The sequence below is a fragment of the Photinus pyralis genome, unplaced genomic scaffold, assembly GCF_008802855.1.
Source record: "Photinus pyralis isolate 1611_PpyrPB1 unplaced genomic scaffold, Ppyr1.3 Ppyr1.4_LG3a, whole genome shotgun sequence".
Taxonomy (NCBI): domain Eukaryota; kingdom Metazoa; phylum Arthropoda; class Insecta; order Coleoptera; family Lampyridae; genus Photinus; species Photinus pyralis.
In genome coordinates, this window is record NW_022170509.1 from 14617070 (window position 1) to 14679450 (window position 62381).

Genomic DNA, 62381 nt, shown 5'->3' on the forward strand with positions numbered 1-62381 from the left:
AAACCGACATTGGCCATTACAGTGGTCAGTGCCTGCCGCATAAGTGCACACAATGAGATTACGTAACGTAACATGTGATAACTTTATTTAGGGATGTTTAAAAACCGAATTTGCGATTTTATGCGTACATTCCCCCACCCTTGTTTGTCTGTTTCGACGAAGATGTGCAAGTTAACCTGGAGGGAAAATAAGAGAGTACTTACTAGTGTATACAGAGTGATACATATAAGTATGTAAAAAAAATTGGTTGGTAGAGGGGAACAAAACAAGCATTTTTTCCAAATAAACCACGGGTTCAATGTCTTTCGTTTGGGAGCCATCCTCAAAAAAGTGGTGAAATTGGCGTTTCTTCCATAATTTTTTTCTCAGCAACCATAGGAGTTACCAAGCCTGGTGATACCTTGAAGGTTTGGGGTATTTTACAAAAATAATTTTAAAATTCCTATCCCGAAAGGGCGCATGCGAAACAAATTCTAGTTTCGAAGAAATTTGGTATCTGGGGGCTTTTGAACATGAAAATCACGAATCTGGAATTAGTTTTTGAAACATTATAATATATTTACTTCACAGCACTACGTCTGTACTCCGAGCTTCCCTGAAAGGCTGAAACCATGCTGGTTTTGTGCCGCGGAAACCAGGAAGGGACGATTTCTAATCAATGTTGCCATGTAGAAAGAAAAAAAAGGTATAGCCATCAAGGTTTGACCACCAGAAACAGGGATAGAGACTTAATCAATCAATTTGAAGTGATTGTAACGTGTAAATTTAGCAAAGTCAAAAGTTGCCGCAGATCTACCAGAAAAAAAAGATTTTAGCTTGTAGAATCCAAAAAACTATCAATTTTTTGATGACCATAAGAGTGATGAAGAGTATGTAGCGCTAAGAAAATTACCTTCTCTTTCAAATTCAGCAAAAATGGAAGTTGTTGCAGATAGACCACTAAGAGACGATTTCCAATAAATGTTGAATCCAAAACAATTATAGCCACCAAGATCTGATTACCAGAAATAGAGATAGGGCCATCAATTCGAATAGTATATTCATTTGGAACATACCTACTCTCCTAGTTAGAACAGATTAAGGAAATATAACCTTCAAGAATAACACAGAATAAGGAAACACTTTATTACCAGGAAGAATTGTTACCGCGTTACCACAAGGGTTCCGGTCCCAGTGAAGTGCTACATTTTGAAGCCATGGAGATGGAAAAGCTGGTCACGGAGCGGTTCGAGATCGCAACGTTTCCACAAGGCCACTCGCAGATCATGGACCAGGACATGGGCACTACGCCAAACAGTATACAAGCGTCTACACTTCGCCCTGTCAACAGCAGCTCCGGAACGGCAAGCCAAGGCGTAATGGTATTATCGTTTTAATATCCGACGGGACAGCGATGGGAACAAACGCACGGCCATTCGGTAGGGCCGTAGGGCGAGGTTTCCTTTCCCCGCCCAGCCTGGGCCATACGCACCTAGACTTCTGTACACAGCAAATGAGATTTGATCGGCTTATGACATTTATCCAGAACACACAGCCCGAACTGGATGAGGAAAGTTCTAACAAATGTTGGAATTTTAAACAGAGGGGGATAGCCAAGAAGCGCAAGACCAGATTGTGGTAAGCAGAAACTCATTATACGAAACTGCAAAGGGCACAGTTCACCAAATCGTGATCGCGATCTGCGAGAAAGAATCACGAGAGAAAAGTAGCTACGAGCCAAAGAAGAAGCCATAAGTAACTTGGATGGGTTCAGGGAAAACAAAAGCCGCCATAGAGGAAGCGATCCCCAGTCACAGCCACGTGTCCATTACAGACGAGGCCGCGCTGACAAAAGTCTGGGAAATTGAAGAAGGCCAAACCCAAGATGCAGCCCTATCGCAGGAAGATGACTTCTCGCTGAAAGAAGACGCTGAGGAATTGACACAGGCGGTTTTCTTCTACAGACCGAATCCAGGTTCAAGGTCCTGCGAGAGTATGAAAAGCTAGGACCTATGGTATCTCGAAATGCAGGGGTGGCATCCTCGGTGTTAAAAGAGGAAAGCTCCGCCACAACACTACGAATCAGCCACCTCCAGTTTGGGAAGAATCCAGACCGAAGTGCTGCCAACAACGTGGCCCCGATGAATTTAAAGAAAACCCTACCGCGGGTAGAGCTTGTTGGAATAGTACTGGTGACCAAGCTTTTAACAGGAACAAACAAACCCCCAACCTCAAGAGAGTCAGTCCTTTCCTGGATGCAATGGGACTACTAAGTGCCAGATCCAGATGGCACTAACTCACATTTCCATTGGTGCGACGAAAATACTGGACATTGAGAACAAGAAAGCTAGTCCGCCGGGAATGCAGAGGCTGCATACGCTGTCTGCAATTCAACTAGAACACGATGCGACAGTTAGGGGGAATCTCCCATCACCATCAGTATGAGTAAATATAGCACACCCTTTCGGAACCGTGGAACCGGACTACGCAGAGCCTAAAAAAGGGGAATCGAGCTGGAAGAGACCCGTATCACCCCAAAAACGACCTTTATCAGTTAACAATCTTCGAACTTCGAATTCACTTGGTGTAAGTTCGCTTGGGCACAAATATACGCAAAGAACGTATACCTGGGGCTTGGGTTATTATTCTTCAAAGAAATGCTTCTGGAGTTGATCTTGTACAGTTTTGCTCCGATTAGTTTCGAACTGGTGTCGTCGGAAAGCTTTTGTAAACGCGCACAAGTGCGTGTTGCAATTTTGTTTTAACCACCTTTTGCAAGTCGCGCGTCTTCAAGGGGTAGGTAGTCGACTTGGAGCGCCCAAAAGTTACCTTCCATTGCGAATTTTTTCACGCGGTATAAAGTTTTTTAAATCTGAAGCCGCGTCCTCTTTTTCCCATGTCGCCAATAGAAGCTCGAGCTTTGAGAAGTGCCTCAAAATTCAGTACTATTTTGTGGAGCGTTTTTAGCGAAATCCACTAAAATGGCGCATTTACATATATGATTATGGGGGCGTCAGGAGCGGGTACCGACAAAGTGAATGTGGTAGCCTCCGATATCTTACTGATGGTGGGATCAAAAGGTTCCAAACCAAACAAATTTTGGTCGTAATGCAAAGAATTTGTCTGGATGATCACGGTCAACGGAATTTTTCATTTCTAGATATCCATATTTTGTATGAGCTTTTGATATTTAATTAGCTTTGACGTCAAGATTTGCGAAAGTTTGATCATATTACATCCTTTTTAATGCACCTCAACGTGTAGCAGAGACCTTGGGGTGAAAAGTACCGATTATGCAGCTTTAGATTGCGTAACGGCTTTGAACACATTTGGGATTGGCAGTAACCAAAGACATTAACCAATAAAGAATTAGGCATCGCCATTTTGAAAGCTAATTCGCCATTGTGAACGTGAAACAATTACATAAGACATAAGAGCGGGAGGATTATTTTTTGCGAACTTGAGAGATTCACGTTTTCGCTTTTTAAGTGACCGGTTTTGGTACCGATAATAGAGAGATTGGCTTTTTGGTCGTAGGAGTGAAAACAGCTTATTAACATTGTATTATACGATGCCAATTTTTTAAGGTTCCTCTCAAAAGGTTAAACCGTTATGACCGGGAACCGTAATTTCCGAAATTTTCGGAAGCTTAAGTCAGAGAAATTAATTAACTTTATTGAAACTGCCGATTTCGGAATTACAAGGTAATATCACAAATATAACATACAACATTAATGAAATACCAAATAATATTTGCATTTTTTGTTTCTATCAAAAATTTGCTGCCAGTACTCGAATAACATACGTTCACGAACTCTGTGGATACAAATCGATCTTTGAATAAAGCATGGGAGCGACAAAAGTCCGTTTTGAAAGGCCTCAACGTGGAGTCTTCGGATGTTCAGGTTAGTAGCTACGATTCCAGTTAAGAACATGTCTTCCAGTCTGACTATTTTGTGTCGAAGGCACGAATTGTATAATTCTTCAACGAGTGGGACAGGTATTATGTATGCAGGTCCGTTAACAAAGTGTGGATATACCGTAAACTTGTACTCTTCATACGGTACGAAATGCTTTGTTGTATTATCACGCATGGGTTTCCGATTATTAAATACACGCCCATAAATGGCTCGTCTTTTTATCTTCAATTGTGATAGCAATTTCAGTAAGCGAGGTGCATTAAGAAACACATCGTCATCACACTTGAGGAGGTACTTGGCTCGGGGGCAGTATTCCTTTACCCATCTTAACATTGATATACTCTTAAGGGTCAAGTTATTGTACGTATCTGTAAAATTCCCAATCAAGATATCCCCATACGTATACCGTTCTGCTTCAATATTTTCTCTTAAAGTCGAGTTACTGGTTTTGCCAATTAAAAAATATATGGAAACGTCATTTCTGGCAGCAATACGTCCCCATGTTCGTCTAACAGCCATGCGAGCAGTGTCGCGAAATGGAGCTGATGGGACCACTATAACCACCTGTATGTCTTCACCGCCCTTTGGGCAAGAAAGGCCATTGAGTGTGGCGTAAATCTCTCCATTTGATGTTTTATTTAGTATAAATTGGCGCATGAGTTTCGGCAAATTTAACGGTGGGTCCAGTCCAAGACGTTTAGCGTTTTTCGGGGAGAATGGATTAAGGGTAGGTCTCACCCAGAACGTCATATATAACAGCACTACGATATTTATCACTCCGACCATGTATACACTCTTCATGTTTTTAGAAAGACCAGGACAAAGCATCGCTGAAAGAGAAAATTAATTTATTAGTTTAATGGTCTCCAAATAGAAGCTATTAGCTTAGAAATACTAATTGAGGTAGCAATAGCACTTACTATGTTTGGTATTAGTCCAATTGATATTAATTATATCTTCAAACGCGATTCTTTGCGAATTTTAATACACTTATGTGAAACTGACGTTGACAGTAAAGTTTTGACGATAGGTACACATGGTAACTTAGATCCATTTATGAATTATTTGATGATTATTTGATTATTTGTGGTGGTCCATACGAAGGGATCGTTTTTGGGTAGATTTGCAAATTAATTAGTTAATCCAAGTAAACGTTTTCCTATGACATAAATATTTTTCTGATGGAATTTTGGTACAAGAGGAGAGAACAGTTCTTATTCAAAAATGGGCAATTCAGATATTAAGGGGGTAATCGTTTTCAAGCAGTTGGATACAGCACAGACCAATGTGAATTTCTGGCACCACACAATGTCACATATTAAGTCATCCACTTATTTGAATGTATTTCAATGCCATATTATGCAGTTTATTTAAAGAAGTAGGTACTCGATTAGACGCTGCCTCAAGAATTGCAGACTCTCACACACTGCTACCTACATCTTCACCAAATCCTTACCCCCCTCCCCCACCCCCCTGGACATCGCACTTCACTGCACCTCCAATGAAAAAAACAGCGAAAAGACAAGGGGTGGAGTCGCCAGACGGAAGATGCAAGTGAATTCCGAATGATACAAGGCTACTTCCGCCTAGTGGAGGAATCCATAGGGTTCGTCTCCGGAGTACGCCCACAAAAACACTTGAATGGGCGTAAAGTGACTCGTGTAGTACTGGGGGTAGTAACGATTGTAAGTAGCTCGTCGGAGCTATCCAGACGGGTAGCCACGTTCCAAGTCATAGGTGTTGACGACCGTACCGACGACACTCAGAGTGCTGTGTCGATAACGGTGCCTTCGGAAACCGGACGAGCTCCGAGTGGAGGCTTTCTTCTTTCGGGACAGGGCTGGCCTGTCCTGGACAAGCGTCTTCCAAATGAGACCGCATTTCCCTACTGCTGCAATCTTAACAAACCCTTTATGAGGTCCTCGCCGGGGGAACAACATAAGCCGGGCTCTCAAAAGGGGTTTGGTAACAATAAAGGCTGCTCGAGGACATCTCCGACGAAGCATCCAACGTTGCGGATGCACCGGGAACAGATGGGCAGTTTGCTTCGGCGGCGCTCAGGGTGACTATTGTTCCGGTGTCGCACCCGGAGGTGGACATCGCCGAGCCTCAATCCAGGTGCATCATGGCTGCATTGAAAGCAGTTGTTGACGAGATGGAAGGAGGGTCCTTCCCTCAGCTGGCGGGGTTCCGCTGCAATCCGCAGGGTGCTATTGTGGCTGGGTTGGAGAGGACCGTCCCTCTTGTTACGCTCGTCACATCTCTAAAAGTTCAGAGGCACGTTCCTAGGGTAACCAAGGTAATGGCTGTGCTATACAGGTTCCCGGATGACACGTCCACCGTCTTGAAGCGCCTCCAGAGGCAAAATTCAGGACGCCGGGATTTCGCAGGTCGTATTAGTAACGAAAGTCGGTGCACCAGGAAAGGGAGAGGGGCCCAGTTCCGCCTTGACGGAGGGGGCTCAATCCCTGGCTATCGACATCAGATGGATGTATGCCTGTAAGGATTACTACCTGCGGCCCTTAGAGGTCAATCAAGATGTTGACGCGCTTCTGAATCGTGTAGCGGTTCTTAGTGTTCCCACAAGGGGTCGGGACCATCGACATCACCAGAGGAGATCATAAATCAATGATAGACGGGGTAACCTTCTTGCAGAACAATTTGCAGCAAAGTATGGCGGCGACTAGGCCAGGTGGAGGACTCTTTTATAATAAGTGGGTCAACCAACTGAACCCTAGAACTAACAGACGATTTTTGTTTCAAGAATCTTGTGGTGCTAACACTTTAAATTGCAGAGGAGGAAGCAGGTACTTGGTGGTCTGCTCGGCATTTTTCCCGTACGACTCCACCTACGAGGGAGCTGGTTAAATTGACAGAATACTGTTGAAATGGTGGCCCCTTCTTGTGGATGGTTGTGAAACTCATGCACATCACCTTCTGGAGCAGCTGCAGCAACCGATTTGAATGTTTGAAATCAAATAGCAGCCCCACCTGCGTTACAGCGCAGAAGCAGGAGGTTATGGGTATGACGCCTGGAAGAAGCGATCGCATTAGTACGCGACACAATAACAGCGGGATATGAGGAAAGCTGTGGACCTTTCGAGGAACGAAAAGTATGGAGGACCTTCTCTGAATACAAAGAGGGTACCCCAGAGGTCCACAACCTTCGTCAGATCCTTTTGAAAGACCCGGGATAAAAAAACATGCGACTTCCGTCACAGCAGCAGCATCCTCTGGTGACCGACGAGCTCATCTCCGTCGTCCCGAGTATGGTGCGGGTCTTGGATTATTGGAATGGAATCGAACGTACTGTTGTTAAACGCATCCTCGATCCTCCTCTCCAGCTTGCTCAGGAAGCAGTGAAGTGCCGTCTCCCCCAGAATATATACCAACCCTGTAAACATATTCGAATGGGTATAGCGGTCTAAGGATTACCAGTATGTACCTCATTCCTCATGTATGCATCCACCATCAGCCACCACAGTTTTTAGACGAAAAGATCGTATTATGGCACAACCCAGCTCTGATCTCTCTTTCTCTTATCGTTCTCCAGGTTTCGGGAATATACCTTAAAGCCAGGCCAGGCCCTCAATAAATTCAAGAACAGCGATTTTAGAGCCTTCTGCAGAAGATTTTCCAACAGATTAGCCTGAAAAACTGGCAGAAGGCACATTACGCAACTTTGACTATTTGCTGTAGGTATCGGTGTGTAGAATTTTCAGGATCGAAACCGATTAAGTCCCATTAAACGCTGCCTCGAAAATGGCAGATTCTTTCACACTCGCTGCCGCCATCGTCACAAAATCTTGGCCGCCCCAGGTATCGTACTTTAACCACCAATAAAAAAAACTACGAAAACTGAAAAGACAGATGATGAAGGCACCAGACGGAAGACGCAAATGAATTCCGAATGGTGCAAGTCTACATCCAGTGGTGTGGTGGAGGCATCCATAGGGCGTATCCTCGGGTGGAGGATAGGGTGGACGCCCACACAGATCGGTGATCGGTACCTAGGTCCCAGGTCACAGTGCAGTTAACGATCATGGCGAGGACCAGGTGGCACTAGGAGTGTTGTGTCGATAACGGTGCTTCTCGGATACCGGACGAGCTTCGAGTAGCGACTCCTTTTCTTCGGGACGGGGCTGGTAACCAAGCCCTGTAAAAAAGACTCTGCCCAGGTGAGAGCGCATTTCCTCACTACTCGGTGGGAATTATATGGACTGCAACCTTAACACACTCTTTATTAGCTCCTCGTCAACAAACCGGGCTGTCAAAAGAGGTCTGCTAAAGGGACAGAGGCGGTCGAATTACCAACGGACACAATAACAGCGACATAGGCAGAAGTCCAAAAACTTCGTAAGATCCTTTTGCAGACTCGGAGTAAAAAACATGCGGCTTCCATCACAGCAGTGGATACAACACTCCACCCTGTGGACATCCTCTGGGAACCGAGGCACCCATCTCCGTCGTTCCGATTCCGAATTTAATGACCCTATATTCCCGTGTATCTTATGATTAGAATGGAATCGAACGCGGTGTTGTTAAATGCACCCTCGATATCTAGAAATGCTACCAGGGCTATCCACGCGGCATACGTTCCCCTCTCTAGCCTGCACGCGAAGCTATGACGAGCCGTCTCCGTGGATATCCAGCGCTGTAAGCACGCTAGAATGGATATCTAGTGGTCTAAAAGAATCAACTAATTTCTTATGTACCTATGCATCCGCCAACTTATCTACAGTTTTTAGAAGAAACGATATGATAAACTGATATGGGGCCTGTAATCCGCCGTGACGTATTTGGCACGACCTGGCTTAGGTAGATATACAATTCTTACCTTTTTCCAGTTGTCGGGGAGATATGTACGTACCTACCCGAAAGGGTAGGGTTAGAAATGCGTAACCCTAAGACGGAAGGTGGCAAGAGTGGGCAGAAGGACCAACATGGCAGGTGATAATTAATACACGGAACTCCAAAATGCATACAAGGATACGAGGTATAAGCTAAGAAAGATGATAGAGGGAATGAAGAAAGAATGTTGGAGAAAGCTGTGGGACGACCTGGAGCAGGATATATGGGGAAGAGCGTATAATATTGTAGTGGGCAAGATAGGGGGAAGAAAGAAGGTAATCGGGACTGACAAAGAGATAATGGAGGCGTCTATTGTTCTCATGCCAAAAAAGCACCCGAGTTCAGTAAGACCAATATCCTTGATAAGTCACTTAGTGAAGTTGATGGAGAGGGTCCTGGCGAAAAAGATCGCCCGTTTTCCGGCAGTAAGGCTTTAGAAAAGGGAAGGGGTCCCGAGAAGCGCTCAGCCAGATCCATAGAACAGCGGAAACCGCATTAAGAGGTACGCAACATACTAGGGAGGTGACAATAATCACCTTCTTAGATGTTCTAAACGCTTTCAATTCTATCCCGATGAAGGTCATACTAGAGGAATTGAAAAGAAAAGGCACACGGGGGTAACTAAGGAGGGTGGTATACAGTTATTTGAGCAACAGAAGAAACCGAATCAAATTACCTTTCGGGAAAGGGTACCAGTTTGAGGTGAATGGAGGGGTGCCACAAGGGTCGGTCCACTCCTGTGGAACATTGCCTACGACGGGGTCATCCGGCTGGGGGTACCGGCAGGAGTGGCTATGGTGGCGTATGCCGACGACCTCAGTATGATGGTGACAGACCGCAAGATTGAGCTAGCGATACAGAAGAATAATAGAATGGCAGAACAGCTGAGCCGGTTAATGTGGAGCACCGGGGGACCACGAGAATGGAAGAGGAGAGTGCTGACCTAGGTGATTGACAATGTGATCCTATATGGTTGCGAGGTGTGGGGAAAAGCAATAAAAACAAGGAGGGCTAGAGAAATGGTAGACAGAGTACAAAGAAAAATTGCCTTAAGAATAGCAACGGCTTATCCAACAGTATCTACTAAGGACCTATTTGTGCCTTTTGTGACGGCCAGTACGCCTCCGCTGAGGCTAAAGATTTGGGCAAGGCATGACGGGAAGAGAAAAGCAGACATACTCAAGGCATGGAAAGAAGAGTGGCGGGCACGAGAGTCGTGGGCGAAGGAGGTAATAGGGAATCTGAAAAGTTGGGTAGGAAGGAAGCATGGGGAAACCAACCATTTTTTGTCACGCAATTTCTAACAAGGCATGGGGAAGATGGAGTGTACCTGAAAAGAATAAGAAAGAGGGAGAGTGATGCCTGCACATCTGTGGTACCGCCGAGGATAATGCGGGACACGGAGTGTTAATAAAGTGCCCAAGGTGGGAAGCCGAGAGATACCGCGTCACCATTAGAGTAGGGGAAGTAATAGAAAAGGATAACATAATCGAAACAATGCTGGAAAGTGAAGAGGAATGGAGAATAATAGCACAGTTAATTGAGAAAATCGCCAGAAAAAGAAGCTAGATAATAGAAGGGAATATTGAATAGAGACCCCCCTGGAAGAATGCTTGAGCGATGCCCAGATGCGGATATCTTCGAGATTAAGGGAGAAGGGGTTTAGTGGGTGTGATCCCCACACTACCGTTGCGAACAGATACAGGGCGACGGTGTGCGGTAGAACATTTCCCTAATTCCCGGGATTTAAAACAAAAAAAAGGTACCCACCCTAAAGCGAGGGAGGCGGACAAGAGATGCAACAAATGCGAGAGCAGCGGTTCTCAGGCCCTTCCGGAGAAGATTAGCCTAAAATGAATGATAGTCCCTTTAAAGAGGAATTTAACTAGTTTACATTCATAGGAAGTGGAAAAAACCCTTAAATTAATTTTTTTGACATAAAGTGACCTACACAGAATTTTCAGGATTGGGCGATTACATAAAAACTTATGGTCAAAAAAGAACGATTTCAAAAGAAAAAGGCTATAACTATAACTTATGATAAAGTGCTCCAATCTTGAAAATTGTGGTCGTTCTGGATTTTACAGTTAAAAATCTAAGTGCATTTTTTATGTTTTGAAAGTGAAAGTGCACTAAAAACACAAAAATCTTCTACTCAGAAATACACCACATTATTACAACATATATACCCATTCGTAATCAATCTAAACTCACACTTTTACGGTAAAGAAGACAAAATAATTAAATTTGATAAGCTTATAGGTGATGTTAAATAAATTTTAAAAAATAGAACTAGACTAAAGCAATATATAGAGATATACTAATTGCTACTTGATTTTAATCTGTGCGATTAGTAAACCAGCCTGGACCTAAGTTCTAAGAAGAAACAATCACCATAATAATAATAATTTATTTACTGAACATATAAAAATCCAATTATAGGACACAAACTACAAATATGCCAAACCATAACAATTACAACCCCATTAACAGTACATACACCTAACAACTTTAAAAAGAAATAAGCAATCGATACAGCGCATTTTGTGCAGTGACATAAATCTTTACAAAAGTACTTCTAAGTATGTATCATACTGTAATGATTAATTGTAGTATTATAATGCAAATCAGAACAAAAAGTGTTGTGTATTTATTTGAGGTATTTGAGGAAAACTTTAACACACTTAAAAGAAATTCACAATCCACCATATTGGTAAGCATTTTATAAAGAAATGTCCAATAAGACTAATTTACTCTAAAAAGTTAAAAATTTCATTAAATAGTCCTGCACACCTTCCAGTAGCAATTTATATTTCTCAAAAAGCATACCATATAAGATATGCATATTCTAGACAAAATTAATGATCCTCCCCAATTTCGTCCTTTAAAATAAGGGGTTTTAATAGATTCTATTATGTATATCTTTAATATTAGAACAGAAAGGTCAGAGATTGGAATCTTGGGGCAGACCCATCGCAGCTAGGTATGGTATCCTTCTCAAAACAGGGCTACAGATTGCACTGCCTGCACATCTTTAGTTTGGAAATGCTTAGTCGTGGTGAAGCATGTTTGGAGATTGTCTTTGGATCTTCTCTACTTGTTGCACATCACTTGCCGGTAAGTTCTGTCCATGGCATCTAAGAGAGATCAAATTACAAATATCTATTACTTCGACACCACAAACACAAAATCTTACCACTGCAGGAGTATTAAATGGTCATCTTGCACGTCAATACAGTAATTTCAACATTTTGTGGCACAGGGCATTATTTTACTTCCGAAATCTCTGCTTTCTTTTTCACATTTTGTGTTACAGGTTCACGATTTTTTAGGTACGCTAACATGTTCGCTGTTTCTCTTAATAGCACGTAGCAGGTTGAGATTTTTATTGAGAAATCACACCTAAGATGAGAAATTAATAATTACTAATTACATTTTGAGGTTAGGTACAGTGTACATTTCAACTACTGTCTACAGACCATCAACGCTACTAACGTGCATATGAACTACATAGGAAAGCTTGGGTTCACAAGAGCGTTTTAAGACTTATTACATCACAGAGACTATGTTATCTCTAGATTATTAATGCGGCCAGAGCTGGGCAGAATACTTTCAAAAAGTATTTGAATACTAAATAGTAAATACTTTACACAAATCAAAGGTATTTCAATACTAAATACTTTTACGTCCAGCACAAGCGAATACTAGATACAGATACATAGAAAAGTATTCAAATACTTTAGAAAATAAGTATTCAAATACTTTACAATGTATTCGAATACTTTCAAAAGTATTTGAATACTTTCAAAGGTATTCGAATACTATAAAAAGTATTCGAATACTTTGAAAAGTATTTCATTAACTTACATTGAAAAGTATTCGAATACAGTAAAACCTAGTCAAATACTTGTCACTCAAATACATTAAAAATTTAAAATAGTATACTAGATAAAAGGCTTAATACTACTTAAAAAATCAAGTTATACTTTGTATGGGGTTAGCTTTTTTTATATTTCTATTGTTATATACAAATTTAAGGGGAGTAAAAGCGTATTATTATTATTATATAGGAGGTACCAACCAGGACCTTTCTTATACCAGTTATATCCTTAAAAATACGTGTACCAGTTACGTAGACTATCGAGTCAAAAAGTTTCCCCCCAGGATCGATCGGTATTAAGTTGTATCGGATTTTTATATTTCATTTTGTGACAATGGAAACTTTCCCTAAACATTTCTAAATTGTTCTCAAATATTTGAATAACCTAAAAGTACATACTGCGTTTGTTTGAGACCGACCGGGAAAAAAATGTGGCCTGTAGAATCCATAATTTCAAACAGTTCCAAGATTGGGCTACTAGTTCAAAAGTTACAGCCCTTTGAATTTTCTTTCGAAATTGGTTTCTAGTCAATAACTTTTGACTGAGAAGTCTGATCGAAAAAGTACGAATTGTTTTGGATTCTACGCACCAAAATTAATAAGAAACAGTGTTTTCCAGATAAATTTTGGTGCAGTTGATTTTTGATAAAAAAGGAAGAAAAAATTTCCTATAGAATGTGGCCTGTAGAGTACAAAATTTCAAACAGTTCCATGATTGGGCTACTAGTTCAAAAGTTACAGCCCTTTGAATTTTCTTTCGAATTTTGTTTCTAGTCTATAACTTTTGATTGAGAGGTCTGATCGAAAAAGTACGAAAAAGTAATTTATAACCAAGGGAGGTTTTGTATCAACGCTTGTGAAATCACTGGTGGTATGACATATTTGTTGTCAATATTAACGCTTTTGATATCTAAAAACTACTTGTCAGGCAGTCTGGCCTTCTACATAAATTCCATTACTCTAACATATTGCATATCCTGGCGTTTGGTCGATTACAACAATATGTGCAATCTTATAGTAGCAGTAATGCAAATTTGTGCCTACCAAACTTCTCCTAATTCCAAGATTTGCACTTTAATCATGGATCGAATGATTTTAAACATTCTGGTCGGACTCTGATTGGCGAAAAGTGTCCGGTTCTGAGTGTAGTCGTTGCATTTGTACTATTTTTTGGTTGGGTTAGGTTGTTGATTCTGTGGAGATATTCCTTTGCAAAATTTGTTGAAGGGTATTGTATCGCTTCCGATAAGTGTCAGGATTACCATGGCTGTCTCTCTGCTTTATCTGATTGAATGATGATGTACTTACTGTCGTCCGTGATGTTTCTTGTTCTAATTCACCAAGGATGTTCTTTTCTTGAATTAATAATTTGTTCTTTTGTTCGGAACTTTTATGGACAGGTTCTATCATCCTAATGGATGGCTGAACGCCGACATATTTTCTGGATCCAATAGTTTTTAGGGGAATTTTTCGAAAAAAAAAAAACATTCTTTTGCTGAAGGTCGATATCTGAGAGCGCTCGAATAAATTACTTTCATATGTTAATTAAGTACATTTGGCATTATGCAAAACTGGAAACAAAGAAATACGAACCGAAAGGTTTTGGTAACCACGATTAAAAAATTGCTATCCATACCATGGAAACCGAAAATTAGGCTAATACAATTTGTAACCCAAAAACGGAACGTCGCGAAAAGAGTACAGGAAACTGTAACAATTCTTGGATTTGTAAACTGAAACTTTAGAAACAAAAACATTCAATCAGATTCAAGAAAAGTGGACTGCAACCCTGAGGTTGGACACTATAGAAATTGCAGAAGGTGAAAGAAGGACTGGTCACTTCAACCCCCTTTCTTCCAAAAAATTGCATTTTTCGCAAAATCTATGCCTATTTCGTATCGGCAGCAAATGCGTGCCTCCCTTTAAATCATAATGTAGAAATGAAGGTTTTCGCATCTTCCATGGAACGAATTTTCGTAACACACCACATTCACATGGATCACAATATTCGCAGGTCCACTGCGTATTTCCCAAGGACTAGTATAGTTATGGAAACCGGATACTTGAAGTATCCTTCCATTTTCCAAGGATCAATCGTAGATTTCTCATTAACCGCTTTTTAAATGGTACTGGGAAAGATATGCTTATGGGACTTTCCATGTCCAACTTACAAACGGGCAGTTTCACAATTACAACAACAGATTCTAGAGATCCATAAGGTTCAGGTTAAACAAACCAATGCACGTATGATGTAGAGAATGTATACATTTTTTGATCTTGCTAAAATTGCTTATGTAATAAAGAAGTTGTTTAAAATTTTCCCACGTAGTTTAATTTTGAGCTATAATCGATCTTAAATTAGGCTAAGTATACATATCATTTTGAGTTATCGGTGACCAAATGGAATTAACCGAAAAAAATTAATTATTCCAAATAATAGGTACTTATATTTATCAAAAAAACCTGTTTATTATAAAGTTTCCGTTTCTAAAATGGTATTGCATACTATTGACGTAAGTTAGATTTATTGTTAAATGATATGGTAATTAAAAACGTATTGTGTGTATGAATACCCTTAAACTATGTAACCGTTGAGACCTTTAGTATGAATATTTCATTTTAGATTGTTCTTTTTGATTTGGGATGAGCTATGCCAATACGATTTGCATTCGAAATACGTCGCCATAAACATGAATGCATTTATATTTAACAGGTTTGATTACAATAATTAAAGTTTTTAGATGCTCACAATTCTGGACCACTATACGGCAAGTAACCCCAAAATGCTCAAATGAACATTCTTTTCTTTACTTTCTTTAAGAACTGATTTTAGTACAAGATAACACGTAAGACAGTTTTTCCTGAAAGCTGCAGATGCTGATTTTCACAATAAAGAAATTGTATCATGTCTAGATGCTACATTTGTGAAGAATACTTTAATCGACTTAATTTAAAATAAGCCATTGAAGGGTAACCTTTTTTACAACATTTTTCAAAATCTGAAAACACTGAACCACCTTGACGTACAAAGAAAGGACCAGATCACGCATGATAGATGCTACTTATTGACTTGTCGATATGGTCAAACGTGACTTATTCAATAGTGACCATTTCGCAATAATCATTATGAGGTAGCAGTCCCACAATTAGATCTGCTGTTCAAATCCAACGAGCCAATGGGAAAAGATTTGTCACTCACCTTGTCGCTCAGAATGAGGCACGATTTACCCTTAAAACGCTTTTTGGATGTTGCGGAGGTTAGCATGCCAAAATTCAAAGTTTGAAAAAACTAAACCGTTTCCGTGGCGGTCTTCTGAAGTAGAAGAAAAAATTTAATCAAACACACCAGTCCTAAACAGGTTCAGGTATCATCCATCAATGAAGAACTTTACTAAATTTAAAAAAAAAAGAGTGACATCGAAAGTTGTTGAAACTCGAAAGGAGGTCATAGAAATAATTTGCAGTTTTTTCAGGTTAGCAATTCCCTAAACTACAGGGAAGCTTTTCTGGCAACCAAAACCAATAAGGAAACATACAGAAGGGTGTTTAGATGATAACTCACCGTTTAGGCTTTCCGACGATTGCGCCCCTATTTCACCCTCATTAGTGGAAGGTACGTTACCACCGGGCATAATCAGGACCTTCAGGAGGCCAATAACGAAAATCAGAGCTCCAAGGAAAGGTTGAAACTATTATTACAATTTTTCAAAAAGGAAATCGAAACAAAACAGCGTGTTCTTTTAGCTTCGTCAGGATTTGAAACAGAGGAAAAGGTAGTCAAAATGGTCAGCGCAGATACTGCACACTACACATTTGAGGTCGGACTCAGATGTATGCATATTTTGCGAAACTCGAGGACACGAGGCGAAAGACTGTAGAAAATCTTACAGATGGAAACTTGAAAAAAGGAGGCAATAATGATGAAGAAGGGGGCCTGTTCTGCTATGTTCTTACGTGGTATAAGGGAAGTCGGGTTGCCTCAGGCAACTTGCCAGATATAACAATGGAAAAAGGAAATGAAGAGCTGATTAGACGAGAAGACCTTCGAAAACGTTTTCGTATTGAATATCTAGGATTCCTACGTTCTCCCCGGCCCAAGAAAGACGCTCGGGAATGAGCTATAGGAGACTTAGTTATAATATGGTAAAAGTTAAGTTAAAGACTAGAAAAGGAATTATCTGGCGGCCTATTCGGCCGTTTGTGTCCATTGGAAATACCAAGGGTGATACATGAAAACAAAGAATTGTCGCACTGCTTCCAAAGAGATCAAGTAAGTGAAAGTTATGCCAGAGAACACTAGAAAGGTAGGTAGTTACCGAAATTCCAAGAGAGAAAGAGCGACAAACAACTTATATGGTTTATGTATGGAAAAAAAGTTTTGGTGGGAGAATGTTACCATTTGCCGTTCTTTTGGAGTCGAGTGAGTTGTTTTTTGATGGAGAAAAAGCTTGACACATCATTAATTGTAAACATATTGAATAAACTGCCTGAAGATAAGCTGTATATTTTATTGAAAGAAAGAAAACGTTTGTGAAATAGCTCACAAAGAACGGATCGCGACAGGACCGCATTACGATTTCAGGTAATTTAATTTGCAACAGTCTTCGTGAAAATTATTTACAAGCAAAAGTGGGCATGTGTGCCCTTTGCTTTCCAAAAACGTTCGCCCACTAGTGATAACAAATGGCACGTCATAGTATATTACCATTGTATTTCATAAATACCAGACATTACATAACAACATTAAAACGATATGGATAAAAGTAGTCTACATAGTTTTCCAAAGATGGTTGGAAAAAATGAAAAATCCGTCCAGCAACACTTCTCGTCCAGAAAACGCGCATTTTTCGTACTTATGAAACAACTATTTTTGTTGTTCACACGCAAAGAAAGAGATTTCTGGTCGGTGTTCGAAATGTCGTTTTATCAGGATTTACTATACGTACCTAAATGAATTATAGCTCATTCATACACATGTCTACCTAATAATTATAAAAGTCTATAAACCGTTTGACCAGTTAAATTGATTAGCGCAAACAACAAGTAATAAATTTGTCATTAAAAATGTATTAGGAAATGTTAGCAAACATTGCTAATTTTGTCCACTAGTTACCAGGTAATTTCCAAAAGACGTCATTATAGAAAAACGCAGTAAAAGAAAAAAAATTGTGAATTTTCATTCAAGTAGAACTTGTTTATATACTTCTTGTTTATTATGCAATAAGTACTGCGAAGGATAGAAATATTACTTAGAAATTTGTTGTATTGTTGGTGGTCTAACCATTTGCACTATCATTGAAATGCAAATTGACTAATGTTTTAATAGTTAAATGAGGAAAACAATTTCTACCTACATAACACATACGTTTCACTAATTACCCTAATAATTGCTGTGGAAATTTCGAAATCGGAAATCCTGATCGATAATTCAATTACATAGAAAAACTTTTGGGTGAATTGTGGGGATGACGAAATATATTCCTTATACGAGTAAAATTTGCACTAAATTATCATCAGACATTCGATAAATACTGTTTTAGCCAAACCTTAACCTAACTTTAACAATGCCAGTCAGTGGTACTTTTTTAGAGGACGGCAGAAGTTTCCATTATATTTAAATCCCGTCAGCCGATGAGAAAAACCAAATACGTAAAAATTCATGTTTTTAAGGTATTTTCCAACATTAGCTCTATTTCAGACGAAATAAAACTTGTAAGTAGTAATGTGTACCACAATTAAACCTCCCCCAATCAACTACCGTACCAATCTTATTTTGAACAAGTTGCTGGGTACATATTTGAAGTCCTCGACATCCGGTTATAACAGGGACTTTTGATGTGTATATTAGACAGCCTTGTCCTCAAAAGCCGTATCCCACGACTGCATTGAACTGTATTTTAGACGGCTTGGCAATAAGAAGATTCCATTCAATAGGGTCTAATGCTGCAAAAAGTTTTTTTTGCCATCAATATATTTTTTCGATGCGAACAATACGAATTTGTAAACCATAATCATTATTTTATGAATCCTTTTTCTTATACAAATAGTTTTGCCTCCAATTTCGTGCCCTCGTGACGCAACCTTCCACTTATCTCTCATGTGTAAGATTTAATGGAAACTAGAATGTAGGGTCCCAATGCATACCAAAAAAGAATCACTGATAAATGTTCTCTAAAACAGTAGTCTGTCAGAACTACCTACTTATAGTAGTGGAAATAATCGCATTTTTGGAATTCCAATGTTACAAATAACAAGACCCTTTATGTAAAAAGTATAGTTACCTACTGAATGTATACAATTTACAAAGTGAGAAACTGTACCTACAGTTCGACTTTTTTACCGCCCCTCAAATCATTGACGCTTGATAAGTAATAAAAGAAATATAAGTACACAATAATTACAAATCTTAGTAGAACTATCAACGTATTACATTTTCAGCATAGGCATGGTGTATTCTTGTTTTTACATCATATCAGTGGAATTATACTGGTTATTGCTTATATTGTCAAAAACTCCGCATAATTGCTTCATAAAATACTTAGTTACTTATTAAATAATATAAAAGGTAGATAGCTATGCCAGGAGAGATAGGAAAATCTCTTGGTATACCTATTTTCTAAATCAACACACATTACCACATAATTGGAAAATATTTATTGACAAGGATATTTCTCTTTCCCAGAAGGGTATTATCCTTCTGGAAAAGAAAAAATAATCGCATTTTATAGAGTATGTCAGTTTTGGTACTTCGGAGAAGGACCCCCTCCCCCCTTGGCTTTGTTTAGCAACTATTCAGTTTAGTTATATGGTTTAAATAGATTTAGATAGTAGCAAACTAATGAATAGAATAAAAACAATTAATTATTTTCTCTCAACTATTGACCCTACCTTACATAAAATGGCTACACTCTCGCGACAAAGGATCAGTTCGGATTAACATAGAAATACACAAAAAAGGCTAATCTCATCTCATCTGCGTCCAGTATTAATGAAATTGCTTAATGCCGTAAGTAAATAAAGACAATGGCTCTGGAAGCTTATCTTGCGCTGCTCTTAAGGATTTTTTGTATTATCTCCATACACCTTTATTTACTACTTACATATTATGTTGGATTTTTTTAGATTAACCGTACTTGTTGAGCGGTTAAGAAAAAACAAATGCTGTTTGACGCCAATATGTATAATAAACAGTAACCTTGTGATGATAATTAGTCCAAGTCTAATTAGCCATTTTACCTTTGCTTACTGCGTATCGGCAAGTAAGCTAGACATTTTCCGATGTTACAATAAATATAACTGACAGTTACATAACTATATGCTGTTTTATGAACATTTTTTACAGTGGGGAGGAAACGTTACAGAAAGTCAAAAAAGTCATAATATCCATAACAGCATTCCAACTGTATTTATTTGCGCTTCTAAAACTTACAACTGCGCTATTGTATAAAAAATGCAGTGCCTGAAATGTTTCTTCTGGTGGTTTCACAAAAAAAGTCTTCAAGCGTATTCCTACAAGGTAGTTGCTTGTGGTTCATTTTGTTCAATAAGCAAAATGTCCAGGCGAAGCGTGGTTTTTTGTACTTCTTGAAGGCGGGACAAAAAAAATTTTCGCCAAAGAATTTAAGTGCTCCTGAAATCTTGAATAGTATACGGGAAGCCAACTACATATATATACACTTCTACGTGGAACCCAGATTCACGTCGTATCTACACCGCAATGATTTCCTCAGTTCTAACTACAACCGGTTTTCCTGGTTTAGGCCGTCCTCAACCCAGTGTCGACATCGTTTACGATCAAATTTCCTCGTTGACTTTTTTTACTCAGAGATAGCCGTAACCTACCAAATTTTAAATTGCATTATAGAGGAAGACCTTGGGAAGGGACTTCGTCCTTAATTATGTAAGGTCGTATGTTTTAAATGTGATCTTTTAGTATCTAATTCATTCCACATTGAAACTGGAAACATGACCTTACTCATTTGGACGCGATCATTATATAGCATAAATAGTCTAAACCAGCGTAAAGACTAAAAAGACATTTTTCAAAATCAATTCTCGGGAAGTCAACGGCTTGATTCACGCCTTTAAGTTTCTGAGTTGGCCCTTTCCCATCTTCCATAATTCGTACTCCAAAACATATTTTTAATGGGGGATTATTTTCGCCCAAAATGGGGTGTAGATATCCAAACTCGCATAAGAAGACATATCAGTTTGTTACGATTTATTTAAATTCTTACGCCATCTACGTATTTCCTTCGTAATCCACTAGTTTAAAGATGTAAATTATTCTTATAATAGATTCTTTTACTTAGTTCTTTGTTTTGCCCTTAGAGGCCATCTGTTAGACTGTTAGAGGTTATTCTGCCCATGGAGGTCGTGGAGATGTCCATGGTACCTGTACTTCTACCCCTTCTTAGATTTTATCTTGCCCACGAGTTGTATTTCTTTTCCCTTCAGTGAAGTTATTGGTTACTTACAAATTTTTCTCTTCATACGACATTACTTTTACTAACTTCGTGTCTTACCTATAAAGGGATTATTGTTTTGGCTGTCGCCATATATCTTTGGAGTGGTTTCTTTCTTTCTTTTGATGTCTGTAGCTGTGTTCCATTTACTTGGACCCGCCATTTTATTGGGATTGATATTGGCCAACGTCACGCGATGGGTGTTTCTACATCACCGGTTCGAAAAATTCTACCAAATTTGTAGTGGTCTACCAGAACAAGGATCTCTTAGCCTTGTTTTCCCCTTTTGGTAAGTATTCTCTCCTCTCTTTTGAAATTTACTAAAGACTAAGTGGCGCTTATCCGGTTTACTATTACTGTTTATTCTCGATCTTTCTTGTAGTGGACTGTATATACTTTTCGTTGTGGTTGAAGGAATGGTAAAAAGCACTCTTGTTAACTACAACTACAACTATTTATTGATCTACTACAGAATACTTCAACCAACTACTTAATACTACTGAATGTGAATAGCAACTTCTTTAGGGTGGCAACCGGTTATGATGGCGTTAACTTCTCCCTCCACTAATCATGGCCGTAACAATTACTACTTTTCCCTTTTGCTTCGTTTATGCTAGTATATGTACAAGAACCCCGATATTCACCCCGACCCACCCCTTCCCCTGCCTGCGCTTACCGTGTGCTTATCTCAAGGTAATTTTGTTTTGCCCAAAGTGAACGTAACAGGTCTATCTACTGAGGATGAAACTTCGGGACTAATGAAAATCGTAATTAATTCTCTCCAACAGGAACTAAATTCTACATTCATTGGTTTTTTTACTCGATATAGATAACTCATTGAAATGATGTGATGAAGAAATAGAAAGCAATTGTAAAATTTTATGATACTGATATTGATGGGTCAGAACTTCACAGTGAAATTGCTCACTGCAAAATGCTTCTATCCGCTAGAAACGATTCAGGTAGATCTATTTATTAACTTTTATTATATCATATGGTGATGCTTTTCTACGAATTGCTTTACAAATCCTACTCACTATATCCGTTTCAACTGTAATTCAAGTTTTTTTAGCAAATTAATAGTTATAAGTCAGGCAAATGATACATTACTGGCGAGGAAATATTGCAGTACGAGGCCCATTTGGAGCCGAGTACTTTAATTTCAGAGTCAAATAGTGTCACACACTTATCTGCTAAATGAATCCTGCCGTCGCAAATGGTACAGGCGATGGAATAGGAAGATCCTATTGATGCCTGGGCGCCTTTATATCAGGTTCCTACTGAATAATCGACTCAGCGAATGTATGAGCTGTTAATCTAGAATCAGTCACCTACATGTACTCATTGAGTAAAGCTGTGAGCCAATCCCAAAAAAGACGCACACCCATAAGATTTGCAGATCAGAAAAATTGAATTTGCATTAATTGTTACGGTTTTTACTTCCTCCCATTTCTACACAAGTGCGCATTATGTCCATTTACATTTTTTAAATTCAATTTACATTTTTATAGAGTGTATTTTGTGATTTATTTGAAGGCAATTTCCCGCGGTCTTGGAATAAATTATTTTACTATGCTGTATGTTGGTTTTACATTATACAATAAATTACATAAAAAATATAGGTTGTGATGCATCAATGTAATTCGGAAAATGAATGCAAATAATTGACGTTAAGATATATAAAATGTTGTATTCAAAAAATACCAACATTGGGTCAAACCTCAGAAACAGTGATTCAAACAATTTTTTTGAGTCAGCCTACTAATGAATTTAACAATAATTCCGCGTGGTTCATTAGGTCGATTAGGATTTTTGGAAAGTCGATGATTTATCCAAAACGAAACCCACCGCTTGCCCGACGGCAATGATTGTTGTAATGTTGTCAAAAATATTTGAAGTACCTAGCACAAAAATTACAGTCCTCACAAGCGGATACCTAAAGGTGAATTTCCTTTACAAAAATTTTTGAAACTTTCATGGGCACTTATAAGGTCACTTGTAGACCCTGTAAACAAACTCAAACAAGGAAACGAACAATTGAATTTTAATACTCTTATGTATACGGAGGGAACATTTTAAGAGGACCCTTAGGTATTAGTAATTTCTTACACAAAAAAATGTTGATGATTTTGTAAGATCCAAAAATAAAATTTATTTATTAAAGTTATTTTTTTGTATTTTTGCGGGCTATAGCGAATAAACATATTTTTTTCCAACCAGTCTAGCGTCTAGTGATGATCAAATTAAAGATACAAGTTACAAATGATGAAAGAGCATTTTTAGTAGGTATACAAATCAGTATTTTATTAACAAAGTTTAAAATTATCGATCTCGCGGGTAATATCAAAATAGACGAAAACCTGCGCATCTACGGTATATAGCAGAAAGCTTTTAGTGAAAATTTGAAGTCTCTAACTATTGTAATTGCTGAGATCTTATCCGGACAGCCAGCCATAAGCCCATAACGAATATAATAGCGTATTTTTTTTTCAAAAACGTGCTAAAAATGTAATAAAGTTATATCAATATTAGGTACTCGTCGTTACCTCACACCGAATTTGTGGAACACGAAATTGTTATAATACCAGTAATTTATCATAATCCTCGTCGCCACTTTAGCAATGTATTAACTACTGTCACACACAGCAAGCTACATTAGAACTACCATCAATATATCACAATATTACTTAAACCCCTATAGACAAATTTCCTTTTACGAGGTATCTTCAGCCGTGCATTTTTTGCAAAACACACGTGCTTTGAATTTGAATGAGCATATACGAGCTGTTATAAACAATTGCTTCTAGGAGGTATATTTCAAAGCAGATATTAACATTTTCTGCCTGTAATATTATGATAGACAACATGAAACATATATTAAACGGATTTTTCAAAAAATTCGCCACATTTGAACAGTTTCAAATCTGATTTTCTGTATTTCCGCATTCCAAAAATACGGTTTGATTGTATAACATTTAAACTTCTAGTTTGACGTTATTCTTTAAGAAGTGTACCTATAGTAATTTTATCCAAATATTGGCTTTTTGTCTGTATTTTACCCATTAAGTACTTATTAAAAAATCATTCGTAAATACCAATACATAATATGCGGTAATAACGTGGGAAATACATAATTGGTCAACACTACGCTTACACTTACTACATGATCGAAATTGCAATTCCTGGATAAGTTATGTTTAATTTGTTATGCAAATTTTGAAAATACAAAAACAATTGAACTGTGATTGTTACCTACATTAAATAGATTTACATACAATGTTTGACATGTGAACATTGTCCCTTCCGTCGATTGTTTAAAATATTCAAATGCTCTCAATTTTGTCGGAAATTTTGCGGACATAACTTCAAGTATAAACACTGCATAATTAAAAATTTGAATCTGGTGCATATGAGGTGAGGACAAATGTGGACCTATCAAAGAACTCTCGCCATCTCAACGACCAATAGATGAAAAGTATAATGGTCTGACTATTGAGGTTCTCGATTCTTTCATCTCACAATCAATCGAATTTTAAACAAGCCAGAGTTTTAATGAGGTAATTTAGTGAAATAGTTAGTGTTTATAAGACTTCTCGGTAAATCTATAAGTTAGGCACGTTTGATGTAGGGTTTGTAAACAAATGGATTATCTACGATATGCAATAAAAAAATGGAATTGTATTTACGTCGAGTGACGGCGACGGATCGTGAGCCCCACCCCACTCCATTCTAATATAAAACGGAACGTAAGGCTTTAATGATATTCTGTTGTACTCGAATGTAAGTCGCGTTCGTTTCGGTGTCAGTTTTTGCCAATTTATTTGTTTAAATTCCTATTAGGCGCGAGAAATTATGAATAACTACAGTGATAATATTAGTAACAATGTGGAGGAGTCCAGGTTAGTCAATTTGAACCTTATTAAGTGCATTAAAGGGCGGAAGACATTCTAATAGTTCGTTTTGTAATCTTTTTCATTTGCTATTTTATTTATTTATTACTCTAGGTAAAGTAAATTGCGCGGTGAAAGCGAAATTTGCACTTTTAAGTTTGCAAAACGTAGGTGTATTCGATTCGCCTAATTTTTTTATTGGTTCGTTTAATACGGTAATACTTCTAGGGATTCCTGGTATCCTAATTTTGATTTATAAGCACCAAAACAATGAGAATAAAGCTGACGTCACTGGAGTTCCCGATAGTCAATAGTCACCTACGAAATGTAAAAAAAACACATTTTTGGCGCGTAGCTTGCTGAGAAATTCTTAAAACAATAATTATTAGAAATTCTTCCTCATTAGAAATGTTATACAATAGTAAAGTAGGTCACTCGCTTAAAATTAGGTAATCTTAGCCCCTTAGGATACTAGTTATAGTAGTGCTGAAGACGCCACGCGAGGAATTTCAACCAGCCTTTACCTTCAGTTTCAATATTTTAACTCGTTAACATTGTCCGCATTCTTTAAACGCATTTTCCTGTTGTTGCAGATGCTACTTTCGCCGTTTGGGTTTGCACGACAACTCCGAATTTTCAAATCAAAGCATCATCACGGCAATCAGTGAATTGGTAAAATCGATAACGACAATGGACGAAACAATTCTTGTACCTTGTCGTCTGATGGACCTAAAAGTTGGTGACGAACAGGATCGCATAGCGCCGAAGAAGCACAATTTGAAGAATAAAAACGACGTTCAAGAAATTCTGAGTTCAACCGATTTGTTCGACGTTTATAACATGCTTAACAGTATTAAAGCGGATTTGTTATGGGGGCAAAACATGGAGCACGATACAAGTAGTAAGACCGAAACACCCAATACGCAATTAACAGTTTGTAAAGGCCACATCAGAAGACCGTCGACCGTCAGTGTGACATCAACAAATTCATCCGCCTCGATAATTAGCGATTCCGAGTCGGAGACTGGAAATGAGAACGACTCTGGAATTGAAGAACCACCTCAAGTGCAAAATCAAACTGCGTTACTTGCACAAAACTTTAGAAGGCATTTGAAAGGTCTCACCCGATGCATACGCCAAATGAGTGACGCTACACAATACCTCACTTTACGTTACCAGCACGATATTGGAAATCCTCTTTGATTTTAGTGCAAAACTGTGAGAATGTGTGAATGGCTGTAGATATATTTAAGAGTTATTTAATTGTTTACTTTATTCCTAACGGTCGGCGAAGGCAGATCAAATCTTTAGTAAATTGAATAAGTATTTGTTACTTATATTTATTTTTAAGAGTATAGTTTCTCTGTACCTTGAAGTGTCGAATGTTATTAGGTAATTTAATAAAGCTTATATATTTGACTTCGCTTTTACTTACCCTCGTCGCGCATCTCTTTTCAGGGTGTAGAGTTTGCACTTGCGCATTTAAAGTGTACAATCGATCTCGAAGGGTAACTCTTCCTTTCTATCAAATATATTTAGAGAAACAGTATTCACACGCAGTGTGATACAAAAACCTCAGTGGCAGATTTTAGACACGCCGCAAACTCCCGTAGTCGCGTCGCGTGTTTTACATTTTCACATAATTTGTGGTGTGAAACGGCCGAAATATCAACTGATTTTCATTAAAAGGTACATTTTCGGTGCATCCCTAATTGGTCAGTTACTGGCATGTGTATGTCCATCATTTATGCGGCTCGACTCGTAGAAATATATTACATTTAGTCTAGAATGTAGAGATATAGATGTTACGAAGGTCTTTAGATTGTGTATGGTAGATTCGCATATTATTTGCCTATCATTCAAAAATGCCTCAAAATTCGCCAACACCTGCAGATGTTATACGATTGGAACCTGTAGGGAGATACAAGCAGACGCAAAACGGAAACATTCACACTTCAGGTACTGTTTAGTTCTCGTTCTATGTACTACCAACGTCCACTCAACCGCCTCGCGGAAGATTCGGACAAACCGCCGCTTTACAATTTAATCAATTGAGTCCCTTTCGTGCATGCATCTCTTTCGGTGATACCCAGCACGTGGATAGATCCGCGTAAACCAATCCAAATGCATGATTTAGAAAGACGGCCATCCATTATTGAGCTTTCTCCCGCTTTCACAATACACATGCGTCGAGGAAAATCCATTAGCGCGATGTACTACGGACACAGTTTTGGTTTCACGGAATGATGGCGGATTAAAGCTTGGCGTGATACGTTTCCTAATTCTTTAAACTTGACCGAAATGAGCGCTATAACAAAACCTTGCACAAAATATAAAATTAAGCATTCATTCGAAGCCGTTTAGACTGATTCAGTTCCATTTTTGAAAAGGTAACGTGCGGTAATTATGTAATTTGTTTTCATTTCGAATAACGTATCAGTGTGGCGGTTTAGTTACCAAAATTATTTCAGAATTAATATAACGTCGCGACTGTGGAGGGTAAGAATAGGAACCATTTAATAAAAGTATCCATTGTAACTGGACCACGCGACGTCGAGGCAGTTGTTTGGAGACGTGGTCAATCAGTAATGAGCGATCAAGATGTTGACGATGTTGCATTTCTTACAGGTACTCATTACACAACACAGATCACTCATTCCATCTGTCAATCATCATCACTCGTTTATAACGCCTGTGACTTAGGCGGTGTTACAGGAACCGAAAGTCCCGCTGGTCCGACCAAAAAGAGCCTTTACGAAAACAATGGAGTTGCCGCCTGCTCCCAAAAAAGAGCCCTATGCATCGCCACAGTTGTTTTTGCAATATTCTTTACTGCTTCTGTTATTATCGCCTACACTGGTCCGCAAAGTGGTACGACACCCTAAACGTCCTTTGCATCCCTTTTCAACCATCTATGTTTCAGAGTGCACTTGTGCGGGCAATAAGCCGCCAAATTATGTGGACGATGAGTGGAACGAAACCAAAATGCTGGTTCCGCGTGCTACAAATGGCCAAATTTTTCCATGGAACAATATTCGTCTTCCTACTTTTATAACTCCAACACGATATAACATAACGATGCATCCAAATTTAACGACGCTTGAAGTGAAAGGTAACGGTAGCTCATTTTCAAATTTCCTACCAAATAACCATTGTCACGCCTTATCCGTATTCGAAAATGCGTATAGGTAAATGGTTGCGAAGATCTACGGTATAGCTGTCGGTTAGCCAAATCTGGACCATCAAATTTGCAATGTTTTCAATACTCTAGTTTTGAATAAAGTCAAATTTTGGTTTCATAAAGTGTTTCAGATCAAGAAAAATTGTAACTTTAACCACACATCGTATCATTTCGTGTTTGCTGTACTCAGAGAACAATATTGGCACAGCTGTGTGGTGTTTATGTTTACATCTGCGATACTGGGTTATCCTGTCATATCCTCATTACAGAAAGTGCAATTTTATGTAACAGTTGATAGTTACGGCAAAAGTTTTTTTAGATAGAATTACAACCTGGATGAATCAGTATAATTAAACGACGTATACCCAGGTATTTGTGAAAAAGTGGTTTTGAAAGAGTATAATGGTTTGCAAACGATTTGCGAAAATGCGCATGTTCATACAGACAGACTTTTTGTATACTTATATGTCGAATGATAAAATGACAATCAGTATTTACCTACTATTTGTAATGGTATGACTGTTAATGCTAAAAGATAGCAATATCAAACTGGCTTTATATTTTTTAACCAATCCATTGCTGCAGTTGTCAATGCATCAATCCATGGTCACCATTAAACTTAGTTTCAGGACATTCACTCACTATACGATTAATTGTCTCGGGGGGGTGTGAATGCAATGAGGACAATTTGGTGATGCTATGAATTTCCATTTAAACAAACATTTAAACAACAGCCCCCATGTCCAGTTGTTAAACGATTTAGTTTGCACCGCATGGTTCTAGGTAAAGAAAACCAGGGTCTTCAATAAGATCTTTATTGAAATCCTTAACGGTTGACCATTCTTCATCCCATTCAGGGCCTCAGTCAGAGGGGGGCAAGGGCGAGCTTTGGTCGCTCTTGGGGCACACTTTGTCCGCTCTTGAAAATTGTTTAAACTCAAAAATGATCAAATATATAGAAATGTGCTTGATATTCGGAATTATGGTAACTATTGAAATTGCACATATTTCACGTTTGTGTATAAGTTATTTTGTCTGTACAGGGTGTCCAAATTCGTTGGTTAGTGTTGGGTAGATAGTAGGTATGAGCAAAAGTTACCTTCTTTCGATTTTTAGATAAAAGCCTATAGTTTCTTTGTTTATTAACTTATCGGAAATGTGTATTACATATAATTGTTGCACAATCTACCGTTTTGAAAATAAGTATACGGGATCAAGTAAAAAAGTTATAGGAACTAACTTCATTTTTTTAAATGGAAGACCCTATATATTTTACTCTAACAGACAGCATATTAAATTCTCTTTTCAAAGGTACTTATAGCACACCAGGGATGAGATTTAAAAAGATTAAAAAAATTACAAAAAAAACGGTAGGTTATGCAACAATATACTTGTTATAAGATTATTTATCTAAAATTCGAAAACTGCAACTTTTGCCCATAACTTAAAAACAAAAGACTGTAGGCCAGTTTCGTTTTTAACATCGAGTTCATCTATCGAACATATTTCCTGGAAAATAAAAAATATGTTATATAGGTATTCTTGCACAATTAGGACATTGTGCGCTAGTGCACCATCCTGTTGAAACCAACAGTTTCCAACTGTTTTTTTGTGAGCCATACGTCGTTGTATATGCAATAAAAAATACTACCCAATACAGTATGTACTTTTTTGCGGGCGTATAAAAAAATAAAGTTTACGATGATTTCAACGTTCTACTGAAAATCTCGCAACGCTATCTTGTAAAGCTGAAATAGTGGCAATGAGAAAGTGTTTTCTATTTTTTTGTATCTGTTCAAATAACGTAAGAAAAAAAACGAAATCGACAAATTTGGGTTTTTCTGCCATAACTTCGAAAGTAATCGGAAAATTCCGGTTTTCTTAGCACATGATAACTTGAACATCGTCGTATCTTCTATGGTTTCGAAGATCCCCATGATAGTTTGCCGTATTATTGACCGAAATGGCACTTCCTAAACATAAAATTATTTTTTCCCAATGGTCACGGCCCTCTTGGATTTAAAAAAGTAAAAATGTGCTTGTTCAGACCAATCATGCTCAGATTCCAAATCATCAAAACGAGATTCAAAAATGTTTGGTCACTTACACGTATAGTGAACTCATTCTACAAATGATCTCCCACTTTTATGACAGGCATCTGCGTTTTGGATACCTAGGAACCCAGATGTCAATGATCATCAGTCCGCCTGTCTGTGCACTCATTTCCTGCCAAACCGCTGAACCGAAGGTAACTAAAGTTGGCACATGTGTTCTTAGGGGAAGGTATTATGCCATGGTATTTTGTAGTTCAGCATCAATTTTATTTGCGTGCCTAACTATTCATCCAAACCATACAACAATATTAAGCAGAAATGAACTAACCAATTTAACCCAGAATTTCCTTAAAGTTTTAAAAAATCTAGAAGCCCTGTTAGGCATTTAATTAATTCCATACGAGCTTTCCGTAAAGATTGTATAGGTACCTATAATTAAATTAGCATTTTATTCCTTTGAATTATGTATATATTTTTTAAAGTTTATTTGTTTCACTTGACTAACCAGGAATAGTCGATATAACCTGGGAATTTATTTTTTGACTGATGCGCTTTTCACAACAACAACAAATCTGTCATAGTACCAGCGGTATAACGGAAATTCTTGAAAGATACTGCATTTTTTTATACCAAGGTGCCACTTGGTACAGTTGTTCCTTAGAGCCATTTAAACGATTTGACCCGAAGAACACTTGACATTTTCCGTGTGGGTAGATTTTAGAGGGGTTGGGGGTGATTTATTGTAACATTTTTTAAAAAAAACTAAATATGGCCTAGAGACGAGATCTGGAAGTCCGTGAAAAGCCGCCATTTTTAGAAAATGACAGACTTTTGATCGAATTATATTTTAAAGGCACACCGGGTCGTGTAAGGTATCTACACTTATGTTTTTGGGGTCAGGGAATTCATTTATGATAACAAATATAACCTACTGGCATCGGAACTGCATGAGAGGCTTCCCTACTGCACTTTTTGAAGACGTCGTACGCGATGAAACCCAAGATATTCCAAAGTTTTAATATATAAACTTATATTATTTTATTTAATAAAAATACACATTAACAAAACATAAGATATATTAAAACATGGGGTAAAAAATGTATAAGCCTATGAAGAATCACCAAGTACATTGCTGACCTCCTCTGAGATTGCGTTATCACCACTGAAAAGGAATTTTACATATAAATATTAAAGGTTCGGTAGTAAATTATATCGAAAGTATACAATATTCTTACCCTTTGTTTGAGCAATCTCCCATACATTTTTGGCATGCAGGGGAACATGGTAATCCGTGTCGCCGCAGCAAGAGGTGGAGGAGCACATAAGGAGGGCGGCGTATGTCGCTGGCCATATCTGGGGATGTGCAAACCAGGTGATGAGAAGCTCTACAAGTCCAGAAGGATGGGGATGGACTCTTGAAGCCAAAGGCTGGAAGGTTCTGTAGTCCAAGCTGCCACAAGTATGGAAGGCAGTCCGTGCTCTGGACAGGTGCTGGCTGCGAGACCCTTCGGTGCAACTGCCGGCGACACGGATTGCCATGTTCCCCTGCATGCCAAAAATGTATGGGAGATTGCTCAAACAAAGGGTAAGAATATTGTATACTTTCGGATATACCTAATTTACTACCGAACCTTTAATATTTATACCGGGTGAATATTCCCAAAATGAACATAGGGAATTAACATGGGAAAAGGGGTTTTTGTAGATAGTTGCTCCCCATGTTAACTTAGAGGGTTGATCATGACACCAATCGAAAGAAGATTTTTTTCCTCGTCTAATGATATACGAATTAGTTCATTTTCAGGTGTATTTCTCACTGTATTATCAAAAACTCGAGAAATCCACTTACCAAAATCATGTTTAGCCATGCCCATGACTAAGACGAAAAGCAGATTCACACGTCGAAATCAATATCAGTTTATGACACCTAGCATTAATTTTTTTGTAAAATGCGGTTCACTGAGGAAAAAGTATTTATAATAAATAACGTTTACAGCGGAAATATTTACTCTAGTACGCGATATTTGTTTTCCGTGCATGTGAAAATTAGATGAGAAAAAAATCTTCTTTTGATTGGTGTCATTACAAACCCTCTACGTTAACATGGGGAGCAACGATCGGCAAAAAACGTTTTTCGCATGTTAATTTCCTACGTTCGGTTTTAAAATATTCGCCCGGTATGTGAAATTCCTTTTCAGTGGTGATAACGCAATCTCAGAGGAGGTCAGCGATGTACTTGGTGATCCTTCATAGGCTTATAAATTTTTTACCCCATGTTTTAATATATTTTATGTTTTGTTAATGTGTATTTTTATTAAATAAAATAATATAAGTTTATATATTAAAACTTTGGAATATCTTGGATTTCACCGCGTGCGACGTCTTCAAAAAGTGCAGTAGGGAAGCCTCTCATGCAGTTCCGATGCCAGTAGGTTATTTTTGTTATCATAAATGAATTCCCTGACCCCAAAAACATAACTCTAGACACCTTACACGACCCGGTGTGCCTTAGAAATTTAATTCGATCAAAAGTCTGTCATTTTCTCAAAATGGCGGCTTTTCACGGAGTTCCTGTATCCGGATTACATTTCTGGCGCTACCATTGGATTCCTCGGGTTAAAATCATACGAAATCGACACCCAGATCTCGTCTCTAGGCCATATTTAGTTTTTAAAATAATGTTACAATAAATCACCCCCACCCCCTCTAAAATCTACTCACACGGAAAATGTCAAGTGTTCTTCGGGCCAAATCGTCTAAATGGTTCTAAGGAACAACTGTACCAAGTGGCACCTTGGTATAAGAAAATGCAGTATCTTTTGGTATACCGCTAGTACTATCATAATTACCGGTAATAGGAGGAAACCAGCGCACACTGCTTTCTAATTGTTTGGTAAATTTACTCCAATTAGCGTTTTCTAAGTTCCATCGTGCTTTTGCAAGCGAATTTTGGTTGAAAAATCACTATACCCACTCCGGAGCATAGAATTGAAACAACTTTACACGGAAATATTCGCATAAATCGCAATACATATTTGAATAATGTTGCCAGTTCTATTCGATGGAATCTTAATTTTTTCGGAAATTTTCAAATAACCTCACGCGTTGGAGCATAATATCTCGGAATCTGGTCCCATACAAAAAATGAATATGCGTAATGAAATGGGCATAATTTAATGTTCTACATGTTTTATGTATAAACATTTTTTTAATCCAAATTTCATCTCTCTATCACATTTTGTAAGCAGACGCCTCTTTTTTCCTATCCATTGTTGAGACTATGTTCCAGACAATATCATATAGGAGTATAAGTGAACCCTCAACTAATGCCAAGCGCAATAATCAATAATAATGCGCCGTATTACTCTAAAAGAATTGGTAATTTAGTAGAATAAATCAGAAATGTAGAAAAATTTAGTGAACGTTATGCAAGGCGTTTATTTTCACCCCTTTACGCTTTAGGTCGTGTAATGACGTACCACATACCACCCCAGATGCAATTATTTTTTTTAAGATTGGCCACTCCACCTTAGATGATGGTACACGTACAACAAAATGAAAATAAACTTAAATCGGGTCCCCCTTCAAAACAATTTGATCGCGACGACGCGACGTAACATTTTGTTGTTAACTTAATCTTAGATCACATTTACATCATATTGAATGAAAAGCAATGATTGCATAAAAAATCCGATACAACAGCATATATGCGTATCACTTTTCAAAGCGATCAGGCGATTCTAAACAAAGTTATTGTGCACACGGACAGACAGACAGACAGGCAGACAGACAGCAATACAAAATTAAAAACGATCTTGAGGTCGAACAATAAAGTTTGAGAGTGCTTTTGCCAACAAATAACATGCTTTTCTTGGTTTTTGTCTCGGGACAAGGGTTGGAGGATATATTCTGAAGAAAAAGGATAATCATTTACATAATCGGTTATTTAAACCCATTTAAACGTGTTTATGTTCCTAGCGGTTGAGGGTATTGTTGTTCGGGTTGGGGGTGAAGTTAAAATCAAACAGGAGATTGTAGGTTTACAACCGCACAAAGCCATAAATAGGTACCCCGCTGTGCGTTATATTATTTTTAGTTTAGAGGGATTTAAGGTTCCGCTAATTTTTTCTTAGACAAAAACAATGATAACGCACATCACTTCCTTTGCAAATTTGTAGATTTAGCACATTTGTAGCATTTCAAATGAAATTTAATATCATAACATGCGTTATGCTTATGTCTTTTCATCAGTAATGCTAGAAGCCAGTACACTACAAGGCCGGCCGCGAAGAGTCAAGGCTCTCGAGACACAGCAAGTTGCAACTTTGCAAATTCTTGCACTAAACTACCACTTCTTTCATTATGTAATAAAAATAATGACTTTACGTACCCTTTCGGTTCTTTGGGTTTTCGGCCGGTTTTGTATGGCATGGCAGATATAGAATCAGAAAAAAAAACATTCGGCAGCCGGCACTTTCGGTGTACATCAGCAACCGGAAGTGGAAGATACACATGTCGAATGTCATTCTAAAGGTCTTTTCATGACTCTCAAAATTGTACTGAGGAAAAAAAATGGTAAAAGTTCGAGTTTCTGAGAAAAATCTCAAACTGTCAATTTTCATGGGTTCAAACCCTTATAAAGTGAAAATTGTTTGTATCACGTTTTATACGTTTTGGAATTTTGTGCTAAACAAATAAAGACCCTCGTAAAGACCTCAAGCTTCATGGTCATTTCGTTGTCGGTTTCCCAATACTGTACAAGTAAATATATGTGGACTGTAGGTTATCAAGATAAAGTTACAGCAGCACCCTCAGCCTATTGGAAATTAGGCAGTTTACAGAACGCAAGGGTTGAGAAGTATCGATATCCGTTGAGGGAGTATTTTTGTAGCATTTTAATCTAAACTCTAAATGTCTCGGACAGTGTTTTAAGGGTAGGTACTGAAATACTTATTTAAAAAAATACGTTTCCCAAACCATCATCAAGAATTTTAAAAATCATCCCTGTATTCCTCCCCCCCCCCCCCCCCCTTATTTTAAAAATTTATTTCATAGGTACGACAATTACCTATATGAATTCTACAGCTTATCGAGACCTTTGGACTTTGAGAAAAGGGGGGGTTCAGGACTCTAATTCTAGCTGAAAATTAGGAAGTTATTCGGATAAGAGGCTATCATCATTAACAATATCATGATAAACCGTAACAATTTTCAAATGTTTACAATTACTTCCTATTTTTTACGAATATTTTATTGTTCTTAACTGTCTTGTACAATAATTCCAGTACTTAGTATCATTGAATATGAGATGGATATTCAATGTTAGTATGCTTGTGACGTTGACTTTACTTGCCGAACATCAATCTGGTGCTACGAATAACGAGAGGATACAGTTGCAAACAGGGATGGACGGAGCGGTTTCTTAAAGGGGGGGAATGTTAACAATTTTCTAACTTTCGAAATGCCAAATGCCAACAGATAATCGTACGCTAAAGAAACGCCACAATAATGATACTTCTTTTAAATTACGTTTTAATAGTATTAAATTTACCATCTGTGGAAAGTTGCCATCTTCGTCACTCTTCCTAAAGTTTTTGTGATATCTAATAAAAGCATTAATTACGTCTATTTAAATGATATTTCTTTTTCCTCTTTTACCATACCATTGCATTTTTCTTTATTAACGAGCTCCTAGCGAGTGCATGATTTTGGACTTTCTGCCCGGTCGTCCGTCCGTCTGTGGACAAGATAACTCCCGAACGGTTTCGAATTTTCCAATTATGTTTTCTGTATTTTCTTTATCATCACCCAGAATCTCGTTTGCTATGTTTGTAATAAGTTTATTAACGAGCGACAAAAAGCGAGTTTATGATTTTGGTCTTTATGTACGTCCGCGTTTCTCATAAGTTTAAGTGTACCTATACCATGGCCAAACATAGAAACTATGTTTAAATCACCACCTTATTTTTTGTATAATAAAATTACATTTCGAACAGATGTCCATATTAATGTTCGTCGGCAAAACTTGATTGTCATTCATAACCATAATTTAGAACTACCTATCTAAAAAATCATTTTCATAATATAATATACCCAGCATCTATAGATTAACATCTAAATTTAAACAAATAATTTACCACGATTTCTTAAGATCTTAGTTACTGAGTATAGACTCATAATCAAAGGTTACTAGACTGCTTTAAAGTTACTCGAATCCTTCATTTCTTTTGCTCTATTTTTAATTTTTTTAAGTGTGTTAGTGAACTATGCATAATTTTAGTTCTGTTTGTACCTATATTTATTGTAACGTGTCCACGTCATTATTGTTATTAAAGGTTTTCCATTAATTTTCATTGCCTATGCCTCTCAGTTGTGATCCTAGATACCAATTTCGTTGCGTAAACAGTCAAACGCATCGCTTTTATGGAAACGAAGCAATTTGCTTAGTGTCCAGAGGTATTTTATTATAATATGAAGTTTGAAAATGGGCTACTTATACATCGTTTAGCATTTTGAAGGATCAAATCGAGATTACTGTTAAAGATAATTATTTATTAATAGGATATATAACTGTCAATCGTTTCAGGTCAAGTTTCGATAGAATTTCAAGTAGAAAAAGATACAAATTTTTTGGTCCTTCATAGTAAAAATTTAACTATTACTGATAAGGTAAGATTGAACAGGGTACATTTGCTCCGGTATTGATACTTAAATCATTTCAGATAGTACAAGATAAAAAAGGACATCCCATAAGGATTTCAAGACTTTTGGAATATTTAGAAGGGCAGCAAATTTATATCGAAATTAAAGAGAAGTTTAGAAAAAAACACAATTATACATTAAATATACGATATACAACAAAATTAAATCGAGATTTCGAAGGATTTTATATATCTAGTTATATTAACAATGGGGAGAGGAGGTAAATGGTATTTGGTTTTGGCAATTAATACAGTCAGGTACTTTTAGGTACTTGGCGACGACGCACTTTGAACCTACGCACGCACGGTCCGCGTTTCCCTGTTTCGATGAACCGCACTTCAAAGCTAGATTTAAAATGTCAATTTTTCGTGACAGATTTCACATAGCGTTATTTAATATGCCCGTAATAAATACTGAAGATGTCGGATTTTATATGGGAACTGGACTTGTACGTTTTGTCCCCCACGTTTTTATACCTATTAACACAATTTTTTTAGCTACGTGATGACTTCCAAGAATCGGTAGAAATGAGTACATATTTAGTGGCATTCGTAATATGCGATTATGTACATCAAAATAAACAAACAGAACGAGGCATATCGGTTTCGGTATATGCACCTCCGCCTTATATCTCTCAAGCGTCTTTTGCACTCGAAACTGCTGTCAATGTCATGGATTACTTTGAGGATTTTTTTAGAGTAGCCTACCCTTTACCGAAGCAAGGTAGGTGAATCCGTTTCAATGCATAAAGAAATTAACAGCAGACTTCTTGCAGATTTGATCGCCATACCAGATTTCGTCTCCGGTGCCATGGAGAATTGGGGTCTTATCACTTACCGCGAAACTTCCATACTGTATGATCCCAATGAGACATCAACCTCGGCTCATCAATGGGTGGCCATTGTAGTAGCACACGAACTAGCGCATCAGGTTTGAAATGCGACTTTCTCTGTTTGTCACTTTCCTCACTAATTTTTAGTGGTTTGGTAATTTGGTCACTATGAGATGGTGGAACGATCTTTGGTTAAATGAGGGATTTGCCAGTTTTTTAGAATACGTGGGTGTGGATAACTTAAAACCGGAATGGAACATGATGGACCAATTCATTTTAGATAAAACACAACCGGCGTTGGCACTTGATGCTTTAGCCAGCAGTCACCCCATTTCGGTAGCTATCCAAGATCCTAGTGAAATTGAAGCGATTTTTGACACGATTTCTTATAGTAAAGTAAATAACTTACTTTTTCCGTGCAAACCCTCTGATGGGAAATTGTTTTATAGGGTGCTGCGATATTGCACATGCTGGCAAAGTTCTTGCAGTTGGACACCTTACAAAACGGCTTGAACGAGTATTTAACTACATTCAAATACAGTAACGCGGATACAAAGGATTTGTGGAACGTTTTCAGTAAACACACAAACCAATCTTTGGAAGTGAAGGTTTGATGCACAATAACCCAAACAGTTTGAATGATGTTGAATCTTTAGGTTATTATGGATACTTGGACGAATCAAATGGGCTTTCCACTAGTGACACTTGTGAGAGAAGAAGATGAAATCCTCGCCACTCAAGACAGATTTTTACTAACAACCGAAAGTGTCAATAGTTCCGTACGATCGATGCCGAAGTCTAAATTTGACTATAAATGGTTCGTACCTCTTACATATTTTACTAGCAAGTACCCGGAAGAGGTTCATACAGTTTGGATGAACATGAGCGATGGTTAGACGGTAAGATATTACGCTTCCTTGTAAACTAACGCGAAATATGTTTTTTAGTGCGAATCGAAGTTGATAGCGATGTGAAATGGATTAAAGCTAACATTAATCAATCTGGGTTCTATCGAGTTATGTACGATGAAACCATGTGGACCAATATTATTGCGGACTTACGAAGCAACCATACCATATTCAATCCAGCAGATAGAGCAAGCCTGATCGACGATGCCTTCACTCTAAGTCGGTTCGTTAGAACGTACTTATTTCTACCGTTAATATTTTACCTTTGGTATTTGCAGGGCGGGATTGTTAAATGCCAGCATACCTTTAGATTTATCCTTATATCTAATAAAAGAAAAAGACTATGTACCTTGGGCTACTGCAATTAAACATTTTCAGGCGTGGAGCCGACGACTATCTGAATCGTTGGCTTACAAACTATTTTTGAAGTATATGAGGAAGCTATTAACTCCGGTTACGAAACTGGTGGGATGGGGAAGTCAAGGATCACATTTAGAAAGGTAGCTATATGGTTTTGGGACCCTATTTAATAGAATAAAGTTAACTATTACGTTCTAATAGTATGTCCTGTACTCACAAATAGTTAATCTATATGATCTATACTGTAGCGTCCAAACTCTAAACTATCAATGTACCTTAATATACCCAAAGTCGTTCCATTGTAGTACCTCTGTCATTTTTGGAAAATACGATACCGGAAGATTACGACCAGAAATGACAATACATTCTAAAATGATACACCCCGTATATTTTTACATTTTCGGATTATACACACAATTTTCCACCTGATACGTCATTTTCGATAAGTTTACGAGGTTGATCAACATTTGAATTAATAATCAAACATTATGCTAACATAACAAAAAATAAAAAAATGCATAAAATGGAGATAAATGTAGTAATATAGTTAGTGAAAATTTAATTATTTTTTTCGACCAACCTGGTATAACTTGCTATTCGTCTTTACTCATGATATCACCCCCAAAAATGTCATATAGGTATTCATAACGTGCCAAAACAACAGGGGTGACCCTAGTTTGGTTTCCGCCCTGTATACCTATGCATCTGAACTGTGCTAGTTCGGTACATCAATACTAACGCAGCAATAAACAACATAATCCGAACATCTCCAATCGAGTGACATTTTACATTATGAATTGTGCTCATTTTGCGACACCTTCCACGTTTTGTGAAACAGTGGTTTGAATAATGGAAATGAAAAGGAAGACAGACAAATGTAATGCAATGTTCCAACTTTCTTTTTGAGAAATGCGATAAAAAGGAAGGGACCAACACTTTTTTTTTAAATAATCCAAGTGGCAAAAATGTGTGGTTTTCAGAGATATCTTCACAAAATTTCAAAATTCGCAGCATTCCAAAATTCCGACCCCATCAAGAACTCCACACAAAGGTGGAACAAAGCTAGGCAGTATCTGGGTGTTTTCAAGGAAATACCAAATTAGTTTATAAAATTCGAAAAAAAATCCCTACCCGTTGTATGGTAGTATTGACGTATTTATAAAAAATGCAGTTCTTTAAATATACTCGAATTGTCGGTCCAAGATTCGCGTCCCTTAAATTTTTTTTTAATTTAATGTATAGCAAATAGACCTACAAAGCACGAAAACTGACCGCAGTGGTTGAAGTGGCAGAAAAGGGTACGACTTTTGGCCCATGCGATATTTCATATAACTTTATATTCAAAGATATAACCTAATTACTTTGAAGATAAACTTTACGATTTTTAGCCGTATGCGTATGATGCATGGTAGGTAATATAATCAAGATTTTTAAATTCACGTTCTCATTTGATACCTACCATGGTTTTTGAAATTGTAATTGTAGATTCCACTCTACATACCCATGTGCCAGATTAATACGTTATATTGTGAACACAATCCAATACCAGCCACTACAATTTCACCAATGCAAAATTTTTCAGACTATTGCGAACAGATGTATTATCTACTGCAATACTTTGTGAATTGAATGAAACGGTATTTCAAGCAAAATCACAATTTGAAAAGTGGATGCACAGGAACCAGTCCATTCCGGCCGATCTAAAAGAAGTAGTATATTCGGCCGGTGTGAAGTACGGAGGTCTGGGTGAATGGCAACACTGCTGGAATGTGTACAATTCAACAATTGTCCCCAGTGAGCGAAAACTATTTTTGAAGGCGCTTGGTGTTGCGTCAGATCCCTGGCTTTTGCAAAGGTAAATATGGTGATTACAAATTTGCAAGTAATTTTTGGGTTACAGGTATCTTTTGGAAACATTGCATCCGAATAGAATTAAGCCACAAGACGTAAAAATTGTACTAACGGTAGTTGCGGCAAATCCAGAAGGTAGATTGTTAGCTTGGAGGCATTTGAAAGCCTATTGGCCAAACATGCAGTCTTTATTCGGTAATGCAACATTTATGATGGGAAGTCTCATATCAGCTGTCACTGCACACTTATCAACCCCTTACGATTATTATGAGGTAAAAATCTTTCATCGGTGGAACGTGTATTTTACATTTGTCATAGGTATCTACGTATTTTAACGGGATGAATGTTGGTTCCGCTACCCGTGCGTTGGAGCAAAGTTTGGAAACGATCAAACTGAACATCAACTGGGTATCTCAAAATGAGGAAGACATCTATACGTGGCTTTTGAATTATCTCAAATAATTATCCGATATACGTACCTACTATTTTCTTATATAGTTCAGAATTATTTTTATAAAGTAGAAAGTAGGTAATGTCTTGTGTAAAAGTGAATGTGAGTGATTTGATATTTGTTTATTTTCATTTTACGGATTCTTCATAATCAATCATAATTTCCATAGCTTTTTATAAAAATCAAATGTATTTTTCTTATAAACTGGTACTAAAGTAATTAATATACAAAAACTGTCGTTGTTTCATTAAGTAGAGATATGGTTTCAGTAGATACCTACAGCGCCGTAAGTGATATAGGGTGGGATTTATTTTTACCAACAAATTAGAGGGGAACGCAGATAATATCAATTATCGAGGTAGGTCTGTAGCATGCAAATTTGGAGCACCTACTAGAATAGCATTGCGAAAACGTCGAAACGCATTAGTTCGATAGTCAAAAGTTATTTTCACTCATGTACTCTATTATTCTTAATTGAGATGACGACGGACTATAGACTTAAAAGTTTCCATGCCCAAACTCGAATGAGAATCAGGAACCCTGTTTCTTGTACCTCAGCATCTACTCAACTACGTCCAATTGGCCGGTTGCTCTAGAAAGAAAATGCATCTTTTTTTTAGAGAAAAAAGCAAATATACATCTATACGGTTTCCAATCAATTTATTTAAGCTTCAGCTCGCCAGCTTTCTACACCGCTGTGATTCTTCGGAACTTTAGGGGTGGATAATATCAAATGATGGTTTCCAGACAGTAATTACATCGCTCCGTCTGTGCTCGTTGTAGTTTTAAAGACAATTACGTGTAAATGTGACAAGGCATGCGATACAAATAAAAAAACTAGGGCATTCCATTTATAATAACGAAGTGTGTGTCAACCTGCGGTAAAATCGGAGTTAGAATAAGCTTAAATATTGTAGCATTTCTTACAATCAACTCAGTCGGACGCTGAAATCTGCCAAAGGAATGTTCGCTCAGTTTTTAAACAAAGCTCATCATTCATCTTTGGAAAGAGTGGCATAAAGAAGAAGAATTTGTATTTTGTTTTAAATAAAAAAGATAACAAACATTTAAAGCATAAGTTTTTATAGCCGCGTGATTTGTTTCTTAATTTCCTCTTGAGAGGATGTTTAGTTTTGTGTTATTTTTGAAACTTTTGATGTTCTTCGGTGCGAATACGCACGTTTTGAGTTTACAATATATGGGTTTTTTAATTCTCGAATCTCGCATTTATTGTACTTGTAGGCAGAGCTGGGCAGTATTCGATTTTGTAAATACTTTTTAGTATGCAAATCCTTTAAAGTATTCAAATACTTTGTAATTAAATACTTTTATGGAAGCAGTATTTGTATTTGTAACTCAAATACTTTCACAAATATTTAGTACTCGAATACTTCGCAAAGTATTTGGATACTTCGTAAAGTATTCGAATACTTCGCAAGGTATTTGAATACTTTGAGAAGTATTCGAATACTTCGCATAGTATTTGAATACTTAACCTTCCTTTTTTACCAAAAATCGACTACACCAAAATTTCTCGGGAAAACACTTTTTCTTATTAATTTGGGTGTGTAGAATCCAAATCAATTCGTACTTTTCCGATCAGACTTCTCAATCAAAAGTTATAGACTAGAAACCAATTTCGAAAAAAAATTCAAAGGGCTGTAACTTTTGAACTAGTAGCCCAATCTTGGAACTGCTTGAAATTATGGATTCTACAGGCCACATTCTATAAGAAAATTTTTTTCCGGGTCGATCTGAGACAATTTTTTCTTCGGGCCTCAAAAAAAGGCAGTGTATAACCTTATATGTGTACCTTCCGTTTTTGCCAAAAATCGACTACTCCAGAATTTCTCGGGAAAACACTTTTTCTTATTAATTTTGGTGCGTAGAATCCAAAACAATTCGTACTATTTCGATCAGACTTCTCAATAAAAAGTTATAGACTAGAAACCAATTTCGAAAGAAAATTCAAAGGGCTGTAACTTTTGAATTAGTAGCCCAATCTTGGAACTGTTTGAAATTATGGATTCTACAGGCTACATTCTATAAGAAGAATTTTTTTCCGGGTCGATCTGAGACAATTTTTTGGAGGGCCTCAAAAAAAGGCAGTGCATATAACCTTCCGTTTTTGCCAAAAATCGTTATAGACTAGAAACCAATTTCGAAAGAAAATTCCAAGGGCTGTAACTTTTGAACTAGTAGCCCAATCTTGGAACTGTTTGAAATTATGGATTCTACAGGCCACATCCTATAAGAAAATTTTTTCCGGGTCGATCTGAGATATTTTTTTTTCGGGCTTCAAAAAAAGCAGTGTATACCTAACCTTCCTTTTTTATCAAAAATCGACTGCACCAAAATTTGTCGGGAAAACACTTTTTCTTATTAATTTTGGTGCGTAGAATCCAAAACAATTCGTACGTTTTCGATTAGACTTCTCAATAAAAAGTTATAGACTAGAAACCAATTTCGAAAGAAAATTCAAAGAGCAGTAACTTTTGAACTAGTTGCCCAATCTTCAAACTGTTTGAAATTATGGATTCTACGGGTCAAATTCTATAAGAAAATATTTTTTCCCGGTCGATCTCAGACAATTTTTTTCCGGCCTCAAAAAAACGCAGTACTTTTAAGTTATTTAAATATTTGAGAACAATTTAGAAATGTTTAGGGAAAGTTTCCATTGTCACAAAATCAAATATAAAAATCCGATACAACTGAATACCGAACGATACTGGAGTGAAACTTTTTGACTCGATAGTCTACGTAACTTAAAAACAATAGGGACCTTTCTTATATCCTTAAGACCATGTGTACCAATTTTCAAAGCGATTGCACGTTTCTAAACAAACTATCATGCACACGGACAAACGGATGGTCAAAAATGGATCTTTTCCAAAAGCGCTAGGATTAATTTCAGAAAGGCGTACGTGTCATGTGCACGACGCTTTGAAAACTGGTACACGTATTCTTAAGGATATAACTGGTATAAGAAAGGTCCTGGTAGGTACCTCCTATATAATAATATAATAATAATATTACGCTTTTACTCCCCTTAAATTTGTATATAACAATAGAAATATAAAAAAGCTAACCCCATACAAAGTATAGGTAACTTGATTTTTTAAGTAGTATTAAGACTTTTATCTAGTATACTATTTTAAATTTTTAATGTATTTGAGTGACAAGTATTTGAATACTTTTCAAAGTATTCGAATACCTTTGATAGTATTAGAATACTTTTGAAAATATTCGAATACATTCTAAAATTCTAAAAAAAACGATTCCGCAAAGAAATGTACATTAAACTTTTGGACAAAGGACAGCATCACAAGATTATTTCGATAATGGCAGACTCAAAATCAGTTTTACAAACGCTCGGGAGTACCAAGTACATTTTAAAATGCGACCCGTAATAATATTCAAGATTAAAAAGAATATAACTCAATTAAGACACTTGGACATTCATGCAAATTTATACTGGAATAAAAGGGCACAGTAGTATTAAACGAAATGACAATGTAGATAATTTGGCCAAAAAATCTATTGTAGACGGAGCGGTAGATATGAATTATTTGATGGTCTGAGATTTAATAGCTAAACACCGCCATAACATCTATATAAAAATGACAAACAATGTGGGAATTGGGATCCATAACACACAGTATGGTTATATACATCGAAACGTGAAAATAAAGATAAAAACAGAAGATGGTTCTTCTCTTCCACCATTTTCAGTTTGAAATTAGGACACGGTTGCTATCCAGTGATCTCGGAAAAGGCAAAAAATCCATGTTGGAAAAATTGTGCTCACACACGACCTGGACGGACGACTCTAGTCACAAGGAGGCAGTAGGTACAATGGACCTAAACAATATGCAACCTAATTGCGCGTGAGCATCTGTTCACCTTTTCCTCTAAATCAAAATTCAGCCCTAGGTACAGGCATTGTTTAACTACTTTAACTTAAACAATGGTACAAGCTATATTCAAAGATGTATACCACAAAATATTCCTTCCTACACATTGCCCACTGTTGGAACGGTCTTTGGAAATTTCAGGAAAGAATAAACCCATAAAGGGAGTCTAAAAAAGCGGCAGAGCACCTCGGTTTGACCCCACGGAGCCAGCCATTTTCAATTGGCTTGTTACATGTGGTATATAAGTCTCTACTGTGCAAAGTTTGAACCGAATAGGTCCAAGCGTTTCACAGTTATGGTGTTCACGGACAGACGGACAGACGGACACCATCGACTCCCCTATAAAGCTTGCATCGCTTTGCTCTGCCGCTTAATAACCAGCATCAGCATTATGGTTATTCTTTCCTGTCTCTCCCCGAATATCATTGAAAGTAGAACTGTGTGAAATTTTCAAAGGCGATCAGTTATCCTTCGCAAAACAAAATCACGCTGAAGATAAGGGTCGTTACACCAGTGCGATGGAATGGGCGAATTACTATATTTTTACATTTACCCATGGCCCTTATGCCTCGCTTCTTACATACCCTCACGCAATGTATGCGTTTATTGCAAAGCGGCTTACGGGTGCAATTTATAATAATGAAAAATTCTCCCGCTATTTGAAAATCAAATCGCCCACAACTTGTTACATAAATGTAGCATGCGTATAATTGTGGATTTTTAAAAAACTGAAAAGAATTAAAGACGAATGCGCAGTCGTATAAAATCCAAAAGGTTTTCCGCCGACCTTCGCCGCTACTAATATATAACAGTAGGTAAATAGGTTCGGGTGTGTTTACGTTAATCGATTTTCATCGTCTCAGAAAATGGTGTGGAAAATCTACATATTACAGAGGGTATGTTATTTTTTTAATCGTCGGGGTTAATAGATAGATATTTCAAAATTGGGGTAGGCACCTAGTCATTGTTATACGCGATCGATATTATACCGCGCGTTTCATGTAACAAAATAATTATTGCATACTTAAAAAAACGATTCCTTGTTAAAAAATTTGTTCTTAAAAAATCCCAAAAAGCTCACGGATAGCAAAGTATGGGTGAATAGGTCAATTAACAAAAACTAGGCCTCTTACGTCCAGATTAGCTATTATTACATTAAAAAATCAAATTATTCATTAACTTCTTAACGTCGATTCTCCTTATTTATTTATATAGGAAGTCACTGAATAACTGAACGATGTGCTACTAAATGCAATTTACGTGATCGCGAAATGCATCAGGTGTTAAAGTTCAACACAAAAGGATGCTTTAATTTTGTGATGTAATCGCCTGTCGGGAACAATTAATGTATCCCCACACTTTCCAACAGGATGCAGTTTTGAAAATGATATAAATAGGATTTTTAAGGCAACTTTATATATAGGCATTAAGAAATTTTTAAGTGAAACGTGAATGTTTTAACTAAGCAACTGCTAGCATTCTCCCCATTATTAAAGCAGAAAATTGGAAAACCGCTCTTTTATTCTTGGGAGGAGATGGAATTTTATGAAACGCATAATATGCATCGCCATTCCATTCCAATACATATTTAGTTAAATCCCCAATTATAAAACTATGGGCTGTTAACAGATCATATATTTTATATTAAAACAGTTACCAACGGCACAGATTTTGTATTTAGGTAATCTGTGCCAACGGTGAAGTTTTACAGGGAAAATATAGGTAGGTATATCGCACGGAAAGACGAACGGACGGACACACAAACAACCGATTTGCCAACGAACTCGTCCAATCTTTAGACCTTAGCTACATCCGTTGCCGAAAAGAGATTCGAAAATTCGATCTCGAGTTATCGCACGGAAAGGGCGAATGGCTGTGAAAAGGTGAAAAGCGTGCCGCTTTCCGTTTCGAAGTACGGAAAAGTTATAATCAAGAAATGTTTGCAAAAATATTTACTGATTTACTCTTCACAACCAAAGACATTCACAACTGGAAGGCATGCAAGTAACCCCCCCCCCCCCCCCAAGAACCCAGCATCCCAAAGAATTAATCCATAGACGTAATTATTAAAACCCGACATTTTTTGACATTTCTTTTAGAGCCGATTTTTTCTGTTGTTGTTAACTATATGACGTTTAATTTCATGGACAATTTGCCTGTCATTTTGAGAAACAATTTAACAATTTGTGTTGAAATCAATCAGCGGAAGAAGCAATTTTTGCAAAAAAGGGAAATTTCCACATTTCGTGTTTCTTTCCAAAAAGTGAAATATATAACAGACTGCCTATCACTTTTTCAAACAGGGAAGTGAAAGAGGGACCTTTTCTATTTTCGTTTATCAAAAACTCAATTCTGTCTGTCATGTTAAAAAAAGAATTGCCTTGAAGTCAGTGAATGGAGAAATTTTAGAAGAAGTAGAGTACCTGAAATTAAATCACTGTTCTATAAAAAAATGTATAAGAAAGGTATGTCCACTTTTCATGATCCCTTTGTCAAAAAGTCGAATTTACGACAGCCTGCCTGACATTTTTAAAAACAAATTCGTGAAATTTGAAGCGTGTTTTATGTGATGGTTTTGTCCGCCTATCCGTCTGTCTGCCTGTTCCCCGTCTAACACGAGAACTAATAAAGACAGCGATGTTAAACCTTCGCCAATGGGTTTCTACGAATTCAAGGATCAGTGATATTGAATATGAGCCGGATCAAAAGTCTGGTTTCCGAATACGAGCTGAGTGGCAAAAACTTCCCCTACTGTTAATCGTATGCGATTCTTCGTATCTTGTTCTATTTGTGTAAGACAGGAAAATGAAAATCTCTACTTTCCATGTACAGTCTGCTTGTAATTTTTGAAACAAGTTGCGTTTAAGTAGACTTTGTATAAAAAAATGCGGAAGTGCAAATCTCCACTTTTCATGTTTCTTCATCCTCTCGTTGAAAGTACTAACGACCGGACAAGTACTAATCGTTAGTGCTTCCTTAGTGCCTCTTAGTGCTTTACAAATTGCATCGGCACGATCGGTCGTACGCAATTGAAACAGCCACTATAGAAGTTATAAGCATCAGCCCGAAATTACAGTAGTTATAATATGGCGAACATGCGCTGATGTTGTGTTGAGTATACAGGGTGTAACAATTTAGTATATCAAAAAAATTTCGTGTTATAGCGAACCAAAACAAGCATTTTCCCAAATGGATCAAGGGTTCAAAATGTTTCATTAGAGAACCACATACCATATCATATGGTATGTTAGAATTAACCGATTTACATACGTTTTTGGATACCCTAATTCTAATTTTATAAATATTTTCTCAAAGATAGAGCACCAAATTTTGATTTCCACTAAATTTCTTTTCCACATGAAAATAACGAATCCAAAATTAGTTTTTGAAAATTCGGAAACAGAAGTTCACCTGTAATTCTTGGCCGGATTACAAAAATGGCCCGAATTTCGAGAAATTTGAAGTCTAACAGTTTTTGTATGTGAGGTTCTAAAAAAAGTTGCCCTTTATCGTGGAAATCGCGTAATATAAACGAACTTCACTTAAAAGTGGACGCGCATGCGGTTTTTTAAAAGATAACATGTCTCTGGCAGTTAGATAGAGAGATATTTTTAAGCCAATTGACAGGCTTTTTACAAAAGTTTACATTACTTCTCTTCAATCTAATCCTCTTTATCCACCTCTCTCCTCTTCCCCCATGAACCAACATTTCTCGCCCTTTTTTGCCTGTTTTCCCTACTTCTTTGCATTCTATTATCAGGTGAGTAAAATCTTCTTCTTTCTCTCCGCATAACCTACATTTCCTTCCTTCTTATTGTCTCCACTCCTATCTTCCTCTCTCCTCGTTTCCACATCTAAACGTTGCATTTTAATGCATTTCTTTCCCTCTCCCAGATACTTCGGCACGACCTCTGTTATCAGCTCCCTGTTTCCTCTGGATCCTCACTCTCCGCTGCTGAACTTGTATATCTTTGTCTCTTTTTGTAAGTTCACTTCCGTCGTTTCCCCTATTTCTCCCCTGTTCGACCATTCGTTTCTCTATTCTTCCCATCACGTAATTCCTTCATATGTTTTACCTCTGTTGGCAATAATACTGTGTCATCCACGTAAACTCCTTCCCTCCTATCCTTACTCTATTTCTTGTCTCTCTACATAACTCCTTAATTCTGTTCTTTAAATTTTTGTCGATTTTTCTATCCTCCATCATTCCCCATACTTTTTCTCTTTTACTTTGTCAAACGCCGCCCTTAGATCAATGACATACGCTATCACCATTCCGCCCTTTTTTACCAATTCCTTTTGGATCGTTCCCCTCCATTGTCTAAAGCCTATTTGTGTTTCCTGTAACGTCTTCTTCTCCTCCTGTACGCCTCCTTCATTCTCATTTCATTCCTCCATTCTTATATATATATTTTCTTACTCCTGTTAAACTCCCTCATTTTGCTCCATCCTTTGTCTCTTTGTTTTTTCCAATTTGCACTAATTACATTTTAGCAGAAAGTGCAGTAATTCTAAAAAGAAACCACGACTATACCTCTGTGCTTCTAGATTGTTCAACAAAAGTAGAACAAATCGTTTTAAATTAACTTGCAAATTAATATATATAAACAAAGCGACCGTTAGTTAATTTTATTTCTGAAAATGCTCTAAAAAGGATGACTATTTATCGTTACTAAACGGAAATCATATGCTCTTCTTGAGTCTAAGCTATGTTTCAGGCATGATTGCCGTGGACGCCAAGTGTGTGAAGGGAAGGTCCGGCAGTCTGATTGATTTGCACCCTTCAGAAGTTATACCATGGCCAGTGACAATTCAGGATATCGGTAAGTGAAGACAGTTGTGATAATGTTCACAATTACCACAAAGTAGGATTTAAGTAAGATACAATCGAGGGGAAATTCACGAAACACCAGACTTGAATCAATTGTACTTCAAAAGACTTCATTTAGATTGCAACCAACTTCTAAGACTACAACGGACTTCTCACAGACTTCCAAGGACTTCAATATAGTCCTATAATACAGAGGGATCGCTGATCCGTGTTTTCTTCCTCCACGCAATCCGGTTCTCAAACTTTAACTTCTGTTTTTGAAATCAGGAGTAGATCGTTCGCCACATATTTTGCAGATCCATCACCTTTCTCAAGACACGCTCCTCATCATGCCAGTATCACTGCAATTTTCGGAAAATCCCAACGCAACATCTTACTTTGGTGTGATGGTCCTTCATACATATCCGTCACCAGACGCCGATATTCCCCACACCTTCATAGACCTCTTCTAGGTGCATGCAGATGAGGTGAAGCTCTTTTTTCGCCAACTGCGTCTGTTCTCTTTCCAAGCACGAAACTCGACTGACCTTTAGACATTGACGACTCGTCCCTTATTTTTCCCTTGCCATCTTTGTACGTGCCGTAAGTTTTTAACTTTTACGGTCTTGGAAATCTCCTTTTCCTTTGCAGATTGACATATCCAGGTACAAAATTGGGTCCATATCAGAGTGAGACCTTGTTTGTTTTGTTAGCTATTTCATTTCATTTGTGTTGGGCAACGTGATGTAAAAATCTCCATTCCAGGTTCTAACACCATGAGCATAACATTTGGATGTGCACAATTTAAGGGAACAACACCAACACTAGACAACAGACTTGAATCGTGAATTATCCCTTGTTTTAAATTGTTCGCAAATACTTTTTTCGACCACTTTTGGAAAGGTCACTCTAAAATTTGATGTTTTAGGCTCATTCTACCAGTGCCAATGTACCATAATGACTTCAATATTTGGTCGGTGTTAAAGAATTGCATTGGAAAGGAACTTAGTAAAATTACGATGCCTGTGGTTTTCAACGAGCCTTTAAGTTTTTTACAACGCATGACCGAATATATGGAATACGCTCATCTACTTCGGATAGCGACAGAACAAAGTGACCCAATTACACGTTTACAATATGTTACTGGTATGCCGCTATTGCTTATATACAATGATAGCATCCATAACATTTATGCAATTTAACAGGGTTTGCTGTGAGTGCACTAGCTTCAAATTGGGAACGATTAGGGAAACCGTTCAATCCACTATTGGGCGAAACGTTCGAACTTGAACGAGAAGAATTTAGGATTATATGCGAGCAGGTCAGTCATCATCCTCCCATTTCTGCGTTTCACGCTGAAGCGAGAAACAAAGAGTGGACTTTTCATGGATCAATACATCCGAAACTTAAATTTTGGGGGAAAAGTGTTGAGATTCAACCAAAAGGTGTGGTGACCGTATATTTTTCAAAGTAAGCAATTTTGATACTATTTATTGCCATCTAGTGTATCGCGTATTAAGTAGCATATACATATAATGGTGAGACGGTACTAGGCACAAAAGGCAAAAGTGTAGGGCTTAGGTTTCACTGTTGATCTCTTCCTAAGTCTTTAGCATGCACTAATTCATTATGTCAAGTTGTTATTTTTACCGAACTCAGTTTCTCTTGTTAGTTGCATTTGCGCCCTCAATATAGTTTATAGGTCCTGCAAGATTACGCTAATTTAAACACAAAACGGTGGAAATAGAAATGTCCAAAAATTCGAATTTTGGGAGGTTCTCTACATGCATCCCGTAGTTCTGAATTAATATCAGGATTATTTCCTTCATTAAGGCACAAAATTTGAACGCGCACGGTGCACGGATGCCACGTTTATCAAAACCTCTGGCAATGTTTTAATGCACTTTCGCTTGTTCAAAAGGAGGAGATATACAGAAAGTAGTTTTACATCAAAGCATTGCGTTCTGTAGTTTTCCCAACGAAATTGGTTTTGCTGTGTATATACCCATAAAGTAAGACCTTTATACAGATCGGTATAAACACAAAACTCTAGTGTCTAGGGCCTACCATAAAGCTAGTGTGGCTGTACATACGTAGACCCTCGGTCAAAAAGCGAATTTTGAAGCATTTCAATTTTAAACCGTTTACCGTGATTGTGACTTTTTATTCGTAAGTTCCTCTATTTTCAATAAGAATGTGCTAAACTTCACACACACCCACTTGACAGGTGCGTTTCCTATTTTCAATCAGGAAACAAACCCAACCATGTTAAAAAATGACGTTTTCCACCTAATAAAATTGTCAATTTTGGGAGATACTGTACATCTTGTTTAAAATTGTCTTATAATGGCATTGAATAAAGAATCAGATCCTTTATTCAATGGTACAAAAAACAGTTAACTTTATTTGCAAAGCCTCGAAATTGAACATAGGTACAAATATTGATATGTAGTATAATTACGTGCAATTGCAGAAAAAATATTTATTTCTCCTTTCCAATACGGTATCTATTGCTGGTGACGCCCCATCGCTCTCTCCCTTTACACTGTAGCATATAGGTAATTGTAATCATAATATAGGTGCTACATACGTATGTAATTGATCACGTAGGGACAAGGCATTGATAAAAAGCTTATTTAATTGCACTTGTTCAAATTTTACATTTCCTTTTCATTCTGCAATAAATCGTTGCCTTGCTAGGACTATTACATGCACTCGTGCTTCATTAAACACTCTCCAAGGCTCGTCTCGCCATTTTCGATTCCAATACAATATAAAAATGTAATAAATATTATATAATACTTTGTGAATCGAGCGAAGCGTTTGAAATATTTACAACATAGACATCAATAATGGCAAGAAATGTAGAAGTTCACTTTCCTCTATAAAAACTTTTTCTTCGTTTGTGATCCTGACATTTGATTTATTGATCTGACCTCTAGAGGTACTTAGCAACACATTATCGGTACTTTTAATCTAAGGAAAATTCTCACGCAATATTATAGGCACCCATGTTTAATTGTTCATTTGCTGTATTCAGGTACTAGAGCTTGTGTGCAACATATTTTTAGTGCAATTTATTTTCAGAGGTTGATATTTCCTTGGGCGAATTTTCGAGGGGAGAACGCCTGCAGGGGGTTTTCTTGTGGGAATGATTTTGATGTGCAATTATTTAGGGGAATGTAGATTGAGGAATTTGATGAGGAGAATTTTCACATTTGCTTTCCTTTGTAAATTAACCTTATTGACGTAGTACTTCCACAATTATAACTGCATGATTGAATTGTGAATTTGCTTACCATATTATTTGATGTGCTTCCAGCTAACATAAACCTCCCTTGCTAGGAACTCTTGCCTAGTTAAACTTGTACGAATTTCCAACACAAACCCAATCTTTTTATATTATACCTATACCCGTAATTACCTGTAATTAAATGCAAAATGACACCCTGCACTATGGTACGCCGTTTTTACATTTAATGTGCAAGAATATATCATTATAGTCTTGCAAATTAAATGTTAAAACGGCGTACCATACTGAGCTGAAATTTGGCAAGGAACTTTGGTTTTTTGGTACTTTTGGTTTATTCCCATTCTTTACAAAATGAAAGTAGATAAACATTTTTTAGAAGACCAACTGTTTAGCCGTTAGGGCGCACTAAAGAAAAACACATTCGAATATCTAGTGAAGATACGCCGAGATACCCCAGAAAAACCGAAATTTTCTGATTGCAGTTTTATTTGTAATGTGAGCGGCAACAGAAAAATAAAAACACTTTCTCATTGCCACTTTTTGAGTTCTACAAGACATTATTGAAAGACTTTCAATACAACGTATCGTTTCCAAGAAATCATCATCAACTTTGTTTTTTATATGACCACTATAAAATGTGCACACTTGAATATTTTATTACTATATACGGCACAAAAAATAAAACAAAAGTTAGAAGGTTTTGGTTACAAGAGGATGGTGTAACCGCGCACAACACCCTAATTCTGCGAGAATACCTACCTATCCGACAAATTTGTTGGAAAATAGAAAAATTTTTCTGATCGGTATTTTTTTATGTGCCGTACATCTTTGCATTCGTAATAAAAAATGCTACTCAATACAGCATGTACTTTTTTTACGGGTACCTAATATAAAAAAATTAATTTGATGATGATTTCTTCAAAACGAAACGTTGTATTGAAAATCTTTCAACGCTATCTTGCAGAGCTCAAAAAGTTGCAATGAGAAAGTGGTTTTTTTAAATTTTTTTTGTATCTATTCGAATAACATCAGAAAAAAATAAAAACCAAATTGGCAAATTTCGGTTTTTCTAGCATACTCGTACTCGTAATTTTTCCTAATTTGACCATCATCGTATCTTCTATAGTTTCTGAGATCCCCATGATAGACTTCCTTATCCTGGACACAGTGTATATATTATACGTAATTATATGGGTATATCGTATTTTCGTATACAGGGTGACACTTTTAAAACTTTCAATGGGCGATATCGTTTTTTATATTAGAGGTATCACAAAATGGCCAAAACCGTTTCGGTAGAATCGAGGGGGAACCAAAATGGTCATATAAAGAAGGAACCAACTTCAACCTCGTACCCCCCGCCACCCCCATGCCTACATTTTGAATTGTGACGTATCACTTGTGATACATCATTGGAAAGCTCTTAAAAAATGCTTTTCAGAAATACCATACACTGGTACATTTAAACTGCCCATTCACAATTTATTACACTAAAATTTGAACTCCGCAAATAAACAACTTTTATTTAATAAAATGTTCACCGTTTTGTTCTAAACAATACCACAAACGGTTTTCAAATTCATTTCTAACATTTTAAACACTTCCCTGGAAAGTGAACGGCACTCCCTGACTATCCGGTAGCGAAGATCATTTATGGAAGCTGGTTCAGTTTTGTACACAACCGATTTTAAATGACCCCAAAGAAAGAAATCCAATGGTGTCAGATCTGGAGATCGTACTGGCCATTCTATAGGACCTCTTCGTCCTATCCACTGTCCCGGAAATTTCTCTTCTAAAAATTCACAGCCATAGAGTAATGAGGAGGAGCCCCATCTTGTGGAAAATTTATGAAATCTTCAATCAAATTCATGTTTCCGTCAATTGGATTTATTTGATTCTCTATTTCATGAGTGATGAGAGGCTCGACGGTATTTTGTAGCATGTTTAGGTAAGTATCTCCAGTTAAATTTCCTTCGATAACCAGAGGACCAATAATGCTATCACCTAAGATACCTACCCAGACGTTAATTTTTTGGGGCCGTTGAGTATGCCCCTCGCGAAAAAGATGAGGATTTTTATCGTCCCAATACCGGCAGTTATGTTTGTTCACATTTCCATTTAAAAAGAATGTACATTCATCACTAAAACAAATGTTTTTCACCAGTTCCGGATTATTTTGAATATTCTCGGTCATTATTTCACAAAATTGGATTCTTCGATCGGAGTCGTCTTCGGATAGTTCCTGTACAATCTGCATCTTATAAGGGTAGAATTTGTGCACCTTAAGAGTTCGTCGTACAGTTTCTCGCGAAAGTCCGGTCATAGTCGCTGCTTTTCGAATAGATGATGTTGGGTTTGCACCAAAATGACCTAAAACTTCAATCTGAGTAGCTTCATCCATTATTCTTGGTCCGTCTCTTTTCTTATTTTCCACTGACCCAGTTTCTTCAAATTTAGTCACTAACATTGCAACATAAGTGTGACTGACACGTCGTTCTGGGTGTCGGGCATTAAAAACAGCTGCTGTTCTAAATGCAGATCGCGCTTCAGAACCATAGATGAAAATAATTTCAACTCTTTCGGCTAACGTGTACACCATTATGAAATCTTTAGTTAAATTCAAAATTTGTAATTTTCTTGCCAAGAAATACTAAAAACGAGACTAAAATAATAATAACCGATCAACAAATAAAGCAATAGAAAATTATTATTTACTAAAAATTGCTGTCATTGTTTTTCCAAAGCATCACTAGATCTAAGAAATTTTTTTTTATTTCAAACACTGACAAATTCATCAAATACTCAAATTACTCATTTTTATTACATAAATTGTGAATGGGCAGTTTAAATGCACCAGTGTTGGTATTTCTGAAAAGCATTTTTTAAGAGCTTTCCAATGATGTATCACAAGTGATACGAGGTTGAAGTTGGTTCCTTCTTTATACGACCATTTTGCTTCCCCCTCGATTCTACCGAAACGGTTTTGGCCATTTTGTGATACCTCTAATATAAAAAACGATATCGCCCATTGAAAGTTTTAAAAGTGTCACCCTGTATATATTTTGGGTTCTATTGACCATAGTCCATAATATACTGTACATAACTACTTTAGTAATATCTGCATTTTATTCGTTTGTCTCCATTTTTAAAACCCGCACGTTAGTAAGGGAGGTACTGCATTGGGCTAAAAAATGCCCCCCCCCCCACACTTTTTTACGGAAATACACGTTTTGGAGCACGAGGAATCCGAATCAAACAAAATCGCAATGGCTGTCGTTCTGTCTGCCTGTACTCTCATTTCCGGCTAAACGGCTAAACCGATTTGAACCAAATTTGGTACACGTATTCCTAAACATAAAAGGAAGGGATGAAACGCTTTTGGGCAGAACGCGCATGCACAGGTGGTATCTGTGATCTTTTGCTGGAGGCTGGAAAGTCAATTATGTCCTGTTTTTCTCGTCAACTATTAGAAAAAGTTGCTTCTTGGTCCATCCGTGACAAGTCGTTTTTGGTCGATTACCGAGACAAAGAAGCCATTGCTCTTTTTGAAATCATCGATTGAGATATCTCTTGTTATGTTTGTCTGGCAGTTAAATACGTACACTTCCCTTTGCTTTTTCCCTGCAGACTAAAATCTGCTAAGGAATGTCGCTTCCCTGGTCGATCTCAGACGAGTTGGTTTTGGTCGAGTTTTGAATCTAGGCCATACACTTGATTTTTAAAGATCGGGTCCATTCGGATAACGTTTTGGTTGATTTTTAAAGACGAGGCAGGTATTTCCGGCTAAACGGCTGAACCGATTGGAACCAAATAGGATAAAAATAAGAGCTGAAAAGCTTTTGGGCAGAATCGCGCATGCGCAACTGTGCGAATAGCATTTGTCACAAAACGCTTCCTTTCTGAGGTACCGGTCAACTGAGGAAAGTCCCAAAATTTAGACAAAAAGTGAAAAAAAAAACAGTTCCGAGCCAAATTTTTGCCTGCAAACTTCAAATTCATGTTCAGCGATTCAAAAAGCATGAAAGGCGAGAAAATAAAAACTATAGGAAAACTTTCCTCTGATAATCATAATATGCCTAGCCCAGGCCTCTACAATACGTCTCTTGCTATCTACAAAGCATTTTTTACAACTGTCGTAAAGGATTTTTCATATTATTATTGTTACGTCCCAAGGATACTGATGGCTCTAAGGGGCTCTCAGGTACTTTACAGCACCAAGTATAGCGAAGGAGCGCCTAGTAAACCACGGTACCACTCTGATGGCGCCATATAAAGCATAATGAAGTCAAGATCAGCAGGGTGGCATTTGGATGGCTCTAAAATGGGTTAAAAGTACCAGTTTTGATGATACGCATTGGGGCAGGGTGGAAGCAAGTAGAGCGAATTGACGCTAGGAAATGCAAAGCGGCGTATCACGGCTGTGATGATCCTCACCAAAAAAGGTCCTTTTAACACCACGCTTTCCTTCTTGACGTAATCAGGGCGTCTTAGCCACCACTGTGCTGTTCTGGTATCATTATATAGTTGTGAAACCCCTTTTTTGAAAATTAATATTTCGAAATGTTAACTGTACATGATGACACGACATTTCCAATTTAAAGTCGAAATACAAGTATGTCAAATCAAATTGCTGGGGGGGGGGGGGGGGGGGGGGGTTATTCTACGTTTGTCTTTCGAACAATTTTATTAGGTGGAGTCGATTTTGTACTAAGGTCGCCGGGTCCCTAAGAAGGTTTCCGGTTGGTACCTGTTCGATAACACCCTTTAATTTTAATTTTTAAATTTAAATGTTATGTCTAGGTAGGTCACTGCAGACAATAATTACCACGATCCAAATATGCCAATTTGATTAAAGTTCTAATGTTACTTTTACATTATTCCAAAAAATCTGGAGTACAGTATTATACCTACCTTCTAGAATAGTAATAATAATACCTATTGAAACAAACTTTTACACATAAATATTATATCTACCTACAAATTCTGGCAACTATCACAATATACACAACTCAAAATAACATTACTCCGGTTTCCCCAGGTTTAACTCTTAAAATATGAACGACGTAGAGCAATACACATGTTCCATTTGTTAGGTGGAACGAAGCCTACTCTTGGACAAATGTCCAATGCTGTGTTCACAATATAATCGCCGGCAAGCTTTGGATGGAACAATATGGAAATATGGAAATAATAAATCATTCGACTGGTTACAGATCGAATTTAACATTTAAACAGGCAGGTTCAAATTCGAAAGATCTTCATAGGATTGAAGGCTACTTACTGGATAAGTCGTAAGTCGTAATATGTGTAACATTACTGAAATAGGTACCTACCCATACCTGAAAATTTCAGGAAACGCAAACTGTTCTATTTGTATGGAAAGTGGACGGAATTTTTAAAATGTGTTGCACACCATACCTACGAAGAATATCAAAAAGAAAACTCTGTTAAATGTAAACGTGATCGCGATGGTGAAACACGAAGTAAGAGTCCAAACGATTCGCCATCCCACACTCCGAGAAAGGTTTTGCAAAAACTTAACAGTTTAAAAGTGAGCGCGTTTAAATCAAGTACTACACAGGAAGTATGTAATTATAGTTTTCTACACACTTGCATTAAAGAAATGGTCGTTCTTTAGAGCATGGATGAGTCCCTTTCTCCTGATATGTGCGAAGGAGATATTCCCAAAAGTGATTCTACATATTCTATAAACATTCCAAATTCATTTACAATTTGGACAGTAAACCCACGGCCTCCAAATTGTGAAGATGTAAGTTGACTACATTGATCCTGGAAGTACGATATATCCAAACCACATCAAAGATTCAGTGCATGTCAGGGGGTATATTAATTCTGTGCTGTTTTAGTACTATCAATTTACATCATTTGCCATGTCCTTAAATGAAATTAATCAAGGAATGCAAAAAACGCTGTGTCCTACCGACTCTCGTCTTCGGCCTGATATAAAGAAATTGGAGCAGGGGGATATTGATGGCGCCGCCATAGAAAAGACACGGTTGGAAGAAAAACAAAGAGACGCATGTAAACAACGAAAATGCAAAAAAGGTGATTGGAGTCCGCGGTAAGTCACCTCTCTTTCCCACATCCTTATATCAGAACACCTGTGCCAATTTTCAAAGCTACACTAATTATTAATTTCCTAAGCTATATTTCAAAGCACCCTTATTGTGAAGTTTAAGAACACACTGTATCCCGTCCATTTGGGCAAGTATCTTGATTTCCAATGCGACTCCTAAATTTCACTTATCCTAGATCTAACACTTTATGACTTTACTGTTGTGGACAGAACCAATATCTACCTCTTTCTCTATATTAATAAGGTTTCTACAGGACGCGGCAAAGTTTGGTAATATGTCCCAGAGTTTTTGAATTTGACTTCCCCCCTGTACTTCTTACTTCAAAATGCGTACACCTAAGACACTATAAACTTATTATTTATTTGGTTTAGGTGGTTCAAATTTGAAATGAATCCGTATACAAAACAAGAAGATTGGCTGTGCAATGGTGAATATTGGAACCGACAATACATAGAAGAAGATGATATATTTTGAAAGTAGGTCGTATAGATTTTATGTAGCAAAACAGAATAATCGTCATGTTTAAACTGTTAATATTGAGCAGCAAAACTGTTACTTTTTATTAGTTAGCATTTAGCCAAAGTAGCACGGAGTGGATTTACCTAACAGTATTTTGTGAAACATTGGTATTACAAACGATGGACCTATGCATTCTTTATCATCACTATTTATTGTAGCTTTGTAGTAGTATCAAAGGGTATATGACCCACAGTACTGTTTGGTAGTATTTATTTTTTTAAGGCGCTATTAGACATAAGACAGGTAAGTTGTACATACTATTAAAAATAGGCATCTGTATATGTGTATCTAATTAGTATGGAACTGTACATTAGGCATGATGCTCGCTATACAACTTGGTATAAATTAATTCCCAGTCCATGTCAGAACCAAACACAGTAAGCATGATAAACTACAAGGACACCGTATTGACATATATGACAGCTAGCAAAAATTATCAATTCATACAGCACGCTGCAGCACTTAGTGGTATCACTGAAGCAACGTTCTTAATAATAGTCAAATCACGCATTAAAATGGATATGTGGATTTTGAATTTGAAGTTGAAAATTTGGAGTATCTGGGTATAATCCTTAGAAATCTCTGCCAATCTTATTACGTCTCCAACTCTGCATTTCCACAGCTCTCGTCCTAGCTCTCTAATAACTATTAAATTCGAACGTAAAAAAACTCTTGAAACGCATTTCTAGTATTCTATCGCAGAAATGAAATGTGCTGACCCATTGTTTCTACTCAATAGAACACTCTTGTATATTTTTTGCTTTTATATCACTTCTGATACCACAAGCCCTTGCAGCCTCATTAACTCGCTCCAATTGTTAAACTGATGCGATCCACTCCAGAAAATAAATAACGTAGCAGCGTGTTTAGTGCTTCCAAATTGCGAAATATGTATTGAGAACTTTTCTACTCGTAGGTACATATCTGAGTGCCAAAAGTACGCTGCCTTGATACATATTTCCATTATTGTCCCTCAATTATTTTCCCTGGGTTTCCTGCTTATTGTATGTGTTTTTACCATTTCTCTACATGGGATAGGTAGGTACTTTTACACAAGCATGCTACTTAAATTATTTTATTTATAATGAATTATCCAGACATGCCATGCTTTATGTATATCGCTACATGCTCATGTTTACTGGATTTGAGTGTATAGCTCAAAGTCAATAAATAAGAATGTTACAAGGGCAATTATACATTATATGAGTAAAACATTAGAAATAACTACTGTTCTCATTACCTACCTACACTTTGACCCCTCTGATTGCATGGGCTATGGAGGATATAGTAAAAAAATTTAAATTACCTACGATTGGTGTTTTATATGAATTTAAAAGTATATTAGTAAATAATTTCTTGTAAATTTGAATGTAAACCACACAAAATATCTTGCCAAGTTATGCCAGTTGTTTATTAAACGTAATTTTCCTCACAAACACTTTTTAGTTCCAATTTTACCTAGAATTAATTACGCAGTAAAGAAAATTTGGGCTAGCAATAATAGTTTTCACGGTCCTGAAATGTACACTTCAATACTTCTAACTAATACTGTGTGTAACCCGAAGTGAAATTTATTTTACTTACCTACAAATTATTGGCTGTTGTATAAATAGGCGTTACCGGCACTAGATAATGATTGTGTAAGACATGTATGTAAAATTATGTGTAGATAATAAAGGAGCATATGTAGTACAAGTTTTTATGTTCCCTACATACAGAGCTGCGCAGTATTCGATTTTGTAAATACTTTTTAGTCTTCAAATCCATTAATTTAATTTTTTTAGGGCCTCAAAAAAAGGCAGAGTATCCTTCCTTCCTTTTTTACCAAAAATCGACTGCACCAAAATTTCTCGGGAAAACACTTTTTCTTATTAATTTTGGTGCGTGGAATAATCCAAAACAATTCGTACTTTTTCGATCAGACTTCTCAATCAAAAGTTATAGACTAGAAACCAATTTCGAAAGAAAATTCAAAGGGCTGTAACTTTTGAACTAGTACCCCAATCTTGGAACTGTTTGAAATTCTGGATTCTACAGGCTACATTCTATAAGAAAAATTTTTTTCCGGGTCGATCTGAGACAATTTTTTTTGAGAGCCTCAAAAAAAGGCAGTGTATAACCTTCTGTTTTTGTCAAAAATCGACTGCACCAAAATTTCTCGGGAAAACACTTTTTCTTATTAATTTTGGTGCGTAGAATCCAAAACAATTCGTACTTTTTCGATCACTTTTCTCAATAAGACATTGACACCCGTGGATCAACATTTGACACCGTGGATCATACACTCTTGCTAGAGAAACTTGAACGGATTGGGATTAGAGGCATTCCACTGCAATGGTTTCGCAGCTATTTATCAAACAGGAAGCAATACGTTAAAATCGGACAATCGAATAGTTCTGAGCATTTAATTAAAGTGGGGGTGCCTCAAGGCTCTGTCCTGGGCCCGATCCTATTTCTGATCTT

General features: G+C 37.2%; 3 protein-coding genes across 10 annotated transcripts; all 3 read left to right on the forward strand.

The window, feature by feature from the left end:
* Positions 1-24842: 24842 nt before the first annotated feature.
* On the forward strand, positions 24843-26344 carry LOC116166035. Its single transcript, XM_031480858.1, has 2 exons — positions 24843-24994; positions 25579-26344. The coding sequence occupies exons 1-2, from the start codon at positions 24948-24950 to the stop codon at positions 26186-26188; spliced, it is 657 nt and encodes a 218-aa protein (XP_031336718.1). The 5' UTR covers positions 24843-24947; the 3' UTR covers positions 26189-26344.
* A 188-nt stretch (positions 26345-26532) lies between these two features.
* LOC116166020 (endoplasmic reticulum aminopeptidase 2-like) lies at positions 26533-41551 on the forward strand. 8 transcript variants are annotated; one of them, XM_031480839.1, is made up of 17 exons: positions 27204-27375; positions 27457-27613; positions 27689-27856; positions 27909-28097; positions 36807-36889; positions 36943-37142; positions 37190-37370; positions 37420-37645; positions 37698-37852; positions 37902-38150; positions 38204-38362; positions 38411-38645; positions 38702-38885; positions 38941-39162; positions 40605-40877; positions 40923-41145; positions 41192-41551. In XM_031480839.1, the coding sequence occupies exons 2-17, from the start codon at positions 27574-27576 to the stop codon at positions 41333-41335; spliced, it is 2931 nt and encodes a 976-aa protein (XP_031336699.1). In that variant the 5' UTR covers positions 27204-27375; positions 27457-27573; the 3' UTR covers positions 41336-41551. The 8 variants fall into 8 exon arrangements, with proteins under 8 accessions (XP_031336694.1, XP_031336697.1, XP_031336698.1 ...); XM_031480840.1 differs by having other exon boundaries at positions 27701-27856; XM_031480834.1 differs by lacking the exons at positions 27204-27375; positions 27457-27613 and adding an exon at positions 26533-26944 and having other exon boundaries at positions 27614-27856.
* A 4453-nt stretch (positions 41552-46004) lies between these two features.
* Positions 46005-60249, forward strand: LOC116165702 (oxysterol-binding protein-related protein 2). The gene is made up of 9 exons (XM_031480363.1): positions 46005-46134; positions 49957-50061; positions 50977-51194; positions 51254-51518; positions 58395-58592; positions 58654-58885; positions 58940-59071; positions 59169-59383; positions 59771-60249. Exons 2-9 carry the CDS (start codon positions 50036-50038, stop codon positions 59871-59873), a joined length of 1389 nt encoding a protein of 462 aa, XP_031336223.1. The 5' UTR covers positions 46005-46134; positions 49957-50035; the 3' UTR covers positions 59874-60249.
* Positions 60250-62381: the final 2132 nt, after the last annotated feature.

What these genes read in the sequence shown, in the direction of transcription:
- LOC116166035 (XM_031480858.1), top strand. Translation starts at nt 24,948, where the DNA reads ATGAATAACTACAGTGATAATATTAGTAACAATGTGGAGGAGTCCAG. An exon ending in AACAATGTGGAGGAGTCCAG is followed by an intron (nt 24,995 to 25,578) that starts GTTAGTCAATTT and finishes CTGTTGTTGCAG; the next exon opens with ATGCTACTTTCGCCGTTTGG.
- LOC116165702 (XM_031480363.1), top strand. Translation starts at nt 50,036, where the DNA reads ATGGCCAGTGACAATTCAGGATATCG. An exon ending in GGCTACTTACTGGATAAGTC is followed by an intron (nt 58,593 to 58,653) that starts GTAAGTCGTAAT and finishes TGAAAATTTCAG; the next exon opens with GAAACGCAAACTGTTCTATT. An exon ending in AATCAAGTACTACACAGGAA is followed by an intron (nt 58,886 to 58,939) that starts GTATGTAATTAT and finishes GTCGTTCTTTAG; the next exon opens with AGCATGGATGAGTCCCTTTC.
- LOC116166020 (XM_031480834.1), top strand. Translation starts at nt 26,851, where the DNA reads ATGCCTCAAAATTCGCCAACACCTGCAGATGTTATACGATTGGAACCT. An exon ending in AACGACGCTTGAAGTGAAAG is followed by an intron (nt 28,098 to 36,806) that starts GTAACGGTAGCT and finishes CAATCGTTTCAG; the next exon opens with GTCAAGTTTCGATAGAATTT. An exon ending in CAAGGATCACATTTAGAAAG is followed by an intron (nt 39,163 to 40,604) that starts GTAGCTATATGG and finishes AAAATTTTTCAG; the next exon opens with ACTATTGCGAACAGATGTAT.